At 50.6% G+C, this 69959-nt stretch overlaps 3 protein-coding genes across 8 annotated transcripts in view; 2 read left to right on the top strand and 1 right to left on the bottom strand.

Moving 5' to 3' along the window:
- Positions 1-95, top strand: part of Pglyrp1 (peptidoglycan recognition protein 1) — a 3227-nt gene extending 3132 nt beyond the window's left edge. The window contains exon 3 of the mRNA XM_003464594.4: positions 1-95. This exon is cut by the window's left edge and continues 182 nt beyond it. The gene's annotated coding sequence lies outside the window, so the exon portion shown is untranslated.
- A 464-nt stretch (positions 96-559) lies between these two features.
- Positions 560-24251, bottom strand: Ccdc61 (coiled-coil domain containing 61). Of its 6 annotated transcripts, none has more exons than XM_003464593.4 (14): positions 24198-24251; positions 17153-17311; positions 16663-16745; positions 12040-12197; positions 10770-10931; positions 3470-3680; positions 3301-3383; positions 2593-2762; positions 2414-2489; positions 1960-2102; positions 1775-1853; positions 1538-1598; positions 972-1041; positions 560-863 (listed from the first exon to the last, which is right to left on the bottom strand). In XM_003464593.4, exons 2-14 carry the CDS (start codon positions 17298-17300, stop codon positions 766-768), a joined length of 1542 nt encoding a protein of 513 aa, XP_003464641.2. In that variant the 5' UTR covers positions 17301-17311; positions 24198-24251; the 3' UTR covers positions 560-765. The 6 variants fall into 6 exon arrangements, with proteins under 6 accessions (XP_003464641.2, XP_005001395.2, XP_005001394.2 ...); XM_005001338.4 differs by lacking the exon at positions 24198-24251 and adding an exon at positions 20618-23076; XM_005001337.4 differs by lacking the exon at positions 24198-24251 and adding an exon at positions 20612-23075.
- Positions 24252-36910: 12659 nt separating this feature from the next.
- Positions 36911-62176, top strand: Nova2 (NOVA alternative splicing regulator 2). Its single transcript, XM_063252922.1, has 4 exons — positions 36911-37189; positions 47196-47339; positions 52153-52319; positions 60750-62176. Exons 1-4 carry the CDS (start codon positions 37105-37107, stop codon positions 61830-61832), a joined length of 1479 nt encoding a protein of 492 aa, XP_063108992.1. The 5' UTR covers positions 36911-37104; the 3' UTR covers positions 61833-62176.
- Positions 62177-69959: the final 7783 nt, after the last annotated feature.

The raw sequence follows: 69959 nt of genomic DNA, 5'->3' as shown, positions 1-69959 counted from the left end.
CTTGCTTGCTGCCCATCCTCCTCCCCTCCCTCAGCCAGAAGCACTGCTGCTACTCCCTTCCCACTTCCTCCAATAAAGACGCAACTCCAACTGTGTTCCCAAGCGGGTCCCGCTGTATTTCCCCCTCCTCCCAGTGCTCTGTCCTCACTGGTGCTCAGAACCCAGAGGCCCCGACCCTGAACCAAGACCCCGGAGATCCCAGCTCAGGAACAATATCACAGCTCAGAACCCAGAGGTCTCAGGTCAGAGCCCAGGAATCAGCACCAAGCACATTCAGATGTCACCAACAGAAGCTTGGGGGTTTTCTCAGGCAGTGGGCCATGCAGCAGAATACTCCTTCTCCAGCACACAAAGACATCCTGCGCAGAATTTTGCTTGGACTCCTTTGGAGACGGGCTGCTCACTACCACCCCTCACCTCCCTTCTAGCAATGCGTTACAGCCTGGAAGCTTTTCCTGAGTCTGAATTCCTATCTGCCTCCCATCATAGACATGGCCAGAAATACCCACAACTCCCAGTCTCCCCACACCACCTCACCCTTCAGTCATATGCTAAGGGGTCCCTAGGACAAACATGTTTATTTACAAAATGTACACACCCTCCCTCCCACTGCCTGGAGAGAGGGCAGGGTTAAGGCCTCACACACCTGAGACCCCTGGAGGGGCGGGGTTTAGGTGAGGCTGGAAGGCAGCCCTGGTCCTGGCCCTTCCCTATGCCATACCCACTGGTGGGCAGGGGTGGAGAGGCAGTGCCAGCTCTCCATGGTCATGACTGAGTGTCCAGCCGGTTCATGTATTCCTGCAAGGCCTTCAGGCGGGCATCTATTTCAGCCATGTCAACTGCCTGGTGGTCCGAGCTGTATTCTGCGAGGACAGGTGTGAATATAGGGGGCTATGAAGAGGCTGAAGCCACAGAAGCTTCAAGCCAGTACACTGCCTTCATTACCATCCCAGCAGGGGCCCCAGGCTCACCTCTGATGGGGACCCAGCCTCCTGAACCAGTGAGGCGTCTCTGATTACTGCATTCCCGAGGGGTAGACTTCTGGTGATCAGGGAGGCAGGAAAGGCGGTTAGGCACTCTCCATCTCTCTCCCCTTGCCCCACAAATGCCACTGGAAATTCTGAACCCCAGGACCTCAGAGAAAATAGGGCTGACACCTACTGGGCACTCACTACATCAAAACTACTTTGTGTCATCCATCACAAGGGCCCTCCAAGGTGATGCCATTCGGTACCTTCCCAGGTTAACTGGTAATGCAACCTGGCCATAGAGAGACTAAACACTTCCAGTCATACAGGTGGAAGCGGCAGCCAGGTTTGAAGATCTGGTAACTCGAGGCCAGAAACTTACAGTATCTTATGTACCCAACTATTCTTCCCATCAATCACGTGGTCCTAAAACAACACCCTGTTCCCAGAAGCATCTCAGTCACTTCTGTAACCTGAGCCCCAGGACGGAATCATGGGAAATGGAGACAGCTAGCTGTCAGTGTCTAAAGGGTACCTTCCCTCCTCTGAGGCCTGGCAAAGACACTTACTGTATTAGACCCACTCCAAGGTGTGGGGCTGGGTGGCTTTCCACGGCGGTGACAGCGAAGGCTGAAAGAAAGGATAACATGAGGACCAGTGGTGGGCTGGACTTCGGCACTTCCAACGTGGCCCACTGCGGTGGTTTCCACTCCCCCGCCTCCATCACCCATTCTCCCTGCAAAAGGCTGTGTGCAGTCTCCCCAGACACCCTTTGGAAATGGTCCTTCTCAGGTACCACGCTTTACCCTCTGGAGCGCGACTCGGTGAAATCCTCAAACTCGCTGCAGGAGCTGACCGAGGAGCAGCGGCTGCGGAAACTGTCCACTAGGGGGAGACGAGGACCTGAGCCTGGAGGCTCGCGGGCCGGGTCCGCCCAGCTAGTCCTCGTCCTCCACTCCCCAACCCCCACCTCCAGCTCCTGGCCACTGACCAGAGGAGCTGCGGTGTCGAGAGCGGTTGGCTGTGTCCCCTCGGCTGGTCACAGCAGCGGGAGGCCGGGCCTGGCGAGACCACGAGACGGACGGACCGTCCCCGCTTCCTCCACTACCCAATCGGTTCCGCTGCTGCTGCTGCCTGAAAAACGGCAAGAAACTTACGCTTTGCGTCCAAATCTTGAGGGGAAGGGTGCTGCCGTGCCTCCCCCCCCCAGTCACAGCCAGGGCCGGTGACCCTGCCACATGGCATAGGAGGGGAGAAAGCAGGCGGCGACGCAAACCCGGTGAAAGTAGGAGAAACAAGCAAGCAACACAGGTGAGCGGTCAGGAGAGGGGACAGGCTCAGGAGACACGCGGGATGGAGGGGGGGTGGGCGGCTGGGAGGCGCAGGGTGGTGGCAGCCAGGACACGAGCAGGGATGAGGGCAGTGGAGAGGAAAGGCATGCTAACTTCATCCTGATCTCCTTCTGCTTCTTTTCCTTGGCTTTCACGAAGGCCGTGGGGTCGAAGCGCGGCGCGCGCCCACCTAGGACACAGCGGGGAGGAGGGGGCGGCGAGGCTGGGAGTTACGGCCCGCTCCCCCAACACCCCGTGACCTCCGCCTCCCCTACCAGGGGCGGGGCGCAGACCTGGGGGCGACGGCGAGGGGCGGGCGGCCCGGCCCCGACCCCGGGCCCCGCGGCCGCTCTCGCGCGAGGAGGAGCGGGCGGCCCCGCGGCCCCGCGATGTGGAGCGCTCGCGCGACGACGAAGCCCGGTCCTGCCGGGCCGCGGGCAGCCCCGCCGGCGGAGTAGGCCTCCTGCGAGCACAGGACCCGGTCAGCTCCCGCAGCCAGGACAGAGCCCAGCCCTGTCCCGGACGCACCGCAGGCCCGGCCGCGTCACCTCGGACACGCGCGCCGCCAGTCACCTCCCCACACCCGCCTCTCACGGAGCCCCAAAGATCGGTCCCTCTCCACAACTCTGCCAAAGCCCAGCAAGCTAACACACCGCCTTCTCCAGGCTCTTCTCCCCAAGGTCTCCCACATCCCACTCGGGACCTGCCCAACTTCCCGCCATCCACAGTTAATTCCAGGAGAGGTCGCCAGATCCCGCCGGCCCCGCCCCTCCCGCGTCTCCCAGCCGGATCCACCGCCAAGCAAGCCTCCCAATCTCTCAACGCCCACAAGGTTCACCAGGCCCCGCCCACCCACAACAGGCCCCGCCCACTCCATAATCCAGACCGGCCCGTTTCCCTCCAACTCCGCCCCTCCCCCGGCCCCGCCCACCAGCCCAAACACACCTGCAGCCCCGGGTGGAGGCTTCGAGGCCCCGCCCAACCCTGGCCGCGCCCCTCACCCCCTTTTGTACAAGGCCAGCTCGCTGGTCAGCGTCTTCAGCCGGGCTCGCAGGCTGCGCTCCGACGCCTTCACTTCCTCAAGCTGTGCGGAGGAAGACAGGGTGCAGGGGTCCAGACCCTGGCTGAGGCCTCTTCTAGCTCTGCCCCGCCGGCTGCACCGCCCCTCACCTCCTTGGCCAGGCGACGGCAGTCCTGGCCCCGGCGGGCGGGCGCCCTGTGTCCGAGGCCGCGCTCCTGCCGCAGCTCCAGCTCCAGGCTGCGCACCAGCCCGCGCAGCTGCTCGGCCTCCTGGCGCGCTGCCCGGCCTGCCAGCGCCTCCTCCCGTGAGCGGCCCAGCTGTACCTCCAGTTCTCGCTTCTCGGATGCCAGGCGGGACACTCTGCAGGGGAGAGACACAGACCAGGCTAGACAGAGTAGGACACTGTCATCTCCTCCATCTTCTCCCAGGCTGGCCTCCAACTTCTGGAGTCAGGCGATCCTTCTGCTTCAGCCTAAGTAGCTGGTCTACCACCACGCCCGGTAACGCTTTTAAAACTGGCTCAAAAAGACCCAACTGCACATCAGAGTTGGTGTAACACCAGAGAATTACATGAGGTAACTAAAACATTATTTTAGCAAATAAGATAATGGCCTAAAGAAAAGGGGGGGGGGATCTACAAAGAAGACTTTTTGAGACAGGGTCTTGCTTTGTAGCTAAGACTGGCCTTGAATTCAGTGATCTTTCTGACTCAGCCTACCCACAGTGCTGGGATCACAGGCATGCACCACCATGCCTGCCCTTTCACAACTCTTACACTTCGTGACTATATTTAGGATGAAGCAAATAATTATGTCTCTATCCCTGGAGACAGATTTTCGGCATAAGATGCAACTATAATTAAGGAGGTTAAGTAAACACAGACTTCATTTTTCTCGTTAAAGATATATTTCCTGACTCTTTCCACTAAAAAGTCCTAACTTCAGTGTGGACCCCCTCACAACAGCACCCCAATGACCACACCATGCTAAACACCACTTCCTGTAAGAGAAACAAGAACTTCTTGGAAAAATTAGTTATATCCGTTCTCAGGTTTAGAAGGGCACCAAAAAAGTTGGAGATCTTGAAATTCCAGAAAGCAAGGAAGCCATCAAAGACTTCTGGAGTCAAAAGCACATAGGAGCCAACAGGAAGAGTTCCTACAGGCCACATCCAAGATCACAACCCAAAAAGAGTAACTAGAGTAAAGTGATTCTCCGTGACAAGACTAACAGCTCTTGACCCAGCCCGAGGAGATCTGACAGTGCATACGACCCTGATGGTACAAAGGCACTTCACAGATCTGACAAGTTAAGGATCTTCACATGATTATCCTGAGTTATCAGAGGATTCTAAATATAATCTCAAGTACCCTGGTAAGGCTGGGAAATTAGAACATAGAAGGGTTGAAGGAGTATGACCAAGGAGCACAGACTGGAGAGATACAGTCACACACCAAAGGAAAGTCAGCACAGGTGTGTACACACACACACACACACACATACTGGAGCCAAAGGAGGCAAAAAATACTGTGCTAAGAGTTTGGGTGTGAGCCCAACTGATGTCCTGATCTCAGCTCAGTGAAAGTGACTTCAGATAGCTGGCTGGGAAGTCACTTCTGTTCTAAACTCCCAGTTTTGATGGTGCTTCGTTACAGAAGGCATAGCAAAGCAGCACTCAATCAACCAAGTTAAAATGTATGAGTTTGTAAAGATTCTAAAAACAAAAATCAGCCGGGCATGGTGGTGCATGCTTATAATCCCAGCCCCCAGGAAGCTGAAGCAGGAGGATCACTGGGAGTCCTAGACCAGCCTGGACTACAAAGTGAGCACCTGAAATGCATAGTGAGATTCTGTCTTAAAATGACCAAAAAAAACTAATTAATTTAAAAATTTAAAAAATCATTTCCATGTAAAGTAAGAGAGAACCAATTCATTTTTCTGACCAACATTAGATTAAAAAAAAAAATGTTAAACCTAGTATGGTGCCACAGGCCTTTAATCCCAGCTATGTGGGAGACTGAGGCAGGAAGATCAGAAATTCAAACCCAGTGTGAGCAATTTAGTGACTCAGCAGGACTCTGTCTCATCCCACTGGGGATGTAGCATAGTACAAAGGCCTTGGGTTCAATTTTCAGTCCATCAAAAGAGGGAGAAGGATCACAAGTTCAAAGCCAACCTAGTCAACTTAGCAAAAATTTATCTCAAAATTCAAAAAGGGCTGAGATGTAGCTAAGTAGTAGAGTGCTTCTAGGTTTGAGCTCCTGTACATAAGAAAATACATAAATAAATAGGGCTGGGGGTGGAGGTCAGCACTCTGTGGCTTTAGTCTCCAGTAGCACAAATATTTGATTGTTTGTTTGTTTTTGGTTTTTTTTCATTTTTATGGGTACCAGGGATTGAACTCACGACTGCCTGCTTTCAAGGCAGGCGCTTATGCCGCTGAGCTAAATCCCCAGCCTGCCAGTAGCACAAATAGAGAGACAGACAGACAGACAGACAGACAGACAGAGAGTGCGCTCTAGCATTAACCACACCTTTTCTGTGTGAATGCACCTGAGGGAAACCAAATGCTTAAGAAGAGAATGCTTTCACTGAAAAGTTCCAGCCAACAAAGTGGAAAGAATTATAGGATTAGATCATCACAATTTACTGGCCCCTCCTGAAATACCAGTGTAGCCAGTGGACCTCATGGGCTGTCAAGAGCAAATTAATTCACTTTCTCTCACTTTGTCTAAAAAGTAAAATCCGGAAGAAAAAATATTTGTATGAACAAAATTTTTGGCAAAATATTGAGTGTGCCATCAAGAATGAGACAAGAACACCAGCGGTCACTACTTCTTCTGTCCTCACACGGCATTGCAGGTCCCAGCCAGTCAGCATGATGCGGCAGGAAAAGTAAGTGAAAGGTAAGGATAAGAAAGAATTAATGAAATGGTCATTTGCAAATAAAATGATTATAAACACAAAACAAATCAAAACAGGGTCTACAGATAAGCTTGTAGAAATAAAGTTTAAAAAAAGGAATAAGGCTGACTGAAGTAACTATATACAAAAATCAATATGTATCAGTTATACAAACGTTATTATGAGCTACACCAGTGATGGGGACCCTACAGGATATGTGCCACAGTGGGCTGTTTGTTATCACTTAAAGCTCCAAAATATTCACCATCCATACTTATGATTCATACTTATGAACAAAAGCCTCCAAATATTCAAGGGAATCTAACAAAAAGTATGACAGAAGAAGCCAGGTGTGGTGGTACACACCTGTAATTCTCCCAGCACTCTGGGAGGCTGTCAGGAGGTTCGAATCCAGCAACTTAGTAACTTAGTGAGACCCTCCTACAAAATGAAAACTAAAAACAGGCTGGGAGATGTAGCTCAGCGTGACGCTCCTGGTCTCAATCTTCAGTACCATCACAAAAAAAAAAAAAAAAGTATGACAGAATCTCATTGAGGCCCTAAATAAAATCTGAGTAAATGTAGATCTATACTCTGTTCATAGATTGGGTTGCTATTTATAAAGATGCCAGCTGTCTCGAGATTGTTCTATAAAAAATTATAAATCAGCCTGCATAAAAATTACGCACCTCTTTGTTCATCAAAATAGTGTGATAATGGAAAGGCCAGCTACTGAGTGGGAAGAGGTTTCTGAACCATAAAACCAACAAAGAGTTCATATCCAGAATATAAAGAATTCCTCAGCCGGGCACATGGTGCAGCCTGTAATCCCAGCTGTCTGGAAGGCTGAGGCAGGGAGATCATAAACTCAAGGACTGCCTCGGTAACTTACCAAGACCATGGCTCAGAACAGAAAAATAAAAAGGCCCAGGAACGTAGCTCAGTGCTCCCTGGGTTCAACCCCTGGTACTGCAAATAAATAAACACATGCATACTCCTGGAAATCAACAGAAGCAGCAGAAAAATGGAAAAAGATAGACAAATAGGCAAAGAGCACAAATGACTACTAGCCACAAGAAAAGCTCCTCAACCATAAGGAACTGCAAATAAAAATCACAGCGATGCCATAAAGGCTTATAGCCATTTTTAAAAAAACAATTTGGGTTTGGTATTATCTAGTGAAGCCTACGGGAACAGGTCATAGCTGCACTCCTGTGGATCCACCTATGATGCAAGCTGTGTGTTTGCTTTCATGTGTGAACACATGTACGTGTGTGTGAGAGAAAGTGACCCCAAACTGGAAATTAACAATACCCATTCAACGTTCAGATAAATTGTGGTCGGTTGATTCATTGAAAAAATAACAATGAAAATGAATGAACTACTGCCACACAAAAAATTTCATAGAAGAATCTTAAAAAGATGTCAGGCCAAAAAACACAGACCCAAAAAAGTAACACAGTATTTAATTCCACTTTGTTGTTGTTATTCTTTTGCTTTTTTAAATCTCATTTAGAAAGGTGCAAAGAGCTGCGACTGAATTACACTGTTTAAAGATGCAGAGTGCAGGGCAAAGTCATCTATTAAGGAGTGTGAATCAGAGTAGGGAAAGGGGACTCTGCCTATTTTATGGGGGTTTTTTTGGTATGGGGACTCGAACTCAGGACCTTGCACTTGCCAGGCAGATGCTGTGCCACTGAGCTACATCCCTGGCCATGCACATTTATATTTTATACTTTATTGCGAGTGACACTTCATTCACAGTAAGAAAAGTAAGTAAAGAAAAATACTGGGTATGGGTGGCAGGAACCTCCTTCCCCAGAGCTTCTGATATAAACCTGCAGGGAGCACCCTGAGAGCTGGGATCTTTCAAAGCATACTGGGTGACGCAAATGGGCAGCATGTGTAAACCGCTGCCCTAGGTGGCAGGCTGAGGGGACTCTGTAAGAGAGGGTGGCCTCTCTCAAGAGCTCCCCTCACCAGTGTCAATACCTCCGACAGCAGGAAGTACCCAGCACTGCCAGGAAGGTGCCTCCCCAAAACCTGGCTCCAAATCTGATAAAGCCTAGGATCTCAACGATCACTTCCCCGGAAGTAACAGGGACAGAAAAAGACAGTCACCACCACCATCGAGAGAAAGGCAGCAGTCCAGACTGGGAGACTACAGGACAAAGAACCTGCTCTCTCCCACAGCTAGCTCGCAGCAAGACAGGCATTGGGAAAGATTTAAGAAACACAGGAGCGGGGGCTGGGGATTTAGCTCAGCGGCATAAGCACCTGCCTTGCAAGCAGGCAGTCGTGAGTTTGATCCCTGGTACCGATAAAATAGAAAAAGACAAAAAAAAGAAAGAAAGAAAAAAAAAAAAAAAGAAACACAGTAGCAAATTGCAACAGGCAGGCATATTCCAATTCTGTTTCAAACCAGCCAATCAAAACAGACATTTGTGGGGCTGGGGATTTAGCTCAGCGGCATAAGCGCCTGCCTTGCAAGCAGGTAGTCGTGAGTTCGATCAAAAAAAAAAAAAAAAAGACATTTGTGAGCATGCGCACTGGATGCCGAATGCGATTAGAGGATGGTGGTTGTATTCTTTTTAGGTTCATACTATATATAAAAAATTCACACTGAAGCATTTACAGAGAACATATGATGTCCCGAAGGAGAAGGGAAGAGGTAATCAAACAAGATGGCAAAATGTGGGTGACCCAGGGCTGGGGGTGTGTGTTATACTGCTATCTACTTCTGCGTGTGCTTGACAGTTTTCCTAATAAAACATTCTGTGGTTGCCCAGCTCCCCAAGGAGCTCTCCCATGGGCCCATGCATGGTGGCTTCTCCCTACCACTCCTCCCACCTCCCACCCCAACTTGAAGCCCGGCCTTCGCCAGCACAGCGCCTCCTAACAGAACCCAAGCCCCATTCTGCTGCAGGACAGAGGGCGCCACTCGCCCCGGGAGGGCTGCCAGCCTGCGAGACGTGCTGAACTCTCCGTATCTTTCCTAGCACCAGTCTGATACAGCTGACATTTATCAGGGCGACTCTCTGCCTGCTGTCTGGTTCCCCTCCCCTGGAAGTCTCTGCCGTCTCCCTGTCTGCTCCACCCCGCAGACACCTCAGCTCTGGCCAAGCTGCCGGCATGCATTCTACCCCAAGTATTACAAGCCGGGTGACCCTGAGCAGTTCCTCCTCACAGCTTTGAACTTGGATCTCTTTGTCTAAGATAAGATCTCTGTAAGGTGGTAGGAATCTAAGAAAAATGCTTAGACTGCACATCAGCTAGAGCCAGGCGTTGTGTGAACTCGATAAATGTCATGTAAATGAATGCACTAAAGAATTAAGGGGTGACTGAGTGAGTTTCGCAGTCTTCCCAAACCCCCCAACTCCAGGTGGGGAAGAGGAGAAAATAACAAGGCACTACCAGTTGTGGAATCTCCTCGCCCTCTCTAGTTCTGCAGTTGAGTCTAAAGGGCAGAGGGTGCCTAGTCATTTTTGGAAGCACAGGTGCAAGCCCGCGTGTCAATGGCTGATGCACAAACAGAATGAAGCTTCTCCTGCTTCCTACCTTGGCCTCCCTCTGTGGTCCAGCAGTACACCGCCAAGGGTCCCCCGGCCCTGTGAGAGAAGGCCAGCACTTGGCCACCAAGTGTCCATAACAGCTGGGGACACAAGGGAGTTTGGCACAGGCTGCTGGATGTCAGGTGGAGCCTGGCCATGTTCACTGTGACTGGGGAAAGTTCCCTGACTGCTCTGCGCTTCTGTAACAGGAGGGTGACAGCGGTGCCTGCCTTGTAAGGCATCTGTGAGGTTAAAATGAATTCAACCCTAAAGCATGCAGTAGGGTCCCTGACACACAATTAAACACTCAATAAACCTTAGCTGCTACTATTACTATAACTACTAAAACATCCCCCGACGCAGCTCCTCCAGAGATGGCAGTGCACAGCAGGTACCAATGCTCACCCCAAAAGCCTTCGCCTTCACCACTCACTCCCCTTGCTCTCACCGCATTCCCACTTAGTCCAGGCTTGGCACCTGCTGCCCTCTACCCAGAATGCTCTTCCCCTAACACAGCCCAGGGCCATCACGCCCCTGCTGCAGCGCCCTTCCTGCCTCACCCCACCTGTCTCCAATAACACGTTCAGAAGGCTAAACGACTGATGTCCAGCTGTGCCAGGCTGGGCTAGGAACTCACAGGGAGGAGAGGCCAGTGTCAAAAAGGCACCTGGCAAAGGTGGACTAAAACCTGACACAGCCTGACCGCCCAGCCCGACTGTCCACATGCAGTTCCCTCTGCTTGTTGCTCCCTTCCTTACAGGCAGAGTCAGGACCCCCCTGGGATCTCAGCCCAAAGCTGTCCCCCCACACTGGCTTGGCATCTGGGAGTCCAGGACTGGCTCAGTCACCACTGCATCGCTAGACCCTCCCAGTAAAAGGCAGGCTCAGAATTAGGGTGAATGCAGGACCACAGCAGCCCTCCCATGGGCCCAAATACACATGATCCCCAAAGCACAGGATGGGTGCCCCGCCGGCCCTGTGACAGCCAGACTCACTGCTCCCGCAGGTGCCAGATCTCCGTATCCCGCGTGTCCCGTGCATCCCGGACATCTAGCCCGCGAAGGCGACTCAGCTCCTCCTTCAGCGATCGGATGATGCCCTGTAGGACCACAGGGTCTGGCTTGCCCTGGTACGGGAGGGGCAGCGGGTAGTGAATCCTGAGGAGAGGGATTAGAACTGAGGCATCTCAGAGGCCAAGAAACCACCCAAGGGCAACAATCAGGTTCTGAGAGCCACAGAATGTGAAAATGCTCTGACTCCCGTTTCGGTCCCTGTCCCTGCCCACACATCCCCCTGCACCAGTCCTTCAGCTCTGGGAGCTTTTTACACAGCAGTTCCGAGGACACAGGGACAACCCTGGCACTGACTTGAGTAACCTTCCCGTCACACACATTGGCAGAGTGGACACTGGCCTCATGTGACCTGCAGCCTAGCACAATGCTAATCTAGACTCCACATGGCTGCTATGGTTGGCCTGACTGGGGTCAGCCCTAGGCTAGGGAAAGGCAGGCCACCTTCAACAGGTGCCCCTGGATGCCATTCAGAGAGGCAGGGCCACAAACAAGGCAGACACTGTCCCCAGTTACTCCAGAGCCACCCTCAATGTCCCTCCTTTCCCCTTTGCTGCCTCCCAAGGGAGAATAGCAAGCTAGATACTCATTTTCCCAGCATCCTTTGCATGTGACCACTTCTGGTCAAATATTGTAGGAAAGCTGGGCACAATGGTGCATGCCTTTAAACCCAGCACTTGGGAGGGTGAAGGAGGCTGAGGCAGGAGGATCACTGCAAGTTCAAGACCAACCTGGGCTACAAGTAAGCCCACGGCCAGCCTGAACTGCATAGTGGGACCCTGTCTCCAAACAAAGGTAAAAAAAAATAAACAAACATATATTATGGGAAATCTGTCCGGCGTCTTCAGCGAATGTTTTCGTTTTCCTGATAAAAACAACCCTGTCCATTTTCTTCCAGCAACTGTTTTCATGAAGTCAGAAAGTCAACACCTCAACACGGTAAGCACAAAAAAAAGAAATAAAAAGAACAAGCCTGAGTCTCCAACAGTACTGTGGCAGCTCCCTACCAAGACACCTTGTGAAGTGATAAACTATTTGTTTAAAGCATTAGTAGCAGTTACTCTGCTAGTGGTAGCAAAACACAACAGTAACTGATATGAGCCCCTACCCAGAAATTACAAAAGGATTCTTAAATGATACCCCCATATTATCTGGATACCAGGGCTTTGTCCCACCAGCTGCCCCCTACACCCACCTGTCGAACTCCACAGAGTAGATGAGGATCAGGTAGCGCTTGGAGTTGAGCTGGGCTGACCTGGGGGCCAAGGTGCCCGGGCGGCTGCCCAGCTTGCGGTTTCGCAGGGTCTCCAGGTCCGTGTAGGTCAGCAGGTCGAGGGTGACTGACTCACTGCTCTGTGGGAGAGGAGGGGAGGGGCAGCCACAAGACCCATGCGGCCACCTGCATGCCCAGCCCTGGGAAGCCTGGCCTCCCTACCCTCAGGCTGACAATCACCAAGGTCCTGTCCAGTGACAGGCGATAAGGATATGCTCAGAGAGATGAGCTGAAAGAAATAAGCACTCAACCAAAGAGGTATCGTGGACCTGCAGCTCTCCAAGCGCTGTTGGAAGACCTCTCTGGGAGTTTGTGAGGTCAAAACAATTTTCTTAATACTAAGACATCATGCGTCTCTCTTGCTGTGGTGACAGCCACACTAATGGTGCAAAAGTACTGCTGGGTAAACCTACAGATGCCTTAGCAGAACACGAGCCCAGGGCACCAAATGGTGCCAGCAGCCACTGCAACTGGCACTGCCATGCAGGCTCATGGGGTGCCAGAGGAGAGGGAGAAATAAACAAATCAAAGACAGGAAATGAAACAGAAAAGTTCATCTTGTTTCGTTTTTTTTTTTTTTTTTTATGTTGTTTCGTTTTTTGTTTTTTGAGGCAGGGTCTTATTATGCAATTCAAACTGGCCTTGAACTTGCAGCAACCCTCCTGCCTCAGCGTCCCAGTTGCTGGGATTAAGGCATGCAGCACTACACCTGGCTTAGAAATAGTCTTGATGAAAAGAGTAAAAAGTATTAATTCAGGGATTCACAACCCTTCAGTGCACATCTCACCAGTACTCTGTACACCAGAGGGTGATGGTATACTCAGCAGTAAGTGCCTGTGCCACCAAGTTCTGAGCTGGCTTAGCACTTCTTCATGGAACACTATTCTTGGAAGATAAAACTGACAGTCAGACTACAGTTATTCAGCCTCAGGTATTTAGCATGCATTTCCTCAAACATGAACAAAGGGAGGCTGTCTCTTCAAGAAAACCGCAAGTGCGATTCATTGTCAGTGGTGTCACGCAAGCTTTGCACTTGAATTTGAATTCAAGTTTCAGAAAGTGTGCACCTGTCACCGTGCATCTGATGGCTTCTCAATGCGCAAGACTCCACTGGGGAAATCACTGGGAACAGTAATAAATGTCACTCTCCAATACTGAGGAGTGAAATGGGTCAGCATCCGGAGGATCTATACAACTCAGTGAGCCAGTATTTCCCAAATGGCCAGTGCATGACATTACAAAATTGCACAGAAGTAAAAGATCCATGTGAACCACAGGACACATCAAGGGGCTTTAAGGTACCAATAGCAGCTCACTGATAAGCTTTCAGGCTCCACACTGCCACTGACCTTCAAGAAATTATACTTGGCCAGGTTCATTGTGTCAGTAAATACAATTACTTGAATAAGCTATTACAGTACTTCCTTTTCCAACTGTATAGCTGTGTGAGGCAGGAGTTTTCTATATATTCTTCCACTGCAACATACCAAACAGGTTAAATGCAGAAACACTAAGACTCCAGCAAATTTTGGTTTTCATTTCTAATATGGCAAATTAGAATTTTTTTTTGAAGCAGGTTCTTACTATATAGTCCACACTGGCCTTGAACTTGCTATGTAGCCAAAGGTGGTCTTGAACTTGTGGCAATCCTCCTGCCTCAGCCTCCCAAGTACTAGAATTACAGGTGTGCACCATTGCACCCAGCTTATGGCAAAAATGTAACCTGTATTAACAAAAGCTCTTTTATGTCTTTAATAGTATTTGAAAATATATATAAGACCACATATAGTAGTTTGAGAATCACTAATGATAAATGAGTACAACCACTAACAAACAGTATAAATTAAAAAGCTGGTAATAATAAAAACAGAACCTATATTGTGGGAGACAACTGGAGTGACTTCCCTTGAAGGCAGAACAATTGCTACAACCTTGTTTATATCAAGTCTGATTTCCTTATACTGTTAAATAGAGTTGACTATATTTCCTTCTCTCTTCAACTGGCTCTAAGTATTGCAAATAAGGCTAGCTGAGGTACTCAATATAATCTCTAAAGCCATCAGACAGTCTCCTGTTTACCTGCTTAGCTTTCTCTGTAAAAGATATGAGCACAGCGGGATGGTAGAGCCAACAGCTCCAGGAAGGTCAACTGGGTGTGAGTCTCAAGGTAAAGAGCTATGACTCCCCTGAGCACAAAAGTTTACTTATCAGAAACGGAAGCAACCGCCTCCTAAAACTATCCAGTTGTTACCACAACTGAATTATGCAAATTGATCCTTCTGCATATCCTTATCTCTGCATTTTGCAGAGATGCCTTTCTCCCACCTGGCCAGCCAGCTCAAGTTACTCACGTAATTCCCTCCATCCTCACTGTCACTCATCCCTGAGCCACCCCCTTTCTTCACAGGATAATAAATTCTGGGAGAGGCCTAGGATCAGGCCTTTGTCCACACATCCTCACGGGGACTGGATTTAGGACCCCTTGGCTACCCTTAACTTGGAATATGTCTTGGTGTCTATTCTCGCCCTGGGTTGCATTGGAATTGACTTGCTGAGACTCCAATAATGTCTCAATGGGATTACAAATATAACTTTTTACATTGTGGGGAAAACTGGAAGAGGGATTATAATACTTGGATAACTGCACTCAATATTTGGGATTACAATACATATAGCAGCTATTATTCAACAGACAACTCTACCAAGGTTTTTATATATAGTAACTCATTTAACCTTCAGAATATTTTTTTTTTTTTTTTTGTCTTTTTCATTTTTATCGGTACCAGGGATCGAACTCATGACTGCCTGCTTGCAAGGCAGGCGCTTATGCCGCTGAGCTAAATCTCCAGCCAGAATATTTTTTAAAATCTTCAGAGTATTATTAAATGGGAACTACTATTATCCCCAATTTACAGATAGGGACTAAGGCACAACACAGAGAAACTGGCTCCAGGTTTCCAGCGAGAAGCAGCAGTGATGAGTCTGAATTCACAGTTTGAATTCTTGGCCATGATGCTACAATGTGCATAGATTCTTTTTTAGGCAGGGTTTCACTGTGCAGTTCAGACAGCTTTTGAATTCACTTTGTAGCCCAGTCTGGCCTCAAACTCACAGTGATCCTCCTGCCTCAGCCTCCCCAGTGCTAGGATTGATTATAGGCATGCACCACCACACCCAGCATTGTACATAGATTCTAAAAGGCTGAATACTGGGTGAAGGATAAAAGTGGGGCTACAGGAGCTGGGGATTTAGCTCTGCAGCATAAGTGCCTGCCCAGCAGGTGCCAGGTCGTAAGTTTGATTCCCAGTACCAAAAACAAAAAGTGGGGCTATAAGAGACTGTCACTCTCTAAATGACACATTAGTTTATTATTATGAGGGAGTATTTTATCTGTAACCACAGAAACAATATATTTTATAGTTAAAAAATAACAGTAGTAAAAAAAAAAAAATAACAGTAGTACATAACCATCCCTGTCACTACAAGTTCTAATCTGCTTTTTTTTCCCCATTAATACTTTTAACTACTTGACATTAAAATTTTTTCCAATCTGGATGAAGAAAAATTAATTAATTAAAAATAAAAATTCCACCAGGGATTTAGCTCAGTGGCATAAGCACCTGCCTGGCAAGCATGAGGTCATGAGTTCAATCCCCAGTACCAAAATAATAAAAATTTATTTCAATGTTATGTCTCCCACTAGAATGTCAACTTCATGGGGACAGACTTTGTCTCTGGTTCACTGAAATATCCCCCATGTCTACAATGGCGCGCTGGCAAACCATAGTAGCTCAGCAAATGAAAGTTATAAATGGCCAGACTCACTGCCGTAACTGAATTCTTTTTTTGTTTTGTTTTGTTTTTGTCTTTTTCCTTTTTATCGGTACCGTACCGGGGATCGAACTCACGACTGCCTGCTTGCAAGGCAGGCGCTTGCGCCGCTGAGCTAAATCCCCAGGCCTGTAACTGAATTCTTATAAAACAGTGTTGAATCCTTTTAAAGCAGGTAGCAGAATACCTTGGAATGTATATCAATTCAGGAGGCTGAAGCAGGAAGATCCCTGCAAATTTAAGGCCAACCTGGACTACACAGTGAGTTCCAAGCCAGCCTGGACTACATAGGAAGAAACTGTCTTTAAAAAAAGAAACAGAAAAAGAGTAGAAAAAAATTAACTATATGTAATTAGAGACCCACAAATACACACACGCATGTGCACATGCACATACAAGCATGCATACACACACACTCACACACAGAGAGAAATGAAGAAATGGCCGCAGTGATTTTCACCAAAATATTAGCAAGCGTGCACCTGATGTGTGGAGTGATTGCTTTCTTCTTTACATTTCTCTGTGGCAAGAATCATTTACATGACAGTAACTATAATTAGACCCAGAATAAGCCATTTTATTTACATTTGAGAAAGAAGAAAAAGCCTTAGCCCTTCAACGAAAGGGAAAGCAGAGGGGTCTGCAAACCTCCAAGGGGGACCCATCCCTGGAACCTGGGGCTGGAGACCTCCGGACCCCCACCTCCGTCCCTACCTGGGTGAGGGCTGACTCCAGCATGTTGCAGAAGATGCTGAACTGTTTGAAGTTCCCTGTCTTGTGGGTCAGATCTTCAATGACTGGGTGGGAAGAAAGTTCCTCCTGAAGTCTCACCACCTGCCCAGCCCAAGGGCAACACATCCAAGTTCTCCTACTTCAGGGCCTCTGCATGGGGAACAAGGCCTCCATCCCACCTCCACCCCCATGGAGAGCTCTGCTCAAATAGTAGAGGCAGTGGGCAGGATTCCAGCAGGACTTGTCTTTTTTTCTTTTTTAACTTGAGTATATAGTTCAAGCTGGCCTTGAACTGACTTAGAGGCCCAGGATGCCCTTGAACTCGTGGGGATCCTCCTGCCTCAGCCTCCCAAGTGCTGGGATTACAGGCATGTGCCACCACACCTAGCTGGCCTCATCTTCTGGGGGAAGTTGATCCCAAGAAGGAGAGTTGAGCCCACCCCCCCCCCCAGGCAGGTGCTCAGGCACTCACAGCTGGCATCAAACTCGCCCCGCCACTGGTCTGCCGTCATCCGGTCCTCCACCTCCAGCTCCAGGACCTGCCCAGAAACCGCCACACGCACGGCATGCTCCACACCCCGGAAGACATAGTCCACCTGTAGGCCAGCTGGCTGGTCCATGGCCAGGGTCACTGGAGATGGGGGAAGACAGAGATGAAGGGCTAAGAGCCCAGACTCTGGAGCTAGAAGACCTGGATTCACATCCTGGACCCATCATTCATCAACTATGGCACTTTAGGAAAATGGCTTCACTGTTTTGTATCCCAGTTTCCTCATCTGGAAAATGGGTCTAATAATGGCACAGACCTGCTCTAGGATTAAATTGGACAATATACCTAAAGACTCTAAGAATTACGTCCTACACATTAATTACTGTATCCAACACATGCTGCCCAACAGAAATCTGTGATCATGAGAATCATGATTCATACTGATTATTATCCATGCATGAGTTTGTCCATCCAGCAGACATCTCTGGCACAAAAATCAAGCTAAAAAGAAGTACAGGGAGCCCAGAGGTCAAGCAGTCACAGTGGGCCTCTCGGAGGAGGAGTCCTTTGAGCACAGAGCTGAGGGAAGTGAGAACACAGCCATGAGCTCCAGAGCCAGGGAACAGCCAGTGTTAAACATCACCTATGATGCACGGAATCAGTCACGGATTTGATGAATCAGTCTGTTGTATGCATAAATGGCTTCTCTTAGGCAGCAGAGCTATGACTCACTTTACTTCTTCAAGAAGCTGGAAGAGAGGATCAGGCCTCCACTGCCCACCCAGGTTTCCCAGGGCTGGTTCAGAGGGGGCTGCCTGAGTTCCTCCCCAAGTTCTTCTGCACGTGTCTCTGAGAGACACTCTGTCACCATAAAGCAAGAGCCATCTTGGGTATTGACGATGTGATGAGAAAGCAGCCCACACCCCTGCTCTCAGGAAAAGCACAGTCACAAATACAACATGTACAAAGCTGGATGTGGTCAGTCCTGTCATCCTACCACTCTGAGAGGCTGAGGCAGGAGGATTGCAAGTCCAAGTTCAGCCTGGGCAGCCTAGTGACTCAGCAAGACCCTGTCTCACTATGAAAAATTTAAAAAGGGCTAGGATGCAGAACAATGCGAGGGCCCTGGGTTCAACCCCCAGTCACACACACACACACACACACACACACACACACACGATCACAAGTGGGAAAAGAGGATATGAGCAGGGAAGGAGCTGCTCTCTTAGCCAAGGTGGGAGGCTGGGAGGGAGGGCACAAGAGAGCTCAACATGGGGCTGGGATTTAGCTCAGTAGCATAAGCTCCTGCCTTGCAAGCAGGCAGTCGTGAGTTAGATCCCCAGTAAAAGGAAAAAGGACAAAAAAAAAAAAAGAGAGCTGAACATGAGAAGCACAGTGCCCAGGTTCTAGGAACAGCCAGGCAAAGGTATGAGGTGGCGTTTTCTTGGGTTTTTTCTAAAATCAGTAAAACAGGACAGCAGAGCTGGAAGATTATGAATGGCAAGAGGAGATTAAGTGATGGAACCCAAGATGTCACAGGGCAGATGATACCCACGTGGCCTTCGTTAGCCTTCAACGAGGTAACAGTGGTCACATTCTTAGACTGTTATGACTGAATAAGCACAAGTCTTGGAGAAACGGACCAATACGTGACATAGGGCAATTGTTCGGTCCATCTCGGCATAATCTTCATTATTGCTATTATTATTTTGTTTCTGAGATTGTCAGGGACCACAGGAACAAGGCAAGTGCGTGCCTCATAGAGCTTTTCCAGCACACAGAGGGAAAAACTGAGACTTAGCAAGAAAAGAGGCTCTGTCTTGGGTCCCACAGCTGTTCTATGGACAGAGCCACCATTGCGTGCCCTGGGACCCCTCCTCCAATGCCTGGTCTCCTTCACGCTGCCTCACTGGTCCTGCACGTTCGCCAGGAAGCCCTTCCAGAGTCTAACACTGGAAAACACATTATGTGCTGAAAAGATGAGCTTGAAACTAATCTTTTCAGAGCCCTTTCACCTTTGGGAATGAAATGAAATTGCTGAACTCTTCTCAGGCAAAGGAACAGGCTCACAGACTTTCAAATATTACCTCAGTCAACCCCAGAGCCCCTTTCTCACGAGTTCAAGGACAATAGCCTGATCCCCACATGTCCTGTCAGGCAATTCTCTGCCTCTACATCTGAACTTTTAGCTTTCTTTGGAGGGAACCTCTTTGAGCTGCTTTTTGGAGGGGCTCAGGAAACCTGGGGAGTCCCCTTCTCCGGCAAACACACTCTTGCAATTATGCTTTCATTCTAGGAGGGCTAAGAGGTTTAATAATCCCAGGTCTCCCTGCAAACAAAACTGTTGTACATTTCAACGAATATTTCATTCTTGGGTCCCCGAGGCGGTGCCTGGAAGTGCTGGCCCCACCCCACCAAGTACTCTAGACTCCACCCGCAGTTCCCGCCCACCACACTCAGCGAGCCAATCAGCGGCCGCGCCGCCCCGGTTGCCAAGGCGCGGGAGGTTACCAAGGAGTTGGCGGCATCCGCAGAACACCAGAGAAGCCGCACGGCATCACCGGCATCACCGCCCCCAGTCGTGGTACCCGAGGAGGAAGGGGGTCCGCCACACTTCATCCTACCGCCCACCCGGCCCTGCCCTCCTCTTCCCCACACCACCGCACAAGCCTCCCATTCTCACCCGCCACTGTAGCAGCTCATCCCCACTTCCACCGAGGGACTTAGCTCCAACCCAGCCACCTCGGTCTCAGGTATTCGGCCTCTGTGTTATCTGTGTGATTCCAACTCTTCCCTTCACACGCGCGTGCACGCGCACGCACGCGCGCGCACACACACACACTCCTCTTCCTCCTTCTCTACCTCCTCCTCCTCCTCCTCCTTCCTCTTCGCCCATCCCCTTCTGAAGGCTTATATTAAGTGTTGCCTGACTGCTGATGAACGAATCCCGCACTCCTGTCGCCTCGACTCTCCTCCCGGCCAGGACGACCCCGACCTTGCACATTCCAGCCCAGCTCCCTTTGCGCTGCAAGGGAGCAGCGCTTCTCCCACGATGTCCTGTTTCCACTCTGCTCTCCCACGCTGGAATGGGGGGAGCTTCTCCCTATCTCGGACCCCCCATGTTCTCCTATGGGTCCCTATATATTTTACCTGAAATCCTCCCTCTACTATTCTGCCAGAATTCTACCCATATATTTATTTGTTCAAGGTTCTACTCCATGCACACCCCACTTTTCGCCCGTATTCCACCACCCCCCATATTTCACCTGGATTCCTTCCAAATGGTATGCAAAACCCCCTTCCCAGCCGCACACACATTTTCCACCTCTCTTCCCTTCGGAGACCCCTCCCTGGCACACCTTCCTCCCGTTTCTGGGATTTCCCCCGGCAGTGGGCTTCCCTCCTCCTCTGTCCCCTCCCTCCCTGACCTTAACCCTCTACCTGTACCCTCCATCCTCGCTTTGTGACCAGTGTCCCATCCTGGTCGCTGATTTCATTCCAGCCCCAACTCTCTCCCAGCTCTGCTTCTGGGCTTCAAGCCTCCGGACCTGGCCTCCCCTCGCCTCGAGGCCCCGCCCCTACCGACTCGTGACGTCACCAACCAGCCCAGCGGCTGTGGACGCCCCAGTGCCCCATTCTGGCTCACAAAACTGGCACCAGTTTTCATGACATCAAAGCTTCAGCTCAGGTACACTCAATTTCTCTGCCTACAGCCCTCTCTCCCTGTCACCTTTCACTAAGGTGACCCCTTCTGCTCTCCAGTGTTACATCGTCTCCCTGGTTCCTCCTTCCAAACCCGTTCCTGGGATGTTCACAGGCTTCTGGGCCCCCAACCCAGGGCCAATTCTCCCCTCCATGTCAGACTCCTTAGAGGCAAATCCACACCACCTCCCACAGCAGACATGGCCAAATCACCACCCTGGCAGCTCCCTGCAGACCCAGCACCACATACTCTAGTCCGACCTGGCATTCTTGCCACCGCCCAGGTGACCGCATTCCTAGCAGATAAACCACGAGTTGAGAGGGCAAAGCTGTTATTCTTGTACTCTCAGTCCTGTCCTGACATAGTGACTAACAATGTAATGGGCGGGGCCACAGACCAGGGTCATGGCCACTGAGGAGACCGCCAAGGTCTTCTCTCCGCAGCTCCTTCCTGGTCACCCTGCAGGCAGCAGCTCCATCCCCTCCTGCCAGATGCCCTACTCCCAAGCTGGGTCACCAGCATTCCCAACACTGCTCAGCGGAAAGTCTGCCAAAGAGGAGGGGCTCGGGCTCGACAAGTCAGTCAAGTCACTTCCCTCCAGCCCAAACTCTGAGCCAATCTACTCAGAGCTTGGGTTGTGGAAATCAGCCTGACCATGGGCACTGTTCCTGGTCCTGGTCTCGACCGGCAAAAGCCCAAGGAGGAGCAGGGGAGTAGGAATGTGTTTCCTGCAAGCTCCTTCAGGCACTGAATTTGAGATCCTTTGCCCTTTGCTACCACGATCTGTCCAGGTTACTGTTCTACTCTGACTCTACCAACTGACACTCGACCCTCCCAGCTTAGCAACCCTGTGCACATCACAGGGAGACCCAAGAAGTGGTAAAGATGGCAATGACAGCAAATCTTTTAGAGCTAAGATAACAAACAGCTAACTGTGGTGTGCACACTCACCACCACTTGCACAGAGGATACTTTGCGCACCTATGTGCCCTTCCAGTGCCACATGGAGCCAGTGGAGTAGGCAGGTCTAAGAAGCCCAGTAGATGCAACAAATAATCTATTTCAGGTAATAGTGTTAGGAGGAAAATTAAGCCAGCTGAGGAGTCAGGCAGGGCCAGGAGCTAAGCAAGCTTTAGTGGTCAGCAAGGACTTGTCTGTGAAGTTAACATATGAACAGACCTAAAGGACAGGGAGAAGTCATACAGACAAGAACAAAGGCCCTGAGGTAACAATACACTTGCTCTGTGCAAAGGACAGTAGGAAGCCATGGCAGCTCGAAGTGTGAGCAAGGGGGATGCAGAGGGGTGAGAGTTGAGAGGAGTAAGGAAGAAGCTGGACTCCTTGGGGGCCTTGTAGGCATAGTGGGGGCTCTTGCCAAGTCAGACAGGAACCAGGAGGGGGAACAAAGCAGCAGTATGATCTGAATAGGGGGTCAAGGGCACTGGCAGGGAGCCCAGTGAGATTGCTCCAACAGAATAGGTAAGTACAGGAGATGGCCTGACCCTGAATGGTAGCAAGAGTGCTGCTGAGAACCGGTTGGATCTTGGATCTGTGTGTTCATTTTTGTTTGCAGTACTGGGGACTGAAAGCACTCTGCCACTGAGCTGCATGCCCAGCCCTCCCCTCAACCCCAGACAGAGCCTCACTAAGCTGCCTGGGCTGGCCTCAAACTTTTGATCCTTCTGCCTCAACCTCCCAAGTAGCTAGGATTACAGATGTGCACCACAGCACCTGACACTGAAAGTTAATGGATCTGCTGGCAAATAAACTATACATACAAGAGAAAAGGCACGAGTCACGGACAATTCCAAGGTATTTGTTCTGAATCCCTGGAGAGAAGTACCAGCCATCAACTGGGTTTAGAGGCTCAACAGATGAGACCACAAGCCTGTTTGAACTCTGGATGTTAGCTGGACTTCAAAGTAGAGTAAACCATTAGATATATTGCCCTGCAGTTCAGGACAGATCCAGGCTGAAAACAGACACCCAGGAGTCACCATTAGGCAAAGAGGTTGAAGCTGCTAGATGAATAGTACAGACAGAGAAGAGGGGAGGTCATTCTACCGATGAAGAAATGAAAGCAAAGAGAGGTCCAAAACTGGCTCCAAGCCAGTGTGATGTTCAGGCATAGGGCTAGCACTGGGCTAGGATTCAAACCAGGGCCACCAGAAGCCAGAGCCCACAGTCAACTGCCAGCAGGACTTGTTAGGAAAATTAAGAGTTAATTCAGAGCCAGGCATGGTGGCTCATGCCTGTAATCCCAGCACTTGGGAGGCCAAGGCAGGAAGATCGTTGTGAGTCCCAGTCTGGGCTACAAAGCAAGCTCAAGGCCAGCCTGAACTGCATAGTGAGACCCTTTCTGAATAAGATTTTTTTAAAAAGTTAATTCAGGATCTGGGAGTACAGCTCAGTGGGAGAGCTCAGGGTGCCATCTCTAGCACCGAATACTATTATTATTATTATTATTAACTTAAAACACTTGCTAGGTGCCTGCTCATAGTAATCCTTACTGTTAGGTCCCCCATCTGAGAGACAGCACAGTCATCATGGCAACAGTTCAAAGCTGTGCCCTCATAATGCACACCGCCTTCTTCCCAGAAGCCCCCATGGCTTCTCCCTCCTAAATGTCTGTAAAGGTTTATCCAGTCTCCTGCACTCCCACAAAATAAAGCAGCTCACATCAGTCCCCAGAGCCCTGCCCCCATCAGAGGCTATATCAGGCAGAACCTACCCTTTGTGTGCAGGGAGGGCCACCACAGTCTTCTCCGTGGTGACTCCCTCCGTGCCTCCTCCACTAAACTTTCTTATCTACTTGCCTCCTCTCTAATATTCTGCGTTGCTCTAGATTGAATACAAATCATTCAACCCCTTTATACCTCATCAGGGCAAACCCTCATCCCTAAGGGGCTCCCTTCCTCCCTCTCTCAAATACTGCTTTTTCATCACTCAAGTCAAAGTTTAGATCCGAAAGGGGACCCTTTGCCTTCCCAGTCCGCGATGTAGTGAGGCTCTCCCGTAAAAACCTCCCATTAAATCGCAACGCTGTATTATTACAAGAGCACCTTTATATTCTATCATCTGCGGTCTCCCGCATTACAGCTTCCCGCATTAAAGTCCTTCCTACGAGCTCAGACTCCCCGACTCTCACTCTAGCCTCTGTCCCACAACTCCTCATTCCACCTACTGCCCGTATTAAATCAGCTTCCCGTCCTGATTCCCACCCTGTGAGTCAGTCGCCCGTCGCAACCCACTCGCCCCCGAGAGCCCCCTCCCCCCAAGATCGTCGCCGCAGCCCGAGAACCCGGCGCTCGGGCCGCCTCTCACCTTCTCCACGGATACCACTCCTAGCCAGCGGTTCAACTGCCGGAGCTCCAGCCCCGCCCCAGGCAGCTTCCCACTCCTGATTGGCTTGCCTAACCCGCAGCCAAGTTTTCATTAGTCTAAAAAGACGCCTGTCACTCTGTCCCGCCCAGAGGAGTACCCGCCCTCCAAAGATTGCAATTGGTCAATTTGGAAGAGGTATTCCTAAACGGCTTTGGGAGACCCCCTAGCGTCTGTCTAGTCTCCAATCAGTACTGGCTAATGATGCCGCCAGTCATATAAAGGAATTGTTCCCTAAAGAAGGGAGGACCGAAGGTCCCGGAAACAAACTCTTGACTCCGCCCCCAGGTGGATGAAAGGTGTTAGCGGAGAGTTGCTGTGCGAACAGCCTGGAAGAGCTTGGTTGCGGCTCGACTTTAAAGACAGGTTGAGATTTCTCATTGCCTAATGCGTTTAAGTTCTGCACCAACCATTTTGGAAATCTGCACTTACTTAAAGCTCACAGCAGCCCGGGAAAATGGATATTATTTTAACTTTCTTTTAGCCATAGAGCCGGTTTGGCGAGATACAGACACTAGCCTGGATTTCACAGATGAGTCATTCATCCGGCGGATCCAGCTTCTGGAATTGAGGGGAGCGGGCCCTCTTTAAAAAACTATAAAAGCACGAACACAAAAGTTTGTATGAACATGAAACTGCCTTCGTAATATGAATAAGCGGAGCGCGGCGGCACTCTGGGAGGCTGAAGCTGAAAGATCACAAGTTCGAGCTCTCTCTGGGCAATTTAGTGACTTAGTGAAATCCTGCTCCAAATAAAAATGGGCTCCCAGTGTAACTCAGTGCGAAGGCCCTGGGTTCCACCCCCACTGCCGAGGTGTGGGTAGAAATATAAACTAATAAAGCACATACGTATTTTTAAAAGCTAAGAAATACTATAAACATTGTAAAACTACCCGAAGACAACATGGATTTTTAACGTAGTGTCCGACATGCCTACTTTTTGCTTAATACACATTTCACAATATACCCACAGAGAGAAAAGAAAGTATATTGGCCAATGCCCCCATCTTTATATTTTTTTTTTCTTATACTTTAAAAAAGTTTCAGCTTCCAACTTCGTATTGGTGATGTCATGTAAATTGGTGTGGAAAACTTGCATGTTAGCTGTATGTTTTGGACATGGTTTTTACAAACTAGCCTCTGGCTCAGTTCCCTCAATTCTTGACTCATGTCTCTTACCTAGGTGTTTCCAGAGTGGTCATCAGAGGACACAACCTGGCCACACTAGCCTGGGACTTTACACTTAAAGAGCATTCCTGGGAGCCATTCCTACACCAGAATAACTCGTTACATAGTTTAAGTATACCCATAGCCATCAGTGTCTGTGACCCACATAAAAATATGTTTCCAAACCCAATCAAAATCCTATAAATACCTGAAGCTAGTCCAACATCCTCATAGCAAAGGGATTTGCAACAAAGAAGTACCACAGGAAAAAGAAGTGGGCCTAGCCAATGGCACCTTAAATATCTTCCCTCTGCAAATTTTACAAAACATCGGACTATATGAACATATTACCAGGGCCAGGGACTTAGCTCAGTGGCATAAGTGCCTGCCTAACAAGAGCAAGTCATAAGTTCAATCCCTGGTACCAAAAATAAAATAGAAGTATAATCGCCAGGCCTGACACTGTCACCAATCATTGCACCCTCTCCCTCTCCACATAAGAGTTTTTCCACTTGTAAGTTGGATCTTGCAAAAAAAAAAATTAACACACCGGATTGTTACCAGTCCAGAATAGAAGGTTCACAAGACATCCCTGTTAATATCTCGAATTTTGCTCTCAGAGAAAATGTATTAGGGTCCTGAATCTTCCTCTTACCAACTGTTGGACTTCACACAGGCCATGGCTCTTCTGTGAACTTCATTTCTCTGGAAATAAATCTGGTCCATTAGTTCTTCAAACATTTATTGAGCAGCTGCTATGTTCCAGGTGCCTCTTCTGGGTGCTAAAGATAGGTACTTAGTGAACAAAGAAAAAGAAGCCCATGTCCTAGAGAAAGGCAAATAAATAATTACATATAAATAAATATATGCAAAGGGGTAAATGCTGCAAAGAAAATAAAGGTGGATAAAGGGAGCCACTGCCCAATGGATATGGGGGTCTCCTTAGTGGGTGGTGTAAACGCTCTGGAATAAGACAGAGGTGATGATTAAGCAATGTCAAAAGTGCACTAAACACTACTTACTTCTGTTTTAAAATGGTTAATTGAGGGGCTGGGGATTTAGCTCAGCAGCACAAATACCTGCCTGCCATGCATGAGGTCCCTGGTACTCAAAATAAAATAAAAACAGTTAATTTTATATTATATGAATTTTACCTCAATAAAAGTTTTTAATTGAAATATTTAAAAATTCAAATGAGAGATGATGTTGGCTTTTGGGGGACGGCAGCAGAGGAGGTGGTGAGAAGGGCTTAGATCCTGAAGGTAGAGCTGGCAGGATAGCTGATGGGTTGCGTGTTGGCAAAGAAAGAGAGGGACCAGAAAGAACTCCAAAGCTTTTGATCCCTGAAACAGCTGCCACGATGGAGTTTCCACCTATGGAGGTTAGATGAATCTCAGCTGCAGCGGGGAAGGGGATCAGGAGTTTGGCTTTGGATACGTGGAGGTACCAAAGACTTCCAAGGGGAAGTATCAAGAGAACAGGTGAATGTATGAGTCTGGATTCTTACATGAATTCAGAGAGAGAGAGAAACAGACAGACAGAGGGAGGGAATAAATGAATGTGAAAATATGAGCAATTTGGAAATCCATCACCAAAGAAATGAATAAAGAGAGAAAAAAAGAACCAGGTGTGGTGGTGAACACCTGTTCTCAGCCCCCGGGAGGCTGAGGCAGGAGGATCACAAAGCCTAGCCTAATCTGGGCAACTCAGCAATTTATGGAGACCCTGTCTCAAAAATATATTTTCAAAAAATGGACTGGGAATGTAGCTCAGTGCAAAGGTCGCGGGTTCAATCCCCAGTGCCGCAAAAAGAAAGAAAAGAAGAAAGAGAGTAAGAGAGAGAATTAGGAAGGTAAGGGATCAAGCCCCAACATCCTCCAATGTGCAAAGACCCAGAGGATGTGGAAGAAAGAGGAGAGAAAACTGCAAACAATACCTCTGACTAGAAGGGAAATCATGAGTGGGATGTGCTGGAAAACAAGAGAGAAAAGAAACGAGGAGAAGGGTGAGGCTGTCAGGAGGAGAGTGCTCAAGTAATGGGAGGCCAAGTCACCACACTGTGGGGCTGAGCCACCGGAGGTCACTGCTAACTGTCAAGAGCCCATTGGGCCAAATGACAGAAGCCAAGCCTGATCAGCAAATGCCTCTTCTGGAGGATTTTGGGCACAGAGAGCTACCCAAGAGTAAGCTTGAAGATATGAAAGCCTGTTTTTAAGCCAACGAGAATGATGGAGTGGGTGCTGGGTGAGGGAGGAGACTTGCTTGATTGACCGATGTCCCAGAGCAGGGGAGGGGCTGGGACCAAGGGCACAATGTAAAGCTGGCTTGGCTAAGTATGTCTGCCCGGGTTGCAGGAAGCCAGGCTGATGTAATTCATAGGTGCAGAGAGATGTGTTGGGAGATTTGGGGGGGGGGGTATGAAGCGAGGTCAGTATTAGGCTTGTGAAACATCCCTCCTGCTGCTGGGTGCAGTGGCACCTGTAGTCCCATCTTCTCGGGATGGGTAGGATGATCAATTGAGCCAGGAGTTCAAGGCCACCCTGGTGTTTGCATGTGTGTTTGCTTCAGACAGGGTCTCACTATGTAGTTCACTATGTAGCCCAGCCTGGCCTCAAACACTAGTGCTCCTCCTGCCTCAGCCTCCTGAGTGCTGCAGTCAGAGCTGTGTGCCACAATGCTGGGGTTCAAGACCAGGCCAGGCAACAAAGTGTCCCAACAGCTCAAATCATTAGGACATTTGTGGAGGCAATCAGCCAACACTCCCACACCTTGTGCGTTGCCAAGTCCAATCTAATTGCCACAGCAGTGATAGTAGTAGTGACTGCTTAGTAATCCTGGGTGCTTTTGTGCATCATTTCACTGGAAGGCAGCAAGCTGGTCAATGACCCCATCAGTCTGGACTCAAATCCCAGCTCTCTCAGTTGGGTGTGGTGGTACAAGCCTATAATCCCAGCATCAAGGGAGGCTGAGGAAGGAGAATCACTAGTTTGAGCCCAGCCTAGGCAATTTATCAACACAAGAAGACCTGTCTCAAAATATAAAATATACACACACACCGCTGAGGGTGTAGCTCAGTGGTAGAGCACACTTGGGCTCAATCTCCAGTATCACACATATACATATACACACACAAAATTCCAGTTCTGGGAGTTGAACCCAGGATCTTCACACTGAGCTGCATTTCCTTTTTTTTTTTTTGTTCTTTGAGTCAAGGTCTCACTAAGTTGCTAAATTGTCCAGGCTGGATCCAGATTTGAAATCCTCCTCCTGCCTCAGCCATCCAGAGTGCTAGAATTATAGGTATGTGCCATGATGCTCAGCTCCAGCTATGCTTCCTTTTTGTTTGTTTCTTTGATTGGTTGTTTTACTCGTTTTTGTTGTCGTTTGTTTATTTGTTTATTTTTTTATACCAGGGATCGAACTCATGACCTCATGCTTGCCAGGCAGGCACTTATACCACCGAGCTAAATCCCTGGCCCTTTTGTTTTTGTGAGACAGGGTTTCATTATACAGTTCAGGATAGCCGTGAACTTTCTATGTAGCCCAGGCTAGCCTCAAACTTGTAGTGATTCTCTTGCCTCAGCCTTCTGCGTGCTCGGATTAGACACCTGTGTCACCACACCCAGCTCCCCTCTATTGTTTATAGTAGATTTCCTTATGAGTCGGTTTCCTTATCTGTAAAATGGGATAACAGCATCAGGGGTCTCACAGGGTCTTTTGAGTAATAAGTTAGCACCACAGACGGCTTGACTGCCAGGCCTGCAGGGAAGCAAACTCAGGATGAATGGTGCACCCTTCTAAATCTCAGAGCAAGGAACCCCTCCAATCCCTTTTCCATTCTGGCAGTGTATAAAATATCACAAAGTCAATATTTAAAGCTTACAAAATGAGTGGTGGACATCAGGCATGGTAGGGCACATCTGTAATTCCACCACTCAAGAGGCTGTGGCAGGAGGATCATCATGAGTTTGAGGCTCTTGGCTATATAGCAAGACCCTGACCAAAAAAAAAAAAGTGGGTAAGCACACACATTTATTAGTTTGTGATCATTTTGGATGGTCATGAAGACTAAAGAAGAAGCCCTTGCTGGGCGTCGTGGCACATGCCTGTAATCCCAGCACTGAAGAGGCTGAGGCAGGAGGATCGTTGCAATTCAAGACCAGCCTGGGCTACAAAGTGAGCTCAAGGCTAGCTGGAACTGCACAGTGAGACCCTGTCTCAAAAGAAAAAACAAAAAACTCCAGTGACCACATAGAATTAGCACGTGAGGGGATGGGGATTTAGCTCAGCGGCATAAGCACCTGCCTTGCAAGCAGGCGGTCATGAGTTCGATCCCCGGTACCGATTAAAAAAAAAAAAAAAAAAAAGAATTAGCACACATCTGCATGGCTGTAAAGAAGCACGGAGGGAGATGTGACAAAGGGGCGGGGCTGGGGGCGGGCACAGGCGGAGGATGTAGTCAAGCAATAGCTGGGCGTCCCTGCAGCCAGGCGTGGACGCTCAGCTGTGCTACAGTTCCTCTGGCAATTTGGCCTCCCGTGCCTCAGTTTCTCTCTCTCTCTCCCTTTTCCTCCCTCTGGAGGCAGGGTCTTGGCATGTAGTCCAGGCTGAACCTGCATTTGCAGAAAAACAAATACAGTACCACATGTTCTCACACACAAGGAAGCTTAAAAAGTGGATGTGAAAGAACAAGGGAGGGGTGGTGCGTGCCTGTAATCCCAGGCCAAGGCCAAGGCAGAACAGCAAATGCAAGTTCAGCCTGAACTACATGCCAAGACCCTGCCTCCAGAGAGAGGAAGAGGGAGAGAGGGAGAGAGAAGAATGGCGATTACTAGAGGTGAGGGAGGTTAGGGGGGTGGGGGATAGAAGAAGGAGGCTGATCCCAAAATACTGTTACCTGCAGAGGACTCAGCCCTGGCGCCCCTGGCTTAGTGGAGTGACAATGGATCCCAAAGACCCATTACATTTTTCACGGAGAACTAGAAGTCAGGCATTCAAGGGCTCTAAATACAAAGAAATTATAAACCTAAGGCCATACCGATGGCTCTGATTTGATCACTGCCCGTTGTGTGTATGTAGTAAATTACCCCACTGTACCCCACACAGATGTGCAATTCTGTATCAATTAAAGGAAATGGAGCCAAGAGTGGTGGCACACGCCTGTCCTCCCGGCGACTAGGCAGGCTGAGACAGAAGGATTCCACGTCCGAGCGTGAGTTCCCGCTTGGGAAATTTAGTGAGATTCTATCTCCAGGTAAGAAAAAAAAGTAGCGAGGGAAGGAAACTGGGGATGTAGTTCCCTATGGAGACCTTGGTTTCAACCTCCAGGAGTGAAAAAAACAAAAAGAAAAGTAGCTCAGTGGTAGATCCCTTGCCTAACATGCATGAGGTCCCAGATATTTGATCTCCAGTGTTACAAAAAAAAAAAAAAAAAAAAAAAAAGCGCAGAGTTTAAGAAGAAAAAGAACTAGAGTCCTACGGAGTGTTTCGCAGTGTTCTCACAAGATTCCATTTTTACTTCCTTTGGACACAACACCCTGTCCAATTTGAGTTCCCTCGACCCTGGCTGCGGGTTGGAAAGTCTGGGCGGGCGCAGAAGCGAGGAGCAGAGGAAGCAGTGGCAGAAGGGGACCGCCCCCTGCTGGAGGCCCAGGGGGTGAAGACCCCGCAGACAGGCTTCGCTGATGGGCTGGCTGCGGGCGAGAGGGGTGTCAAGGGCAACAGCAAGGTTTCTGGCTGAAGCTACCGGGAGGGTTTGGACTCCATCCCAGAGACAGGAGGGAGTCAGAGGAGGATGTCGAGGCTGGGGTGGGAGTGGGGATTCGGTTAGAGGCCAAAATCACCAAAGTAGCCGCCAGCGCCGCTGGGAACACAGCCCTGGGAGACAAGAATCAGGGAAGGATTCTAAGCCCGGCTCAGCTGCCAAGTCACTGTGCGCTCCTGAGCGAGAATAAACTCTCTGGACCTCAAAGAGACTGTTAGGAATAAAGGAGCCTGCAGGGCTCTCAGTGCTGAGAGGTAACTGCTCCAATTCCTCGGAGCCCAGTCTCCCCAGGATCCTATGAGTGCGCAGGATGCTGGCTCCTCCCTCAGCCTCCCTGCCCTGCCCATCCCTGAACCCCACCACGAGGGAATGCAGAGGCCCCCGTCCCGGAGCCTGCAGGATATGACTGCGATGGGTGGGGTTTGTGAAGCACACATTCTGCACAGGACAGACAGACATAGGGAAATGGGGAAACTGAGGCTCTGAGGAGGTTAAATTACTTGCCCAGAGTCACAGGAGAAAACTAGGCCCCGAAGACTTCTTTCCACCTTTACTGCTGCCTAGCATCCTCCAGGGCATCTCTTGCCCAGATGGTCCAAGTCACCTCTGAACCAGGCTCCTTGCTTACTTCCTCACTGCCCTTCACACTGTCTTCTTCGCATACAGTCAGGAGCTGTGACAATATCTCAGTCAGCTTCTGTCCTTTCTCTGCTCAAAAGCCTCCCACAGTTCCCACTGAGCTAAGGGTCCACCCTAAGTATACAGCCGTCCCCCAGGCCCCACACATTCTGTTCCCTGATTAACTCTCTAGCCTCTTCCCTCCCCCACTCCTCAGCTTCCTGGGCTCCTAGATTTCCCTCCAGTTTACCGGGCAGCTGTGCTCCTACCTCAGAGCCTTTGCACCTGCTATGCCCTCTGCCTGCAACCCATAGACCACGTGGCCCATTCCTTCACCCTCTTTTAGGACTCTGCTTAGACCTCACCTCCTCAGTAAGGATTTCTCTATCCACCTTGTTTAAACTTCTGCCATCCTTAACCCCTCCTCTCATCTCATTTTCTCTGATAGATTTTTTTCCACAGGACTTACTGTTATCTATATATTTTGCTTCTTTTGCTTGTTCATTTTCTGCCTCCCTAGACGGTGAGCTCATAGGATCAGAATTTGTGTCTGTTTTGCTCACTGTTATATGCCCAATGTTTAGGACGGTTCCCAACTTACAGTCATTGTTAAATAAATAGTCATCAAGTGGTTATCACCCTTTAGTGTTCATGTTTGTGCAATGCCATATATCTATATATACATATTTTTTTCTTTCTTTCTTTTTCCTTTCCGGTACCAGGGATCGAACTCATGACCACCTGCTTGCAAGGCAGGTGCTTATGCCGCTGAGCTAAATCTCCAGCCCCTATACATATTTTTGAGGGGATATGGGAATCGAACTCAGGACCTTGCACTTGCCAGGCAGGCACAGTGCTGCTGAGCTATATCCCCAGCCCATATACTATATTTTTGTGCAATGCATTGAACTAACTGCTTTGTGTGTTGGCTTCTCCCCATCGGCCTTTCCCCTGCTGAGAGATCCAGGTATAGAAGCTGGTTTTGTCCTAGCCTCCAGTCTGACCCTTTTCCCTCAAACGTCCCTTAGATGTCCAAGTCATTCTCTGTTCCACCTCACAAACTCCACACCAGTGTTTTTCCTGCTGCTCGCCACAGCTGGTTAGTGGACTGTGACATCCACTAGCGCTGTTCAATAGGCGACGAGAGCAGAGTCAGAGTTTGAGCTCACAGTGTAGACAAAGCTTAGCCTAAGGTACAGGGTAAGTTTGGTTCCATGAAATTTTTGTTTTCATATGCATTGGTTATGATAGAAATACATTTCTCACTGTGAGTTGGAAAAGCTTAGAAAACCACGCTCTACCCAATCCTGCCCGTGGACTTAGCACGTGGATGATAACAGCAGCAGATTTATCTGTCTGGTGAGCCCCAGGCCAAATGCTCACCCAGGCTTGAGAACTCCTTACCACCCCCTGAGCATGACCATGCCTCCTTTTGACAGATGGGGACACTGAGGCTTAACTGGAGAAAGTCCACACATATGGCTATGGGCTTGGGAAGGAGAGGAGTGGGGCTTGAGCCCCAGCCAGCTTCCCTCCTAACCTGGCGCATGTGTCACCTACCTGCTTGCCTGCTGGCCCAGCTTCTTCCAAACCCTTCCCCACCTATCAGGAATAGCATGTTGCAGCCCATGGTCAGTCCCCTGCCCACAGTGGACACTACCTCATCAGTCCTCCCAAGGCCCCAGACAACAGTATCCTTTCAAGCCCCACTTTGCAGGCTAAAGACCTGATGTCTTTCTTTCCAGAAAGTACAAGTTGAAAGTATTTGTAAGAGTCTGATATTCTGTCTCGCTTCTCCAAACTCCCCTTTTTGAGAGGCAGAAGGGAGAAATGGATAAAAATGTGTCTTTTCCCAGGTTCAAATCCATCCCTCAAAACTTCAGAGCTGTGTGACCCCAGGCAAGTTCTCTGGACTTCCAGTTTCTTTTTCTGCAAAACGAGGATAATCATCATCACCTTCCCATAAGACCATGCTGAGACTTAAACAAGTTAGAATACATGCAAAGTCCTTAGAGTAGTGGTCACACCCCTTGGTGGGAAAGCTTCCAACAGCCCTGTGCTATTATTTTCTCCCCATTTTGTCACAGAGGAAGGAAGTCCCTTGCTAGTTCACCCAGCTAGGGAGGGGGAAGGTCAGGATTTGGCGGTAGATCTGCCTTGGCTTTGAGCTACCAATCACAACAGCCCTTTAAGGGGCACTGGTATCCACAGCAGCATTTTCCAAATTCAGGAACCTGAGACTCAGAAAGGGTAAAGACACACCCAAGGCACATACGATGTAAATGGTATGGCGAGGAGTCAAGCCCAGGCCGTGCATGTCCAGGTGCAGGTGGACCTTGACACAGGACGGGGAAGGAAGGAGGAAAGAGCAGGTGGGCACTACCCTTGCTCCAGCCTAGCCTGAGTGGTGTCCCAGCTTGGCTCCTATCCAGACTAGCGTGACTGCTCCCCTGAAAGCGCGAGGATGGTGACACTGCGGTGGCACAGATGATAGGAGAAGGTGCAGCCCCTTCTGCCTGCCTCCGATTAGGGCCCTGCAATCCCCCAGGATTTGGCACTTGGAAAGCTGACGTTAGGTTGCTATGGTGATGGGTTTGGGGCGGTTGCCATGGCAGCAGAACTAGCCTGGGTTTAAAAATATCTAAGAGGAGGTTTGTGTTTGTGTGTGAGTGTGAGTGCGTGACCGACTATGCTGTTGTGTGCGTCCAAATGGGAGGGTTTGGGAGGGGTGGGTGGAGCTGGGGCTGTAGGCATAATGGGGGGGGGACACTGAGGAGCCCGAAGCACTCCATGTGTGTTGTGTGTGTCCATGAGTGGCCCTGGAGGTCCAGCCATTATAGGTTATGTTATGTGGACCCCATATCTGAATGTATGCAATACCCAACTACACGTGCAAGGCATGATCAAGGCAGTTTGTCAGTCTATACATCTCATGTCATTGATATGCACATCTTATGTAACATAAGCTGTGCATACCTTGTGGCTTTGATCACATATGTATAACTTCTCCAGTGTGTGGAGTTGTTGAGTCTGAATATGTGCACCCAGACACACATGGATAAGACACATGGATAAGCCTCCCTATGTCCATGCACCTGTGTGAAGCTGCTGAGACCGAGCACCTGTGTTGCCTGGAGCAGGCCCTGTGTGACTCCCTAGGTGAGGGGGCAGCTTCAGGCCCAACACTATGGAAGTTGGGATACATACCTGTGTGGTGTGAGTCTATGTGACTCGAAGAGCCTGAGGTGTGGATCTCAGCCTGACCTCAGTCTCTCCCTGTATCCCTCTTGCCTCTTGCCTGTCTCCATGGCAACCGGCTCCTCAGCTCCCTCCAGGAAGATGGAGGGGGAGGATTCAGGCTGCAGTGGACCACAACTTCCTCCCATCCCCCTTGGCTCCAGGGACAATGTTGGGGGGGGGAGGGGACAGATGGGCGGCCACCCTATCCACCCCAGACCATCTGCTCCCCGCTATCCCGGGGACCTGAGAGCATAGCAAAGGAGGGAGTAGAGCAGATCCCCAACACTGCCGACCTCCCCTACCCCGCCCCCGCTGCCATAATTTCCCCATTAGACCCTCCTATTCCTAATCTCGCCTCTAGCCAAGCCAGGAAGCAAAGACTCCTTGGAGATCAAGAAACTGAGGAGAAGAAAATTCATGTATCAGAGAATGCAAACTACTATCAATGATCCATTGTGGGGAAGAGTCTCCTACCTCCAACGACTTCAGGTTCTGAAATGAGGCCTGTTCTCTACGAATCTGACCGCCCTCTGTCTCACTGTGCGGCTAGACAAGCCACACTCCACGTTCCCGGGCTGCGGTTTTGTCGCGGGACAGCCCAAATCTCTTAACATTCCAGTTAAGTTAAAACTCCACAAGAGCCAAGACTGCGTTCCCTCGTTTCACCTGAGTATCTGGGACGGTGCCTGGCACTTAGTAGGTGACCAGAAGTACCGCTAAGGGAGTCGAGGGCCAGCTGTGAGCCTGTGCTACGAGCTGTAGGTAGTTCAGGGGTCACTGAATTCTATCCCCTGAACCCTCACAGCACATTCGTGCCCATTCTTTATGGGACAGATGTAAGCTCTGAAGGGAAATTTTCTTGCTGGTTTGGAGCTACCGAGAAATGAAAATTTCTTATTTTGATTAAGTGAGGTGAGGGCTCTGAGATTCAGTTTCCTCAACTGTAAAATGGGGATACAAGCATCTCAGAGATTCATTTCCCCTGAGATTAAATGCGATGACGTCTGTGAAATGTGTACATAAGAATCAGTGCTAGAACCGGACGTGGTGGCTCACACCTATAATCGCAGCACTCGGGAGCTGAGGTGGGAGGATCGTCGAGAGTTCAAGACCAGCCTGGACTACAAAGTGAGCTCAAGGCCAGCCTGAACTGCATAGCGAGACGCCGTCTCAAAAAAGACCAAAAAAAAAATCAGTGCTAGCACATAGTAAGTGCTCAGGAAACTGTCCTTTAAAGGTGAGGGAAGGGGTAGGTGTGGAGGAGCTCAGGGTCCTTATTCCATCTTGGGAGCAAGCTGGTCTCGCTCTACCGCCGCGAGGGGCGTGGCCAATGTAGGGGGACAAGGTCTAGACTTCAAGGGCGAACCAATGGAGGCGCCGAGGGGCGTGACCATGACCGGCATGGGCGTGGCCTCACGCCGGTGGGTGGGGCCAGTCTCTGTAGGATCCTCCGGGAAGAAGATGCTCGGGCCAGCAGACACCACCAGTCCAGTCGCCGCTGCCGCCCGCGCTCGCCGTCCCCCGGGCCCCCACTAGCGGCCGTCTGCGCCTCCCACCTCCGGCCCCCCGCCCCGAACAGGGCCTGGGGGGCTCGGCCCTCCGCCCGGGCGAGCAGAGAAGGGGAAAGGAGAGTCCTGTCCCCCTAAGTGGCGCGGCCAGTGCCCGGCCTCGGTGATCCGGAGAGAGACCCCACCCCTCAGTGCTGCCCGGGTCGCTCCGAGAGACCCCTCTGCCCTCCCGCTCTGCGCACATCCGCTCTCCGGGCTCTGTCAGCCCCCCCACCCCGCTCCCTCCCGCCGCCCCTCCCGCTCCCCTCCCCCACCCTCCCCTCCCCCGCCCCCGCCCCCCACCATGAGGATGATGGCCGCCGGCGCGGTGCACGGCCTCTTCACGGCCTCCGCGGCCCCGCAGCCGCCGCCCCCGCCGCCGCCGCAGCCCCAGCCTCCCCAGCAGCCGTCGCCGCCGCCGCAGCAGCCGCCGCCGCCGCCGCCCCAGCAGCAGCAGCAGCCGCAGCAACAGCAGCAGCAGCAGCAGCAGCAGCCGCCGCCCCAGGCGCCCCCCATGGAGCCCGAGGCCCCGGACTCCCGCAAGAGGCCCCTCGAGACGCCCCCCGAGGTGGTCTGCACCAAGCGCAGCAACACGGGAGGTGGGTGTGAGGGGGCTGCGGCGCGGCGGGGGCGGGCGGGGGCCTCGCAGCCATCCTCCATCCTCCATCCTCCCCCCCACGCGGCAGGTGCACGGGCAGGGGGTGGGCGGGGGCGGCGCCCTTCCCGAGTACCGGGACCGAGCCGGGGGCTGGCGCGGGCTGGGGCCGACCCCTCCTCGCCTCGCCGCGGCCCGGGCCGGAGCTTTGTCTGCGACGAGAGGGACTGGGGGAGGGGGTGGTTAGTGTCCTTGGGGGCTGCCCCAGAAGATGGGGGCGTGGGTCCCCTCGGGCGGGCGTCTAAGTGTCCTTGAGGGGGGTGTGGTGTGACCCTTTAGGGCAGGGGTGTCCCCCGGACTTGCAGTCCCTCCTGGAGGGGGAGGGGAAGGCGTAGAGGAGGCCTGTGGAGGACCAGAGCTTTGCAGCCTCCCTCCTAAGCGGTGTCCCCAGCAAGGGTTGTTCCCAAGGGAGGTCTGTGCGAGCCCTAGGTGGGTTTGTGCGTGGGGACAGGCCGGGTGGGTGTGTTGGGTGACACAGAGGAAAGGGTGGGTGTGTAAAGCTGGATGGGAGAGCGGGAAGCTAGGACAGGTGTGTGTGTGTCTGTGTGGGCCTTGGAAGGCCTGGATGTGTGGCCTTGGAGATTGTAGATGTGACAGGATCCAGGGTGTGTATGTGTGTAAGGAACAAGGCTACACGAGAGGCGCGGGATTCCATGTTTGAGACCCTCAAAGGGGTATGTGTGACTAGAGAAGGAGTGTATGCTTGTTGCCCAGAGGAGGCTGTGGCAGAGTGACACATGAGTGAGAGGGTGTGTGTGACATGCAAGGGGGTGTGTGGGGGTTGCCGAATGGGCTGGCCCTGGGTGTGAGCCATGAGAAGCTGCGTGGATCAAGGGAAAGGGCTTCCGTGTGTGTGTGTGTGTGTGTGTGTGTGTGTGTGTGTGTGTGTGTGTGAGAGAGAGAGAGAGAGAGAGAGAGAGAGAAAGAGAGAGAGGTAGATGGGGTGGGGTGGGACCAGGAGAAGCTAGTGAGGGAATATGACAAGAAAAGGGTGTGGGTGTGACTCCAGAGAGGCCATGGCTGGGTGTGACACATGGAGGTGTGCAACAGTGACATCAGAGGGGGGTGTGTGCAATAGGGAAAGTGGGTTTCTGACAAGAGAGAGGCTGGGGCTTATGGGGGAAATTTAGGAGGATGTGTAATAAGGAAAGGGAAGGATGGGTCCCCTGCTGACACCCAAATGTGTGTATATGTGTAGCAAGAGCAGGTGTCTGTGTATGCATGAAATGGCTGGGTGTGAGAGAGCGGAGATGTGGGGAGAGTCTGTGTGTGTAAAACAAGGGAAGGCATGTGTGTGAGTGTGTAAGGTGACTGAATGTTTGATACCGAGGAGGTGTGTGTGTGTAAGACAGGAAGCGCCCTCAATGTGTGTTACCAGAGGAGCAGAGCCAAGCTGGGGATGCGGGGTGTGTACCTCGCTCATGGGAGATACAGGGAAGAGGCAGGGCTTGTGAGGATCCCCAGAGCCCAGCTCTCCGGATCCCCAAAAGGAGGGAGACCCCAGAGCAGACAAGCCCCTCCCTGAGGTCACCTTGGCCAAAATCTCAGCTTCCTCTGGCCTTTCCTCCGGATGGGAGAGGATGGCCTCGGGCAGAGCCACCCTTCCCTCTCTGCCTGCCTCTGGGAAGTGGGGGCCTTCCGTCCACTTCCATGTCCGTTCCTCCTGTCCCAGGCATCCTCACCTCCAGCCAGGTGGGACAGGAATCAGGGACCCCCTGATAGTGTTATCCAGCAGAAATTGGAGGAAAGGGAAGTTGGGGGAGGGGTGGAGGGAGTTTCCTGTCCTTCTTCCTGCACCCTCACTCCCAGCACACACATGAATATGTCCCCGCCACTTCCTTCCCTTCTCCCTGCCCCACTGCCATTCCCCGTTCTGGATGGGGTCAGGACCCAGGAGATCCCTGAGCCTTACGTGGCTGTCCGACTCTCCTTCTCGAGGGAAGGAGTCCCACCTTCTTTAAAAGGGGCTAAAATTGTGCAAATCCAGTGCTCTGCGACACAGCCTAACAGTGCTGCTGCTGCTAATGCCTGTCACCTCCACCTACTTGGCACCTAGTATGAGGCAGGCTCCAGGCAAGCAGGAATTTCTCAATACAGTACTCCAGGGAGACGGTTTTAGCTGCTTTTTAAAGGTGAGGACAACTGAGGCTCAGTGAAGTGATACCATTTACGTCGTCATACTGCTCCTAAATGATGGTGGCTGGCATTTAGGTGACCCTGGGCTGCTGGTTCCAGGGCGTGCATGCCTAACCCTGAACTATCCTGCCTCCATCTGGTAGCAAAACTGGGGCAACCCTTTCGGGAGCATCTCTTCCTCCAAAGCTTTTCCTGCTTCCTTTCCGGAGTACCCAGGGGGAAACCAAGGCCACAGAAGGCAGAGGGACACTCTTCCTTTGATTAAAAGAGTCCAGGACTTTGATCTCAAAATTGGAGAATTCTTTCAAAAATGGACCTTGGCTGTGGGATGCTGGGTCAGCCTCTCTCCTTTTGTTAGCTTCCGGGACCCCTCTAACCAAATGGGAACATCACAATAACCACAAAAGTGGTGCTAACAGCTACGAGTATTATTATCTGATGCCTTACACGCACTGTCATACAATGCTCTATAATACAATACTGATAATAAATTAGAACAATGGCTGACCTTTATGGTGCTCAAATGTGCCAGGAAGTATTCTGGAAAGTACTTGACATGGGTCATTTCATCTTTACACTTTTATTGTTATCTGGCTTACAAGTGAAAAACTGAGGCACAAAGAAGTTAGCCAGCTGTAAGAGGCAGAGCCGTGGCTGGAGCGCGACTTGGGCTCCATGGCGTGTGCAGGTGCTACAGTGAACCCCATGTTCAGACAAGGAAAATGGGGTGCATAGGACTGATTGGTTTTCCTGAGCTGTCACAAGTAGTAGCAGACTGGACAGAGCTGGCTGTTGCCCTCAATACCAGCCTGTGCCCAATGCTCGCTCCTGGGGCCAGGGAGAGATGTGGAGGAGACTGTGGTCTTTCAGCTGGTTTCTAGGCTCTGCCATCGGGGGTGAAAATGAGGCACTTAGGCCTGCCGGGTGGACTTGATTGAATGGAAACCCCAGCCAGGGAGTCATTAGAGAAATCAAAGATCCCCCTCTGGTGGGACAATAATAAAGAATGTCCCCTGAGAGATCCTAACTCTTAAACTGCAATTCTAATGACCCTCACAATCCTGACCGTATTCCCACCTTTGTGGTCCCCAAAATGCAGAGAAAGCCAAGAAAAAAATCCATATGCGGCACACAAACATCTCCCACCCCAAACAGCTTATGGCAGCCAGGTCCTAATATAATGTCCCTCACTCTTTACCACAGAGACAGTGTCACCAGGGCAAGTGCCTGAGAATGAGACATTTCAAGGTTTCTGTCTCACCCTTGTCGTGTGCGTGGCATGGGACTGTCAAGCAAGTTATTTCACTACTCTAGGCCTCAGTCACCCCATCTGGGAGGTGGGCATTGTAAGATTTACCTTGCCAGGTGGTTGTGTGAGTTGAATAAGATTGTGTATATAAAGTGCATAGCCTGAGACCCGGGAGGTGGCGTGTGCTCCATAAAGAATAGCTATCATCCAAAAGTGGAATATTCTCCTTTCACCCTCCATTGGACGATCACCCCCAAGAAAACCCCATCCCAAGCCTTCCTCTCTGCCAGATGCAGGGTCAGACGCCCTCACGACTCTCAGCATCCCTTATCCTTAGACAAGCCCAGTTCAGGTGCGCTGTTCTTCAAGCCGGCAGGTTCATGGAAGGACATCACACCCCACCCTCCTCTGCAGTGCCACCTCTCCACACCACGCCCATGCCATCTCTTGTCTTCCACCAGTGACCTCCCCACCTGCTCCCGATGACAATACCAATGTCACTCCCCAGCCTCCCCTCACCTCTAGAGAACAGCCCCCAGCCCCCCACCATCAGCACCCCAACATCAATGCCCTACCGACGTGAAAACACCTCCAGAGATCCAAGCCACTGACAGGATAAACTTTGTGACAATAAAACGTGCCACTCTTACTGACAGCCAAATCTCTGGAGCAGGTGAACATTATTTATGGGTGAGAGAGGAGGGGGTGATTTTAAGAAGCCTTCAAAAGCACCCCCAAGAGCAGTGGGCCAGGGGCCGGGTGGCTGGAAGGGGAGTGACAGCTTCTCAAGGTGGAAACACTTGAAATTGCAGCTAGACAGTGACAGGTTCACTCGGGGAGCTGATGTTTCCGTCTTCAGGATGTTAGTAGCTGTCATTGGTTTGAGGAGCCGCCTGGACCCCAAGGGAAGAGCTAATTTTGAGCTGGGAGTTCTGGCATCTAGATTCTCTCTAGACAGAAGGAAGAATTTCTCACTGGCAGAGAAATTTCCACTGCGGTTGATCAAACAGGATGGGAGCGTGATGTCTGGGGGCTCTGGGTTCAACTGAGGTCATGGATCTGCCCTGGTTTGCAAAGGATGCTGGGAAATAAGAGGCTTGAGCTCTTCTTAGAACCGTTGGGATTCACTTAGTGATTTGGTGCGCCCCCAAACAAAGAGGATGTGCAGAAGAGTCTAGAAAGGACCAGAATGGAACTCTGTCAAAGTGGGGACTCTGGGACTTGAAGTGCTGAATCTACAGGTGAGGTCAGCTGTCACTCATCTGAGGAAGGGGCTCAGAAGGCTGGTGCAGGAGCCACCCAGCAGCCACAAAGTTACAGTGGCCCTGGGCAAGACTTTGCTCTTTTCTGAGCCACTATAAGTTTATGTTAATGTGTTTTAGGCAGAAGAGCTGCGGCCAGCTTTTGAGATCTTGATTATTACCAGTGGTCTTTTAGGGTTTGTTTTTGTTGTAGGTTGCTGTTTTTTGGTTGTTTTGTTGTTGTGTTCTGAGTTTTTCTGGTGGCAAGGGCGCGTTTCTTTTTGTTTTGTTTTATGATTTTGTTTTTAGAGAGATCTAATGTAGGGCCTCTACACTGAGCAACATCCCAGCCTCTTTTTTTTTTTTTTTTTTGAGACAGGGTGTTGCTAAATGGCTAAATTGTCCAGGCTGAGTTTGAATTTTTCGATTGAAAAGCTTGTCTCAGCTTCCCAGAGAGCTGGGATTAGGTCTGTGCCACGCCTGGTAGCAATGGTATTTAATTTTCCTCTTTAAAAAAATTCCTGAAAAGGGTTTAAAGGAAACTTGTCTGTCAAGATGCCCAGCTGTGTGCCCAGCACCCAGTGGAAGCACTGGCACATAGTGGGGGATCAGGAGAGGTCTTCTGGGAGGAAGAAGGAAGGAAATAACATAGTGGTTCGTTGGGAAGGGCAAACAAAATTCAAGGTGGCATGAGAAAGAAGTGAGCCGGAGAGATGCTGAGGCAGAACAGAGCCGAGTCCTGCTTGTGTGGATGAGGACTTTCTTCCTCCAAGCAGCTGGGAAGCTGTAAAAGGAAGTGGGGTCTCCCCTCCTTCACCTGCCTCCAGAGTTGCTTCCCTATTTATAGAGCACTCGCTCTGTGCTAGACACCGTGATAAACATTTTCCTTCTGTCCATGATGTGAGTAATAACGTTAATGACCATACTGACATTTGACATTTCTCAACTACTCTGCACCCACCCAGGATCATCCTAAGGACTTCACATTTCATCCTCCAGTGACTCAGTCACCCTGAAAGGCAATGCTAGAATGTCCCCCATTTTATGGGTGAAAAAAATGAGACCCAAATAACAAGGCAACTTGCCCAAAGCCAGACAGCTCTGCCCGTGACACAATTCACACTCCCTCTAGGGTTGTTTTTGCTGTTTCTTCTGGAAGCGCTCAGTTCAAGCTCAAGAAGCACAAGAGAGAGAGAGAGAGGAGGCAAAGAATGGGGAGCGGACATTCCCAGTTTTACTCAGAGAAGATGAATACCTGATTCATATCTTCCGCCCTCAAAGGAAAGCTAGGAATACACCATGTCGGTGATCCCAGCACTCTGGGTGGCTGAGGCAGGAGGGGGACCAGTTCAAATTCACCCTGGGTAATTTAGTAAGACCCTGCTGTCCAAGATAAAAAGTTTAAAGCGGTGGAGGACTGGGGATATAGTTGAGTGAAAAGGTCCCGGGTTCAATTCCTAGCATGGAGCAGGGCGCTGGAGACAAAAGGTGGTGGGAAGCGAAATTGAGGAGCCAGAGGGTGTTGTCCTAGGATTAGTGAGAATTCCCTGCCCACCTCTCCCAAGATAAAGGGCCCTGCCTCATCTGCGTGACAGGCTGAGGGGAGGGCTGGAGGGAGGCCATCTCTGGGAGCCCAGAGGAGAAGGTGAATTCAGGAGGGGCCCGATGATGGATGGGAAGGCACCCTGGGGGGTTAATTACCTAATAGGCTTAATGGTCTGATTAGGCCATTTTAAGAGGATTGCCTTGGGCTCAGGCAAACCCTTTATTCTAGACCCCTTCTGCACTCCTGCAAAGCCACATCCAGCCCCTTCCCCGCACCCCTGTCTCAAACATATCAAGAAACCCAGAATTTCACTTTCTTTTTTTGTGGTAGTGGGAATTGAATCTGGGGCTTTTTGACTGAGCTGTTAGCTCAGCTTTTTTAAAAATTTATTTATGCCTCTCTGTTTCCAATTGCCCAGGCTGTGTCTCAATTTGTGATCTTCCTGCCTCAGCCTCCCAGAGTTGTGGAATTACAGACCTGGGTTTATCATATTTGGTGTTTTTTTGTCTTTTTGTTCTTTGCACATGTTTGCAGTACATAATGATTGTATTCACCATGGGAAGCCGGTACATGTTCATAACACATTGACTCTTCCCTCCACTTTCCCTCCCCTCTGTCCTCTGCCTCTTTCAGTTTGGAACCTTTACCGCCACCGTCCCCCCTCAGACAATACTAAGGATTGAACCAGGGCCTTTACATGGAGCTACATCCCCAGCCTTTTTCATTTCTTTGATTGCTTTGAGACAGGGTCTTGCGTTGTCACTCAGGCTGGTCTTGAACTCACTATGTAGCCCAGGCTGCGCCACCTTCTGCTTCAGCCTCCTAGAGGGATGGGATTACAGGCTGGTGCCACCACATCCAGAGTATAGAATCTTCAAAGTTTAGGAGCACAGCAAGGTGCGTAGGATCTTCGGGGGTTACCTACCCCTCCTTTATACACCAAGTTGGCTGGCAGGTTGGTGGATTAGTTGTTTTGGTGGTGATGAGGATGACACCATGCCGAACCCGCACGCCAGGCACTAAGCTCTGTCCCCAGCACAGACAATTCTTTTATCCGTTCTCTATGCTGGCATTTCATGGGAACCAGTAAAAATAGGCTTCTTTTGCTTAAAAGAAAAAGTTGAAGCCACTGAGGGATAATTTAACACCTTAAATTTTAGAGTGTGTTTGATCTTGTTTGAGACAGGGTCTCGCCATGTAGTTTAGCCTAAGACCTGAAATTTTAGAAGCTGTATTATCTGGTTTCTCTTTCCCCACTGGTTACTGCAATCCACTATCATGTGATTGTACACTTCCCAAGTCCCCAGAATGTGGGGGTGCACTGTGCTGATGCGGCCCACTGCAGACCCCTGTGATAAAATGGGGGGGGGGTGTCTGCCCCATCCCTAGGGCTCAAGGAAAGCTTCTAAGAAGCAGCAATCTTTGAATGGAGTCCTGAAGAACAAGAGGAGGAAAGGTGTACCAGGCAGAGAGAATGTGCAAAGGCCCTGAGGTGGGAGGGAGCAGGCAATGTGTTTTGCTTTGTGTTGTTTTGTGTTTGAGACAGGGTCTCACTATGCAGTTCAGGCTGGTTTTGAACTACTATGTAGCCCAGGCTGGCCTCAAACACAGTGATCCTCCTGCCTCAGCCTTCCAAGTGCTGCCACACCCAGTACTGAGCAGGCAATATTTAAAGTGGGAAAAAAAAAAAAAAAACAGTGAGTTTGGTGCCCATAAGGAGGTGAAGCTTGAAAGGTGGGCAGGGTCAAATCACAAAGGGTCTTCTACTGAGAAGGCATGAGAATGTCCATGCTGGGAGCACCCAGGGGCAGCAGTGTGGTCAGAAAGTAAGCAATGTCAGAGTTTGCCTGAGGCTGCATTAACAAAGTGCTTCTTTAAGTATGGCCGAGAAAACTGTCTCTAAGAAGGAACAACCAAGCCCCATGAACAGTGCTGAAAGCACTTCTAGGTCTTGGGGGCCAACCTTGAGCTGTGGCTCGTCAGTCAGCAGCCACAGAGGCACTGATCGAGGGTGGGGAAGGCAGAGCTGAAGTGGCTTGCCCCCCCCCCCAGCCTCTTCCCTGTCCTCCTGCAGGTACCTGTGACTCTCAGTCTCCTCGGAGGGTAGACACAGGTCATTCTGTGCCCATAGGGCCGACGGTGACCTCTGCTTGCTGAGCACTCAGCCTGGTGCTGGTCCCGCCCAAGAGTTCAGAGTCTCCTGCACTCAGCCCTCCTCTGCCTCCTTGCTCCCAGCAGTCAGACACTGTCATCTCCCTCAGGAACCACTGCAGTGGCCTCCTCTCCAGACAGCCAGCCCTCCTCACTTGCTTCTTAGTCTGCTCCTCTCAACAGAGGAATATTCTGCAAACCTAAAGTTAGGTCACATCCGTCTCATAATTCAACTTGACTTGGGATAAAAACCAGAGATTCTGGGGCCTACAAGCCCCAGTACTACCCCCATCAGCAGCCCCTCTGTCCTCTCTCCTCCACTAACCTATGTCTCACTTAACCTCAGATACATGAGCCTTTTTGATGTCCCTGGAACATACCACATGCCATCCAACCCCAGGACCTTTGCACTTGCTTATCCTCCACATGGTCTGTCCCCTCCACAGCCTAATTATAATGGCTCAGAACACAGACTGTGGCCATCCGTAGTAGTGTGCATCTGTAATCCCAGCACTTAGGAGACTGTGGCAAGAGGAGGACTGCCATGAGTTGGAGGCCAGCCTGGGCTAGATAGGGAACTCAAGGCCAGCCTGAACTACATAGCAAGACTCTGTCTGAAAATGAAAAAAGAACATGGATCCTGGGAGCCAGAACAAGTTCAGAGCTCGGCTCTATACTTCGGTGATTTCTTCACCTTTGCTTCCTCATCTGTAGAATGGGTTTTTAAAGCATTTGTTCATTCATTTGGTGGTACTAGGGATTGAAACACTAGCCTCTTCACTGAACTGCTTCCTCAGACTTTTTTTTTTCTTTAATGTTTTCTTTGGAGACAAGTCCTTGCAAAATCGCTAAACTGCCCAGGCTGGGTTTGAACACAGGATCCTGCTGCCTCAGCCTCCCACAGAGCCAGGATTAAAAGCATGTGCCAATATGCCCGGCTAGAAATATCTTTTAAATTATACCACTTTCAGGGGCTGGGGATTTATTTAGCTCAGCGGCATAAGCGCCTGCCTTGCAAGGGCGTGGTTGTGAGTTTGATCCCCAGTACTGATAAAAATAAAAATTAAGAAAATAAATAATACCTCCTTCCTATGGCTGCTGTGAAAAATAAAAAGACTGACATTTGTGAAGTACCTGTAACAGAGTCCAGCTCACATTCAATGCTCTAGTGGCCTGGGAGGAATGGAGGAGGGTCAGGTTCCCCAGAAGAGCTGTGCCAGGCCCCTGACATTGCAACTCTCTACCTCTCCCATCCCTCTTTCCTGCCTCTTCCTGTTATTACCATTTGACATGAACTATAGTCTGACCCTCTAGAAGAAGGTAGTTGTATGAACTCTTGGCCGCATCACTAAAATTCCTTTCATCTTATTTGCCCACAAAATTGGGGCGGTTTTACTGTTTTCTTCTTGCCTGGTGTCAAGCATTTAGCAGGTGCTCGGGAGCTGTTTGTTGAATGAATGAGTGGCTGCAGATCATCCTCTGTGTTCTAGCTCTCCGCCATTTGCATGGTCATTGCTCCTGTGGGTCAGTGAGGTTTCCTCTGCCCACGGGATGCCAGAGGACAGTGACTTCTAAAGGTGAAGCTGCCTCCCTGCCTGACTCCCCTCCACCTTGTGTGTCCCTGCAGAGGAAGGCGAATACTTCCTGAAGGTGCTCATCCCCAGCTACGCCGCGGGCTCCATCATCGGCAAAGGAGGCCAGACCATCGTGCAGCTGCAGAAGGAGACCGGAGCCACCATCAAGCTGTCCAAGTCCAAAGACTTCTACCCTGGTGAGCTGCGCATGGCCCAGGTCTCTGTGCCCAGCCTCCCTCTTGTCTCCGTTCTCTCCCACCTGGGCCCTGGATGAAGAAGGAGGCTGCCCTACAGACAGTGAGAGTAGTGGGGGGCCACCCCTCCCCCTAAGGGGACAGAGCTGTCGTGGCCCAGGGGGCCTGGCCTGAGCAGATGGGGGAGGGGGCAGGGAGAGACAATGGTCCTACTGCATATTCATGGGCTCATTTGCATGATGTGCTGGCAGATGTGTCCCTTCCCACACACCTGCCCCCTCAGGTCAATCAGAGGAGTTAGGATGGAGAGGGAGGCAGGTGTCAGAGCACCCCTGAGGCACAGGGTCCGGACACCCATGTCACGCACACCCTGCACTCTCCCTTTGGATTTCTGTCACCCCCTACCCCGTCCCTGGTCTCTCCGGTTTTATCCGTCTCTGGGTCACTCTTGATTTGTCTTCTCTCTCTGCCTGTCCCATCCCTGTGCCCACAGCCCTCTCCCCCACCGCCTCTCTCTGCCTCCTCCTAGCCCGTCTGCTGCTGTCTCTCAGCTTCTGTCTGGATGTCCGCAGCTCCCATCCGTCCTCTGAGCCTCCCTTGCTGTCTGTCCGTCCTCCTGTCTACCTCTCCTCCTCTGCCCCTCCTCTCTGTCCTCCCTCCTCCTTTTCTCTTTTTCCTTCCACCTCTCAGTCTCACCTTTTTCTTTCTTTCCTTCTCTGAGCCTTTCGCCACCCATTCAGCTGCCCCATAGCGGCACCCCTCGTGGGGTCCCCCTGTGCCACTATGTTGTCCCGCTTCTGCTCCCCCATCTCTCTCCTGTATGTCGTCCTTTCTCCTCTTAGCTCCCTCCTGGGTTTTTGTTTTTGTTTTGTTTTTCTCCTCTCTCCAAACCAAGCTCCCTCTCTGCTTCCCTGAATCTATCTCTGACCTCCCAAGCATACATTGCTAATGCCCCTCCGCTTTCCCTAGCCCCCCTCAACATCTCTCACCCCTCCGTGTCTGGGCTGTGACATGTAGGAATCCAGGAAAGGCCCCTGAATACAGCATTGCATCCTTAGTCCAGCAGTGGTTCTAGTTCATCTTTAATCTTGAATTTGTTTCTGTCAAAACACCAGAGATGGCGCGCAGGGGGAGGACGCTGACTTTCTCTCTGTCTCTGTCTCGTCTCTTCTCTCTGCCCTTCACCCCAGCCCGCTCCTTCTCTCCCCCCGCTTCTCCTGCCATCTCACTAAGCAGCTTGGCAGAGAGTTTAGAGAAAACTATAGTGACCCAGGCACACAGCCTCCTTTCTTCTTCCACCCTGGCCCAGTTTCCCCTGCACCGTTCTAGCCCACAAGATGTGCACAAGACCTCTGCCTGGGACATTCATCTGGGGACACTAGGTTCCCTGACCCTCAGTCACAGTCTGTGCCATAAGACACGTCATTCCCTCTGGGCTCAGTGACACACTCCATGGCCAGCCAGCTGAGAAAACCAGACCTTGGTTCTCCTGGACTAAACACAGCTCAAATGAGCAGCGTGAGCCCGCATGTCCCCCCAGCCCCTGCGCAGGCAGCCTGCCCCCTCCCCACCCCTAGCGTGGGACTTCCAGGTCACACAGCATGCGCCAGCTCCTGTCTCCGAGATGCAGCACATAGTGCCCTACATCCTGCTACCCTTCCAAGGGCCTGCAGGAGCCCAGGAAATAGAGATGCTACTGCATGAGACAAAGACCATACTTCCCTCTGCTCCTGCCTGGCACTCTTTCATTCATCCATCCGTTCATTCACTCGTTCGTTCAGTGCACTTGCTCTCAGCAGCTCCTCTGTGCCAGCCCTGGGCAGGGCGGAGCAGGGGACACAGCCTGGTGTGGGAGACAGAACTCACAACATTGATGCCCCACAATAGTCGGGGCTGGGACGGGGAAGTCCAGCGGGTGGTGGGAACCCAGACAGAGCCTGGGGAGCTGGGGAGGTCAGGAAGGGCGCTTGGAGGAGACCAAACAATGAGTGGGAAGGAGCTGTGTAGAGAGCAGGGAAGGGGAGGAAAAAATAGCCCATTCAGAGAGGCCTAAAACCAAGCGAGAAATGATGGTGGAGGGACAGCACACACAGAAAGTGCCCCCTTCTCAGTGATGGGTCCCAGAGCCCCAGATTCAATCCTTTTGGGGTCTTGCATAAGGAAGTGAAGACTCAGAGAAAGAAGCACATTCTTGGCCACAGCCAGGGAGACCCTTGCCCAGCCAGTCTCTCTAGTGATTCTAAAACTCTCACTCTTTTTGAGCATTTCTGGGACGCTCTGGTTCCAACTCCGAGGAGAAAAGCACACAGGAGACACACACAGGGATGTCTGTCATGTTAATTTTTATTGATCTGTAACATACTTGCACCACAGGGCAAAACCTTAAGTGGTAAACATATTAAAATCATAAAAACAAAACTGCAGTCATTTATGCCCCCAGCGTGCACACACACACATACACACACACACAGAACTAATAGCCCCAAGAACCCTAAATTTAGCACAGGGTGGCGTAATTGTTAAGAGCACAGCCTTGGAAGCCACAGCCCAGGGCTACGAGCCCTGATGGTTCTGCACGGGGGAAGTGAACTTGGACAAAGCCCTGGCCCTCTCTGCAATTCAGTGCCCGTCTCGAGGGAATCAGGGAAGTGAACACTGCCCAAACTCCTACATTACATGAACAAATATACATGAAGAGCTCAGAATGGTGCCTGGTGCTTAGTGTTATGTAATCACCAGCTGTTATTATGAGGGTTTAACTGCACCCCCGCCCTGCAAAGCCCCTGTGGACCCCCAAGTTAAAAACTGCAAGGGGGTGGGAGGTCACAGGTCTCCTTTGTTGGAAGGAAGCCTCCAGAGAGGAGAGGGAACCTAGCTGCTTGAGCCAGGTTCTCCTGGGGCTTCCCCTTCCCCCTCCACGCCCCCCTGGTTCCCAGCCCGACCCACACCCTTTCCTATTTACACCCAGACGGAGCAGCCTGCGCACTGACTCACCCTTGGCTCAGACCAAGCCATTGTTCTGGGGTGGAGGGGACTAACATGAGGACGGTGCCCCAGAGAGGGCAGGCACTGTCACCTACACAGGCGGCCCACCATGACACCCAGACACACAGAGAGGCTGGCATGCCAGACTGAGAGATGGCAAGCAAGGAAGGGCTCAGGGTCGTAGCACCAGCACACAGTGCTGAAGTGCTCGTGGGATAATGACAGTCACCGCCAAATGTCCCAGACGCACGGCCACAGGGCCTGGCATACTTTCAAGACCTTTTACAGGCCCGGAGAGCTAACTGGCTCTTGCAAACAAAGTCCCTCCCAGGAAGATACATGCACTCAGACGTTACACATCAGACATGCCCAGGGTCACCTAGGCACTCAAGATTTCACCCAGGCCAGTCTTGGCAGGCCCTTCTTACACTCGGGGACACACACACACACACACACCCCCCTGCGGTCCAGATAGTCTCCCCCACACACACCTGAGTCTACCTGTCTCTGTGTTTGTTTCTCCTTTCCCTACGCCAGTCAGAGGGTCATGTCTGCTTCCTACACATACCATGCGCCAGTCACCCAGAGCGCCCAGAACCCCCACGGTGGGCGATGTCCCATAGGCACACATGCCCTCGGTGAGTGGCATCATCAGTGCCCCTTGGTGAGATTCTTTGTTTCTTTCTGCCAAGCTCTTACACACTCAGCTCCCTCGTACAAACGGCACCATGGCCTTGTTCATCATGATGACACCATGTCTTTCCCACACACCGATGCCCACAAACCCATCACTGGAAGCTCTGTGGCAGTGTATTCCGTATCTCCCTGAAGTCCCTCTGCTCTTTCTTTTATACACATGAACATGAATTACAGTTTTCTAGCTGGCCCTGACCAAGGGCATGCAAACATGCATGTACTCCGCTCAGTCCAGGCAGCCTCCAGGTGCACGCACATCATGGTGGGGTCTCTTTTCCACACGCATATATTCCAACACCACCCAGCTTCTCTTCTGCCTGTGCCCCACCCCCAAGGCATACAGAATTGAGGAGGATGCCTAGGTCAGAAATGCAGTCAATACCTAGAGGAGATCCAGCAAAGACAGCTCCCCACCTCCCTTCCCGGTCTCTCAGTCCCCACTCCAAGAGTTGCCTTTAACCCATCTTACTCTCCCCTCTCCACACCCCTGCCCTCCCCCAACCCACAGCCCTCCATCTGGTGGGTCCAGGCAGGCGCTCAGACCTCTCTTCTCCCTCTCCCATCCCCCAGCCCTTCCCCATCCTCTCCAAAAGCCCAGAGGCCAGCGCTGCAGGCTTTCAGGGATTGCCATGGCAACAGGGCCTCATCCCTCATCCCCCTGGGGGTGGGCTGAGGACCTGGCCAGCCAGACCGATAAGGGGGTTCCAGTTACTGTGGCAACCATTGCAGGCCTGAGCACTCTGCTTCTAGAAAGGGGGGGGGGTAGTAGTGAATGAATGGTTGCCAAAGCAACCAAGGAGCCCGAAAGAACTGGGAAGAAGCAGCTGAGCCTGGTCTGCCCTGCCCAGGGCTAATGTGGGCATCGCAATACACTTAAACATCATTCTTCTACCCCTTCCCCCAGGGTTGTTTTAGGGGAGGGAGGTAAAGTGCAGATTATGAAACAGGGATTCCATTCATTCTCCCAGCTATGCATCCTGGCTTGGGTACCCATGTCAGCTTGCCCAAACTCACTGTGTGCCCTCCAGGCACTCACCAGACCTCAGTTTTCCCCTTCCATTAAATGGGGCCTGGCTCTCAGGAATGTTCCCATTCCTGTCTGATGAGTGTGCCCTGTTTCTCCCTTGCTCAACAGGAACCACAGAGCGGGTATGCCTAGTACAGGGCACAGCAGAGGCCTTGAATGCTGTGCACAGCTTTATTGCCGAGAAGGTCCGAGAAATCCCTCAAGCGATGACCAAGCCTGAGGTGGTCAACATCCTTCAACCCCAAACCACGATGAACCCCGACAGAGCCAAGCAGGTCAGCTGGGGCAGACAGTGGGTTGCTGTAAGGCTGGTGAGGGTCAGAAGGGGACATTCCTCCTGAATGCCTCCACAGGGTTCAGTGGGACAATGCTGATTAAGTTTATTAAAGACATGTTAGTGGTTAATACTTCTGTTAGGGAGTCAGCTTCCACAGTCTAGAAAGCACTCCAGACCACTTGGAATGGGCTTGATTCAGAGAGAGTGAAAAATTTGGCCCAGACCCCACTCATCCATCCTCTCAGAGATTCCCTAGCTCTTTCTCTTCCTCTTTCACTTCATCCCATTGTCTCTCCGAGCAACCTGCCTCCCACTTCCTGTACTCACCGGAAGTGACTTCACTGACAGCCCAGCCACTCCTAAGAGGTTAGAAATGGCCTCTTATCTTCCCTCCCCCATAATTACCCAGTAAGGGGATAGAGATGCTGTTTCTTTAGAGAGAGGGGGCGGGTCCTTACCCTACTGAACCTCTAAGAAGGGATAGAACAGAGAGGGCAGCACTCCTCCGTGCCTCACTGCAGGGAAGTTGTTGGTGTAGGGGCGTGGCAGGAAAACCAATCACTTCCCGGGACTCTGGGGTTGCCATGACGACAGCTTGCAAAGCCCCAGGTTTTGCGGTCCTGACCCAGTAAGGGGCAGAGGTAGGAAAAGGCCGGGATGGCAGCGCTAGCTTCTCATTTTCTCTGCTGTCCTTATTCTCGTGTATATGCGCGGTGGATGCAGAGGAGGAAAAAGCATCAGTGCTGGTGGTCAGGTCGCTTTGCGAGCGTTCCTTAATGTCTGCCTTGAAGCGAAAACAAAGAGAAAGAGCCTCGGGACAAGAAATGTGGGATTCTTGGGTCCTGGCGCTGACGGGAGGTGGAGAACATCATAAGCCTGAGTTTCCCCAAGCTCACGGGGACATGGTAGGCAGAGAGTCCTGGAGGACCACTGTTCTTCGGTGGTGGCTCCCCCAAAAAGACTGCGGCCTTTGGGCTGGGAGCGCGACCGCTGTCCTTGGTGCTGAAGCGGCTCTGCTCCTCGCGCCCCGCCAGGCCTGTTCCAAATCCCTTCCCACCAGCGGCGCACAGTTTACAGGGAAGCAAAGGCACTGCCTCTTGTCTCCGCCTTGGTCATGCCCACAAGGGACTCAGAGTTCATCGAGGGTTTGTGAATGTTGCAGGGAAAATGGGGTCAGCACCATCTGTGCCTGAGCCTTCCACCACCTCCCCCTAATCCACTGGAACTCCAGTGCAGTGGAGTCAAAAGGTTACAGAAGCAGGATTTATCCTCAGCCTTATACTGCTGTGGGGTGTCCAAAGAGTGAGACAGAGAGTGGCGTGAGGCTCAGGCTCTGGAGTCAGATGCTGAATTGAAACCTATTCTGTTCTACCTGCATGACTTTGAGCAAGTGACTTGATTTCCCCATGCCTCATTTTTCTCATTTGTAAATGAGATTTGCAGGATGTGGTGGTGCATGTCTGTAATCCCAGCACTCAGGAAGCTGAGGCAGGAGAATATCTGTGAGTTTGAGGCCTGAGCTACAAAGTGAGTTCAAGGCTAGCCTGAACTGCACAATGAAATTCTATCTCTCAAAAAAGAACCCCCCCCCAAAAAAAAAAAGAAAAGAAAGAAAGAGAAAAACAAGAAAAAAATGTAAATGAGATTTATGGGCCAGGTGTTGTGGCATAAACCTATAATCTCAACACTGGAAGGCTGAGGTGGGAGGATTGCCAGTTCCAGCCCAGCCTTGGTAACTTGGTGAGAGCCTATCGCAAAATAAAAGTTCAAAAGCACTGAGGACATAGTTCAGAGGAAGGGCTGTGGGTTTGATTCCCACTATGGAGAGAGAGGGAGAGAGAGAGAGAGACCGACTTAAGGGTGGTGATTATTGTTCAGTGGTGTTTGAGAAGCACTTGACAGGTATGTCTGATGCATAGAATGTTTTCCCAAAAATGTAAGCTGCTGCAGAACTTTCGAATCAGGAGATCCTTCTGTTCTTTTGCACCTGCTGTGTTACTCAGGGCTCCCTTCCTTTCTGCAGGCCTCAGTTTCTCTCCTAAGTATACAGGCTGGATAAAACCAGGGATTATAAATTGAAATGCCTCTGAGATTGTGTGGTGAACATGAAGGGTTGAGCCTGTGGCCCTCTGAAGACGGTATGTTCTCCACAAAGGGGGCAGTCACTACTCAGCTCCGTGCAGTTCTTGCTGTTGGGAAACACAGACCATTTCCACATCTTCCAGAATTTTTAAAAGAAGCCATGAATCTTTGAAGTTGACTGACCTCAAAAGTTTATCTAGGTTTTTAAAATACCATGAAAGTCAAAGAAAATGTGCCTATAAGCTGCCTGGGACCTGAGGGCCACCCTTTTACTGCCTCTGGGCTGAACCAGTAGTTCTCACCCCTAACTGGTATCCAAGTCATCTGATTAGCTAACATTCAGGTCCCAGGCACTTAACACAGAACCACTGAATGAGGATTTCTGAGATTAAGGCCTGGGAATCTCAGTATGGAGTCTGGCCTGGCTTCAGATCATAACTCTACTACCCTACCTTGCACAGGTTACTTAACCTTTCTGTGCCTCCATTTCCCAATCTAGAAAATGAGATAATAGTGTCTATCATGTATGTTTGTTGTAGACACTTAAGTAAGTTACTATACAAAACTTTTTAGAAAGTTTCCTTCCCAAAAAAAAAAAAAAAAAGACATCGTGCATATCATATCAGAGCAAAGAAAAAAAAAAAAAAAAAAAGAAAGTTTCCTTCCAAATGGTAAATGCGATGTTGGCTGCTTCTGCTGCTGCTTTTCATACAATTTGAAATTTTCCGTGGGGTTGCAAATCACTGGGGCAGATAGTCTCTGAGTGTCTCCTGCCTCTAAAAATTCTAACAGTTGTAAGTCTGATGCATAGAATGTTCTAGGTCTAGGTCTGTATTATTATTCCAAGGTTTTGCTCTCCTACCACCCTGATGTTCTAGGATTCTGTGGGTCATGGATGTCTCTAAGATGCTCTATGCTACAACTTGAGGGCATCAGCAAGGCAGCTTCCCCTTTCCTAGGGCTTCCCCTGTGCCAGCCACTGAGCAGTCACTTAATAGTCACTGAACCGTCCCAATAATTCTACAAGGCAGCTGTAGTTACGCTACTCTTGAACATAGGAAACTGAGGCAGAGATGAAAGCAGTTGCCTAAGGTCCCATGGTAGGATTGAACTTTGTGTTGAGAAAATAGCCACTCGGCTGCCGTAACTAACACTGTCTGAGTGATTCCCACAAAGCGGGCCAGCTGTGTCTCACTGAACACTGTATGGACCAGGAATGATACACCCATTTCACAGATGTGGAGGAAGCAGCTCTGAGAAGTAATGGGTCTTCTCTAAGCTGTGCATCTAATACGTATCTACACTCATAAGATTTCAAAATTAATTTTACCCAACACATAAAACGTGAAAACCATACATATTAATGGTGTACCATGTGATCATTTGATACATGTATACATTATATAATTTTTAAATAAGGTCAAAATATGTATCTCCTCAAATATTTGTCTTTTGTTTACAGTGAAAACTTGTAAAATCCCTCTAATTTTTTTGTTTGTTTTTTGCATTGCTAGGAAAGGAACCCAGAGCCTAATACATGCTATGCAAATGCTGTACCACTGAACTACATCCTTATCCCTTTTTAGTTTTTATTTTGAGTCACTAAGTTGTACAGGCTGGCCTCGAATTTGATATCCTCCTGCCTCAGCCTCCCAGCTTGCCATAGGCATGCACCATAAAGCCTAGCTCTTTTGGCTTTGTGATGTATACATGAATAATTGTTATGTACCTATAATTTCTTAACATTTTTATTAAGATATAATCCAGATCGATATTATTCACCAATTTAAAGTATACAGCTCAGTGGCTTTTATTATATTCAGAGTTTTGCATCCATTAGTGCAATTAATTTTAAAATACTTTCATCATCTCCAAAAGAAAGCTTGATCTCTTTAACTGTCGCCCTCTGCTCTCCCAACTCATCCCTTCCCATTCCTAAGCCACTACTATTTTTGTACCTATAATTTGCTCATTCTAGACATTCACAGAAAAAGGACTCATAGAATATACAGAACCGTCAACACCTTCTAATTCCAGAACATTTCTCTCATCACCAAAAGAAACTGCATTCCTGTTAATAGTCACCCAGACTTTCCTGTCCCTTCCTGTGGTGGCCACTAATCTACTTTTTGTCTCTGTGGATTTATATATCCTGGACATTCATGTAAGTGGAATCATACATGGCCTTTTCTAGCTGGCTTCTTTCACTTAGCATAACCTTTTCTAGGTTTATTTACGTTGGAGCATGTGTATATCAGTATTTTGTTTCATTTAAACTTATTGCCAAGCATATATTCTATCGGCCATGTATTTTATTTATCCCATAAGGCACTTTTTTTATTGGTACCAGGGATCACAACCACGCACTTGCAAGGCAGGCGCTTATGCTGCTGAGCTAAATCCCCAGCCTCCCATAAGACATTTAAATATAAGAGAAATAAAGGGAAGGTGACTTCTTTTAAAATAAGATGCATTTTACGTATTTTTTTCTTTTTTTTGGTACTGGGGATTGAACTCATGATCTTATGCTTGCCAGGCAGGCACTTACAAAACTGAGCTAAATCCCCGGCAAGATGCATATGTAAATCTTCAGCTGGGATCACAGTAGGAAAAATAATTTTGTACAAATACGAAGTGAACTGGGGATGGTGTTGCACACCTGTAATCCCAGCACTTGGGAAGCTGAGGCAAAAGGATTGCTGCAAATTGGTGACCAGCCTGGGCTACATAGGGAGTTGAAGGTCAGCCTGTATACATAGCAAGACCCTAATTCAAAAACAAAACACACAAAAAACAAAGTGATCCAGCATATAGTACTGGAGACTGAAATAAAGCAATTAACATTACTTTTGATGTCAAGTTTCTTTAAAATAATAGACCACTGATGGTAAAGCTCAGAACAGAGCAAAGCACAGTCTTTCTCTGAGTTACTGGCAGTTATGTTGCTGGAAATCTAAGTAGCTCTTTAAAGCAGGTAGAAAGAGCTTCATTCTTCCATGTATCATAGGGTTCAGTCCTGAACTCAGCAGACTTTTTTTTTTTTTTTTTTTTTTTTGTCTTTATCAGTACCAGGGATCGAACTCACGACTGCCTGCTTGTAAGGCAGGCGCTTATGCCGTTGAGCTAAATCCCCAGCCCCAACTCAAGAGACTTTAAAAGGGGCTGGGAGTTTAGCTCATCGGTGTAAGCGCCTGCCTGGCAAGTGTGAGGTCATGAGTTCGATCCCCAGCACTAAAAAAAGAGAGAGAGACTTGTAAATAGGCTGTAGCATCTATGTCGTGGGACACTGAGAAGTATTACACAGGACCTGGGATAGCCCTGCCTTGTAAGGAAATGGCTGTTAGTTGTGAGTTACAAACACCTGTGACCTACGGCCTGCATGGTGGCACACACCAGTAGTCCCAGCACTTGGGATGCAGAGGCAAAAGGATTGCTACGAGTTCAAGGTCAACCTGAGCTAATAGTGAGTTTCAATCCAACCTGAACTACAAACCAAGACCTGATCTCAAAAAAACAAAGCAAAACAAATCCCTGTGGCCTTACATGCTGAATATCCATACTGCTGGCAGTCCTCGACAACAGCCAAAACTTACACACACACACACACACACACACACACACACACACACACACATATATACTCTCCCACAATTCTCTCCTGTCTGCCATGAGGGTAGAAGAAAGGCTGAGACATGGGCTTTGGAGGATGATGAGGAGTAAAGAATCCACAGGTTTGCCAGGCATGGCAATAATTCCAGCACTGTTCGATCCCTGGTACCAATAATTCCAGCACTGGAATTCATGCCTGTAATTCCAGCACTGGGGAGGCTGAGGCAGGAGGATCGGTGCTGGGCTAGAAAGTGATCTCAAGATCAGCCTGAACTGCATAGTGAGACCCTGCCTCAAAAATATGAATAAATAGCCGGGCATGGTGGCTTACGCCTGTAATCCCAGCACTCGGAGGCTGAGGCAAGAGGATCATTTACGAGTTTGAAACCAGCCTAGGCTACAAAGTGAGCCTGAACTGCATAGCAAGTCTCAAAAAGAGAAAAAAAAAAAATCCACAGGTGTAAGAGGACCTGAGGATTTGTTTCTTTTTCTTTCTTTTCTTTTTTTTTTTCCCCAGGAATTAAATTCAGGACCTTGCACTTACCAGACAGGCACTGTGCCACTGTGCTAAATCCCTGACCTAGGAGGAAGAATTTATGTATAGAAATTCTGAGGGGCCTGGGAGCGTGGCTCCATGGCAGAACACTTTGCTAGCATGACCAAGGCTCCGGCTTCCATCTCCAACACAGAAGTGAAAAGAACAGGAGGAAGGAAAAAGAAAAGAAAAGCTCTTGGAGGTGCAAAAGAGAATTCTTGGTTTTTTGTTTATTTTATTTTTTTTTTAATTTTGGCAGGACTATGTCAAAGTCTTTACATACTAGCCAAATACCCTATCACAAGCCACACTCTCACACCATATTTAAACCAGTTTTCAGGTTACAGCTCAGTGGCATAGAGTATACTGTTGTGTACAGGAAGTGTTTTTGTTTTGATTTTTTTTCATAAGGGGACAGGACTGTTCAAGCTTTGAACTCATTATGTAACCCAAAATGGCCTTGGAAGTCAAAGCAACCCTCCTGCCTCAGCCTCCCTAGTGCTGGGATTACAGACCTTAGCCACCATACGAGGTGTATGAAGTTTTTTAGACAATTCATCTCGAAGCACTATAGTCCTATTTATCAAATTCTTTCGCATATGATAGAGAAAATATCCTCTTTAAGGCATCTTGCTTTTCTATGGATGTCTTCTCTTATGTTGCAAACTTGTCCCAGATATCTTGGCCAGTTAATCTAAGATCAGAGTTCACAGGTGGAGGTTAACCACAGTAAAAACTTGATGCGCTCCATTACTATTGCGTGCTCCAAGAATTCTTGGTTTTAAAATGTCCCCAACATCACTAAGATTGACTAATTTGTAGCTTCACAGACACACATGTGACTGAAGGGAGGGGTGCTCCGGAGCTGGGAAGAGACCACTGTATTTTAAAACAAGGCCTCTTCTTTAACTCTGCCTTCTCAAACCTAAAGCTTTTTGTTATCTTCATTTTACAAATAAGACACCTGAGGTAGGCTAGGCTGCCATAATAAAGTGCCATTGACTGGGACGTAACAGATACTGATTTTTCTAACAATTTGGGAGTCCAAAGTCCAAGGCTATTGTCACAGCTGGGTTGGCTTTTTCTGTAGCTTCTCCTTGGCTTGCAGATGGCTGTCTTCCCCCTGGCTTCTCACACTTTCTCTCCTTTCTGTGGGTGTGTCTGTGTCCAAGTCCTCTAAGAACACCAGTCTTAGTGGATGAGGACCCACCCTGATGACTTCATTTTAACTTAATCACCTCTGTAAAGACCCTGTCTCTAAACCCAGGCACATTTTGAAGTACTGGGCTGTGGGGCAGGATTTTGACAGAAGAACATGAGGGGAACACAGCTCCGCCCAAACAATAGCACGGAGGTTAAGTGAGGAGACCATGTCACAGAGTGCAGAGTGCCGTGGATCAGAGGCCAAGATGATGCGCCTCGGCTTCTTTACCATCTGGGAAGCCTTAGGGCAAGTCCCTTCATTTCTTAATTCTTGAGTGGCTCATCTGTAAAGTGAGACCTGAAGCTTTTCCCAGGGCTAGGAGTCAAGAGTACCCAAGAAGCAAGTATGGTGATGCCTGTAAACTCAGGCAAAACAATTAAATAAAATAAAGCATTCCCAGTGACCAAAGGTGGGACACCAACACAGGGTAGGAAGGAGCCCCTAAGGGGGCAGCCATTAAGCTGGATGCGAGGAAAGTACTTGGGGGTCCCCAGATATGGCTGCTGAAGGGCCTGGAATGCCAGTTACATTTATCAATCATGGGGGAAGGGGCTGGGGATTTAGGTCAGTGGCATAAGCGCCTGCCTTGCAAGCAGGCAGTTGTGAGTTTGATCCCCGGTACCAATAAAAAGGAAAAAGACAAAAAAAAAAATCATGGGGGAAATACTTTAATATCTTTCTTTCCTTCCATATTGAGAATGGAACCGAGGATTGCCATTTATTTGTTTGTTGCAGGAGAAGATGGGACTCATGGGCTCTCTACCAGAGCTAGAGCCCCAGTCCTTTTTGTTTTGAGACAGGGGCTCCCTCTGTTGCCCAAGCTGGCCTGGAACTCGAGATCCTGCTGCCGCAGCCCTGCTCCCCCAATAGCTACAATTACAAACTTGTGCCACCGCTCTTAGCCCAACATTCCCCACAAGCAGGAGCCCACTCTGGTGCCTGTCAGGGGAGCTCGAAACGCCTCAGACTGCTCAGTGTCCCTGTCTCTCCTCCCACAGGCCAAGCTGATAGTCCCCAACAGCACGGCGGGCCTCATCATCGGCAAAGGCGGTGCCACGGTGAAAGCCGTGATGGAACAATCAGGTGCCTGGGTGCAGCTGTCGCAGAAGCCCGAGGGCATCAACCTACAGGAGCGCGTGGTGACAGTCAGCGGTGAGCCTGAGCAGGTGCACAAGGCCGTGAGCGCCATCGTGCAGAAGGTACAGGAAGACCCCCAAAGCAGCAGCTGCCTCAACATCAGCTACGCCAACGTGGCCGGGCCCGTGGCCAACTCCAACCCCACCGGCTCGCCCTACGCCAGCCCCGCGGATGTGCTGCCCGCCGCGGCCGCCGCCTCGGCCGCCGCCGCCTCCGGCCTGCTGGGCCCCGCGGGGCTGGCGGGCGTGGGCGCCTTCCCCGCCGCGCTGCCCGCCTTCTCGGGCACCGACCTGCTGGCCATCAGCACGGCGCTCAACACGCTGGCCAGCTACGGCTACAACACCAACTCCCTGGGCCTGGGCCTCAACTCCGCCGCCGCCTCCGGCGTCCTGGCCGCCGTGGCCGCGGGCGCCAACCCCGCCGCCGCCGCCGCCGCCAACCTGCTGGCGTCCTACGCGGGCGAGGCTGGGGCCGGGCCGGCAGGGGGCGCCGCGCCGCCGCCTCCGCCGCCGCCCGGGGCGCTGGGGTCCTTCGCGCTGGCCGCGGCCGCCAACGGGTACCTCGGGGCGGGGGCCGGCGCCGGGGCCGGCGCGGGGGGCGGCCCGCTGGTGGCCGCGGCGGCGGCGGCGGGGGCGGCCGGAGGCTTCCTGACGGCGGAGAAGCTGGCGGCCGAGAGCGCCAAGGAGCTGGTGGAGATCGCAGTGCCGGAGAACCTGGTGGGAGCCATCCTGGGCAAGGGGGGCAAGACGTTGGTGGAGTACCAGGAGCTGACAGGCGCCCGCATCCAGATCTCCAAGAAGGGCGAATTCCTGCCAGGCACGCGGAACCGGCGGGTCACCATCACGGGCAGCCCCGCGGCCACACAAGCCGCTCAATACCTCATCAGCCAGCGGGTCACCTACGAGCAGGGGGTGAGGGCCTCAAACCCCCAGAAAGTGGGATGAGGCCTGTGGTGTGCGCGTTCGCCCTCCTCCCTCCTCCCCCTTTTCCTCCTCCTCCTCCGCTCCCTCCTCCCCCAGTTCCTGACCTGACCTCAGCTTGGCGTGGACCTGCTGTCTTGGGATGGGGCTGGGTAGGCCTGGCTGCACCCTCCCCTTCTGGTAGTCATAGGCAGGATTGAGTGGCGGTTGGGGAAGGGGCTCAGAAGCCCCCTCCCTGGCCCTGAGCTGACCCCTCCTCCCTCCCTCCCTGTGCTTGACTGGGCCTGCTCCTCCTCTCCCAGGGCCCAGGTCTGTGTGATATCTGTATATATTGCATTTTGTTGATTTTAATAGAAAACAAAGCGTTATTTTCTCTTTCTTTCCCTCCTTTTTTTCCCCTCTTTTTTCCTTTGGTAAGGACATTTTTTCCCCTTTATAAGTTTTTGTTTCCAAATGGGAGGAGGGGAGGGTCACCTGGAATGAGGGGCTTCCCTAAAATGCAACACCCCACCCTGCTTTCAGTTCCAGATCCCAGGAAAGCATGGGAGTAGAGGTAGCTGAGGAGTCTTAAGCTGAAATAGGGCATCTGGAACAGAGACCCCAGAGTTCCCAGATTTCCTCAGCTACTCTGCCCCCACCAGCCCAGCGATGCCCCTCCTGGGTGGAATTTTCACTCTTGTTGTCAGGTTGGATGGGAGCAGGGATGGTGCTGCTGGGAATGAAGTCAGCTCTGGGATTGGGCCAGTCCTGTGAACAGCACTCTTGTGAAAGGCTGGAGCAATTTGCTGTGGCTTCTGTGGCTTCTCCTAGAGTAGTGGGTGTCAGGGTCCCATTGTGACATCATTGAGTCAAGTACTTTCTGGGGTGCTTCTGGGTGTTCACAGGAACCAGTTTCCAGAGGTCACTCCTGTCATGATGAGAAACAAGGACTTCCTATGAGGTCTTAGTGAGTCCTTCCTTGAAGCTTGTTTAGCTGATATCTGAGGGGTATGCACTTCCTGTGGAGTCTTGAGGTCACTTCCTGTGATGTCATTGGAATGAAGCTTGCTCTTCCTGTATTGGATGTGGCCAGTCCCTGACCATCCTCCACCCACAGCCCTCTTTGGTATTGACCTGGGCATCATCCTAAGAAAAGAATAAAGGGTGGGGCTTGAATCCAATCTTGAGGATTCCCAGGGGAAAAAAACCAATACTGTCGGGGTCATCTCCGTCCAAATACACCAAGACTGCAAATATGCCCTGGCAGGAGGCTTGGGAGATGCAGCCAGAGAATACTGTTGTTGAAGAACCCCCTTCCTGTCCCACATTCTGTGTGCATGCCTGTGTTGTGTGACTTTTGTTTCATTGACTCTGGTGAGCCAGATGTTGGGTGGCTGTCAGGCCAGTATGGCCCAGTGTAGAATTCATTGAGCCATGGTAGTATGTATGGTCTGATGGATTAGATCAGCTTGGTGGCTTCCAGCAGGCTGGCATATTTCGATGGTGTCTGATGATGGATCAGAATGTTTTGCTGTGCTCACCTTGGGCTCCAAGGAACTAGAACATTCAGACAAAGTCTGACAAGCCAGGCAGCCCTGAGAGTTGTTTGGGGAGTACACCGTGTGGTTAGCTGTAAGGACCTGTCAGTGAACTGCAATGTGAGGGCCTGAAAACTCTATAGACTAGGATAGCTGAGACCCACTCCCAGGCCTCATCTCCCCTCTCTGCCCCTTGGAGACCATGCCCACTTTCTTCAACCCAAAGCAGGGCCCTCAGGGCCCTGGTTCCATCATCAGCATCTCTGGGGGAAAGGCACCCCATGCTCCCTCTCCCCCCTATTGTCCCCCTCCTAGGTCTTCCAGACCCTTTTCTTCTCCATGGCTTTGGGGGAATCTGGCTTCCTCCTGGTCTTCCCCCTAAAAGAGGAGTGAAGAAAAGCCACAGAGACAATTTCCACCCTAAAGCCTAGGAGGCCCCCTCCCCCTCATAGAGAGCCACCCCCAAATCAAAATGTGAAAATCCTTAGAAAGCAATAGCCTTCAAGGTACCTTGCACTGAATTTCCTACCCTGGCCCTTCCATCCAGTGAGAGACTACAGCTTGGGCACTGGGGTGACTCCATGCCTTTGTCATCTCCAGGGTGAGGGGCAGGCCCCATTTCCTGCATCCCTCTCACATCTCCTATCACTGATGCCCCCACCTCTAATCTCCACACTGAGCCCAGATGGAGATCCGAGTGCCAAAACAGTTCTTAATATAACTTTGTACATATCTTCTAGCGGGGGAGGGTGCTGGGATTGGAGGTGAGTGTGGCTTCATAGACCACTGCTCCCCTCCACTTCCTAAGAGACCTTATAGTATTTTACAGTATCTCCATGTAAAGGTGGAGATGACAGTATCTATCTGAAATATCTCCCTACAACCCCCCAGGCCCTCAAGAAGAGGGAAAGAAACCAGGGAGAGGTGAAGTAAGGTCTGGGTTTGGGGAGGTGGGAGCAGATGAGCTCATTTGCATATCATTTGCATCCTCTGCTTGGCAGCCACTTTCTACAAACTCATTGGCTGGAGTGTAGGACCCAATCAGCTGGGTCCATTATTCCTGTCACACAGACATGGCTCTGGAGGCTGGGCCTCCTGAAAAGTGTTCCCTTGAGTGTCTGTGTGACAAACCCCTTCATATTCACATTTCTTGGAGAGCCGCCACCCCAGCAGTTAGGGCTATCTGAAAGGTCGTTTGCTAGCTCAGTGAGCTGGTTCACTCACCATGTTGGTGAATGGAGAGCCAGGTACCTTTCCTGTTTCACCCTGGGAAACTCATCCCACCATCTCCCCCTTTCTTGAAAATCCCTTCTGCAATCTGACCTCAATTTTTTGTGCTGCAGTTTGTCCAGAAGGGACACAGATGTGGGGGCAGGGATGGGGACTAGCGAAAAACCCATCATTTCTTTGTTTTCCCTCTCTCCCCCATTAGCCAATCAGATCTCAGAGACTGAGCTGCCTCCCTGCTCCCAGCTCCTCAGCACCCCGTAGGTGCTTAATAAGTGTTTGCTGCATTGAATTGTCTCCTTCCTTCTCATTACCCCCAGCTTTCGGTACCTCCCTGCAGCGCGTCCCTCTCTCTGGCTGTCTGTGGCTCCGTGTTCTCTGTCCTGTCTCTAGCTTTGTCTATGTCTGTCTTCCTCCTCAACTCAACTCTCTCTCCCATTTCCCCATTTTAAAAAGTGCCAAACTTCCTTGGAACTGAGCCGCTTTTGGGGGGGAAGAGGACCTTGTCTGAGTGGAGGAAGTGGGACCATCCTTCAAGGAGGCCCCTAAGAAAAGGCATTGCAAAAGTCTGTGGACTGAGCTAAATTGGGTCCCCCTCCCTTATTCCTCCTGCCCTGAATTTTTCTTAGAATCTTTATAAGAAAAAAACAAAACAAAAAAAAAGCCCTCTCCTTATCAGCTAACCCCTACCTTTTCTGATCTTCCCCCTCCAAATTCCACCAGCCAGGGAGAACCCCCTGTTGTCCTTTTCTGGGCAAAGCAGTAAAAATCTAAGAGGGGAAAACAAACTCAGCTCCTCTTCTGCTGTCCTAAGGGGCAGTACCAATGGAATGTGGGAGAAGGCCTCAAAGCACTTATGATAACAGGGGGTTCAATGTGCCAAATTCACCTCCTTCATCCCCCCTTTCTAGGGGACTCTGAGCCAACCTGCCCAGCCATGTTCTGCCCTGTTCCAGCCACCTTTACCTGGGCAAGGAGATGTCACTGCAATAATTAGCTGGGCAGGATCAGAAGGCAAACCTTTGCCATCTTTACCCACCCAGATGCCTGCCCTGGACTTGCAAGTGGGAGTCATGGGTAGATGACTGGGGAGCGATACTTGGAACATTACAGTACCATTTTTCTCTGGTGGTACTTCTCCCTTCTTGACCGCCAAATCCCTCAGATCCCACGTTCTGTTTCTCCCCACCTGCTCCTCCCCTCCCACACCCTCATCCTCCCTTTGCTTTTGGTTGGTCACCAACTATCCCTAACCCGGGAGGAGGTCCCCCACCTCCTTTGATTGCTGTTTCAAGACCAGGATTCGATGTTGTGATAAGACTGAGCGCTGGCAAAAGTATTAACGAGAGTGGCTATGCGGCTGGCAACTTGGGGCGTCCAAGCTGCTGACTGGGAGCGCACCTGTCGTGACAGACAGGCTAGGCCTTCGCGGGGTACCGCGAACCTGGCCAGCGCTTTCTTGACCCAAGGCCGGCTGGATGTCATGATGGGCAAGCAGAATGGGAGCGCGATACCCAAGTCGGGGTTCAATGGGACGAGGACCCTGGTTGACGCTCCCGTGGAATCCCGACGCTCAGCCACGCTCGCTGTCCTCTGCTCGACGCGCGGCCTCGGGAGAGGGCTTCCGTCCACCGCGCCGCAGCTGTATGTAGGGCCCTGGTCCCCCTAGCACCCTCGCCAGTCGCGCTGGGGATTGCAGGGTTGCAGGGAAGGAGATGGGGAAAGTCTCGGTCGGGGGTGGTGGTGGTGAAGGCTGCTGGTTTTTAACCCTTTCTCAGCCAATCTAGGACTCTCTTGCCTCCCTGAAATACATGGTGGAGACCGCCTAACCCCTCCTCCCCCACTCCCTTTCCCTCACCCTACTCCACACCTCAAAACCACCAACCTCTCATCTTCTAAGTGACTCCATCACCACCGGCCACCGGAACCTGCGGCCTCATTGCTCCAGCCCGCCCCACTCGACCGTCAGACTCGCTCATCGAACTCTTTTTGATTAACCCTTTTCTGTGTTCATCCCACGGAAAACTGTGTGTCCGGCAAGGGGGGAGGGGGGAGGCTAGAGGCAGTTGCTACCTTTCCTCCATCTCCTCCCAATGCCTCCCCACCCGCACCCCATCCCATGCCCCACCCTCATCCCTCACCCCTAGGGTCTTCCGCGCCCCTGGGGATCGAGAGCCTCTAGAGATAGCTTCGCTGTTTGGCTTTGTCCCTTTAAAAGGCGGGTCCAGGGGGCGTGGCCTCCCTCCAGCGGAATGCTCACTCCGGCCCCACACTCTTCCCTGTATACCCCTCCCACTCCCCACGCCTTCATTGTAAATAGTCACTTTTGTACTGGGTTTGAGCCAGGGGACGTGGGGAGTCATTTTTTTTTTTTTTTTTCGTGTTGGCATCTCAGGCCACTGGAAGCATGGCCCGCATCTGGTTCGATTTGGAAGAACCCCAAGGTATCACCTGCCCCAGAGCTAAGGAGTTCAAGGCATCAGTATTATTCCTGAAGGGCTGGGTATGCAGATCCTCTGGCCGGGAGTGGGAGAGGTGTTTGCAAGGGTACGGACTGATAAATGGCTCAGCTTTCCGTCTGGGAAGTGGGCTTATCCTGAAGGCTTCCTATAGAGCTTCCCTCCAGGAGATAATGGAGTCAGAAGACTTCTACCCCTTCCTCTGTTAGAGGCAGGGGAGGAAAAGAATTGAGGGGTGGAGGCTGTGTTTGCAGACATGATTGCTAAATCCTTAGGGCCTGAAGCTAGCCTCTCCCCAGGCTTGTCTTTCTCTTGGAAAATGGGGGACCGGAGGACCTCTAAGGTCCCTTGATTCTCCCCAGGTTTAGATTAAGGGCCCAAGACCCAGGCTGCTCCCTCCGCCCGCCCAGGCCTGGCTCCTGCCTGCTGTCCTGTCTGGCATTCCTTGTCTCGGGAATGTGGCCATGCCTCCAGTGCCTCCATTCAACCCTCTTTAACTGATTCCTTCCATCCTCTGCGACCAGCGCCGCACCCACTTCTTCCCGCCACCTCCAGAAGCTCCTGGCTGGGGCCCACCGCCCTCTCTTCCCCTCCCCTCCCCCCATTGCCATGCCTGGGCCATGCCCACCTCACCCACCCACCCACCCCCAGTGTCCGTCGTGTGACCTAGTGCACCATGTATTAGCTTCCATGGCCCCCCCCCGCCCCCACCACACCCCTCTCCTCCCCCTTCTCCCTCGGCGACTTCACCTTTTTTTGCCGCGATAAACGCCATCTCAGCATCTGTGTCTAATGTTGTCTTTTTTGCTTGACATCACACACTCCTTCTTAACCCATCCCCTTCCCTCTCCCTCCTCCCTGCACCTCCACCCTCATCCTCAGTTCTTTCCCCCTCTCCCTCAGGGCTCTGGGCATTTAGGGGAGGCGGGAGGGGGGACCCCCGGAGGATGGTCGCTAACTGGGGTGGATGGGGGGAAGGGAGGGGTAGATTGTTCTCTCTGGACGGGTGCTCAAGGCTTCTGCGTCCAGTCAAGGGCACTACCATCACCACCACCACCTGCACATCCACAACCTTAGCCCCAGATAACTCCCCAAGGCACATACCCACCCACAGCGCTGCAGACACAGGGCCCCAACTAGCACTGGATTGGCCCTGAGTACAGGTGAGATCCAGGTTTAGGACCAGCACTGCCAGATTACCCAGAGACTTGGCTCTTCTGAGACTTCATCTCCCATCTGTAAAATGAGGATCTTTTTAAAGTTATTTTTATATCTCATGGTTTATGCTTGCATTCAATATATCATTCACTTAAAAATACTGAGCCTCTACTATATGTAAGGCAGTGTTCTAGGTTCCAAAGATAAACCAATGGCCAAAACAGAGCCAGGTATTTCTGCCTTAAGGGAGCAAACATCCTACTGGAACCTGCAAATTCTCCCTTAGAAACATGGAACCTGGCATATGGAACTAAAAAGACAAGGGTTGTAAACCATAATCAGCAGGCAGGTCTGGCAAACACAGAATCTGAGACCGTGCCTTGTGTAAATCTGTCACCAGCATTTAAACACTGGGGGCTCTGCAAAGGTGAACTTTGAGACCCTCTTGAGAAACCTGATGTGACTTCTTTGGTTGTGACTGCCAGCTGGCCACAGTGGACATGTGGCAGCCCACTGGTCACCCCAGGACAGGGAGCCTCAGTCCCTCCCAACATGACCTGCTCATTTGTGGCACATGCATGGTCCCTGGATGAATGGGTTTGCAGTCCCTGAGTAAAAGCTTAGTGCTAACCTCTTTCTACTTTGGAGGCATCAGCAATGCAGCTGGCAGGTAAGACAGCCATGCAGGAGGAAGGGTACAGTCTGGGATGCAGAAAAAAGTCTGTGTGGGGAGGGGCCTGATAAAGATTCTGGTGTGACCAGGGGTACTTTGCATTCTCTTTCTGGGTCTCAACTTTCACATCTGGGAAACATCCTACAGAACTGTACTTACTGAATACTGAATATTCCAGAAGGATTCCGCTTGTGAATCGCGCAGTCAGCACCTGACAGAGGAAATGCTCAGCCATGATGTGCACCAGAGACCCCTCCAGCTGAAAAATAGCAACACAACTATAGAGGACAGAAACCAAGAGAGGGGAGTGCAAGGAAAAAGAAACCAAAGTTCAAAGTCCACACAAAGTTTAAAAAAAAAAAAAAAAGAAAGAAAAGAAACCACTGGGAAGGACGAGAAAGGCAGACATGGAAATAAGTAACTAACTGCTTGGGGAGTGTTTATTCTTTCATTCATCCCACAGGTATTTATTGAGCAACTATGATGTTCTAAGCCTAGGGATATGATGTTGCCCATGATGAGTGATAATTCTGTTTATCACCCATGAGCCATGCCCTCAGTCCTCAGTACCTGGCAGATCCTCAAAAGCCTACCATGCCATGAGCTACAGGCATATCTGGTCACTGCCTGTGATTCTCTCGGGTTGCTTGGTATTAGAAGTATCACCAAGTTGGGCTGTTTCAGGAAGAGCAATTTTCCATCAGGAAGCTTGGAACTTGGAAGGGTTGTAGCAGGAGAATGGGGTCAATGTCTGAGTTTCTCTTCTGCTATGTGACTTTGGGAAACCCTCATGACCTCATTGACCCAGGAGATGGAAAGGAAAGGATATAAGGTCAGGAAAAAGGTGAGTAATAAAGGATCCCTTGCTTCCTGGAAACCTCCAGACTGGCTATGGGTGAACGTGGGGGCAGAAGCAGTTACAGGGATGGGGCCTTCTGGGAGAAAGGAGATGAAGAAAGAAGGGGACGGTTGCTTGGAGGAGAGAGCTTCCTAGAAACAGGACTGAGATGGGGGCAGGAGGTGGCAGGGGCTCGGGTGAAGGTGTGGGATCTCAGGTGGTTCCGCACACTGCACTGGAGCCAGTTCATTCGGACAGGCAGGAGAGTACAGGAGGTGG

The sequence above is a fragment of the Cavia porcellus genome, unplaced genomic scaffold, assembly GCF_034190915.1.
Source record: "Cavia porcellus strain 051 isolate PalLab524CR breed Dunkin Hartley unplaced genomic scaffold, mCavPor4.1 scaffold_7, whole genome shotgun sequence".
Taxonomy (NCBI): Eukaryota; Metazoa; Chordata; class Mammalia; order Rodentia; family Caviidae; genus Cavia; species Cavia porcellus.
Note: the sequence above shows the minus strand (reverse complement) of the source record. Positions and strands in the feature narration are given on the sequence as shown.

Bases quoted from the DNA above. Each gene is read 5' to 3' on its own strand.
- Ccdc61 (XM_005001337.4), bottom strand. The intron at 1,599-1,774 runs GTAAAGCGTGGT...CCTTTCTTTCAG, and splicing joins ACCGAGTCGCGCTCCAGAGG to CCTTCGCTGTCACCGCCGTG. The intron at 864-971 runs GTGAGCCTGGGG...CTGTCCTCGCAG, and splicing joins AGGCTGGGTCCCCATCAGAG to AATACAGCTCGGACCACCAG.
- Nova2 (XM_063252922.1), top strand. From the start codon at position 37,105: ATGGAGCCCGAGGCCCCGGACTCCCGCAAGAGGCCCCTCGAGACGCCC. The intron at 37,190-47,195 runs GTGGGTGTGAGG...GTGTCCCTGCAG, and splicing joins CAAGCGCAGCAACACGGGAG to AGGAAGGCGAATACTTCCTG. The intron at 52,320-60,749 runs GTCAGCTGGGGC...CTCCTCCCACAG, and splicing joins ACCCCGACAGAGCCAAGCAG to GCCAAGCTGATAGTCCCCAA.